Genomic DNA, 72,089 nt, shown 5'->3' with positions numbered 1-72,089 from the left:
ACAACATATGACTACATGCCACGCTCATGATGCGCTCGCGGCCGTTTCGCTAGCGTCGAATATATCAAATTTGGTATTACAGTACGTGAATGGATAAAGAAGGTATGTGACTGGTGCGAACTTGATAATCATGAGACGCGTGTCATGTAACAACTAGACTACTTGCCTTGCTCATGTCGCGCTGGCGGCCGTTTCGCTAGCTTCAGTTATACCAAATCTGGTATTACGGCACGTGAATGAATGACGAAGGTGTGATACTGTTGCAAACATGATAGACATGAGATGCGTGTCATGTAAGAACATGGCTACATTCTACACTCATGATGTGCTCGCGGCCATTAGGCTAGCTTCACCTGTACCAATTGTGGTATTACGCGGCGCGAACGGACGACGTTGGTAAATGACACATCCAAACATGATAATCATGTAATGCGTGTCATGTAAGAACATGACTACATGCCACACTGATGATGCGCTCGCGGCTGTTTCGCTAGCTTCGTGTATGTCAAATTTGGTATGATGTGACCCAATTGATGACGAAGGTATGTGACTGGTGCGAACATGATAGTCATGAGATGCGTGTCATGTGAGAACATGACTGCATGCTACAGTCGAGGCGCCAATACATTTTGAAGTGACGCAATGCAGGTGCTCGCCAGTTTTCATTTTGTCGCGTCAAGCCGGCGTTGGTGCACGCCATGCACTGGTCCTGCCATATTCTCGCAGGCGCGCGCCGCGTTGTGTTTCTTTGACACATGCGCATTTCAGTGCATCCGGCGTCCCTCGGTAACAAAAAGAGGGAGACGCAGTGTTGTCTGGCTGACGCATTGGCGCGAAATGCAGCGTGTTGCATTTCGCGCCAGTTGCCGTCGGGCCGCGCCGATGTACGCTGGTCAAGCCTGGCGTCAGACTATAGAGTGCTCGTGTTTTGCTAAGGTAGCGCTGCTGTTCCCAACGTGCGCGCGCTTCAACGATACATTGGAGTATATTGAGCCCTTCATGACGTGCTCGCAGTCGTTTTTATAGCTCCACACATATCAAATTGAGTGTTATGTGTTGTCAATGAATAACGAAATACACGACTGGTGCAAACATGATATTCCTTAGACGCGTGTCATGTAAGAACAGCTCAAATAAGTTAGATTTCGTTCGTCGGTTTAAATTGCTAGCAGACACTTGCTCTGTAATCTATGAAAGATTAGATTTCGTTGGTCGGTTTAAATTGCTAGCGGAAACTTGCTCTGTTGTCTAAAAAATGGTCAGTTCAGTTTTAAATTACTGCTGCAAACTGTTGGCAGTGGCTACTGCATCTTTTCATTGCCTCCAGTCTACTGCTGTAGACTATAGTGGCAGTGGCAGGATGGCTTGCGACATCGCCCAACTTCACATATCTGCCAGTGCTGCCCCAAAAGATATTCTTGAAGGAATGAAGCCACCTTTTGCCTCCTGCAATTTCAGATAATTTTGGAGGCATTTCAAGAACCAACTTGTCAGAGGGGGCACGCTAGTCAGTGCAAAGTTGTTCTCGCTGTCGCACTTACAGGTGCGATGCCCGCTGCTGCTTCTCAACATTCTCCTGTGGTTTGTGGGCATATCCCTCATCTGGGCTGCATTGAGGATGTTCATGGATTCGTGGGACAGGGAAGAGGAGCACGTACTGGAACGCCTAGATATCTCGGGAATGCTGCTAACACATATGGAGGTGCTGCTCTTCCTATTCGGGCTTGCGCTGTTCACCATCAGCTCGTGCGGCTGCGTCGGGGCACTGCGGGAGAACACCTTCCTGCTCAGAGTGTACTCCTTTGCACTTACCATCCTTATTGTGGTCAACTTTGTCCTCGGCGTTCTGGTTTACTTCGTGCCGGGTAAGAAAGACGACCTTTAGAACTCACTATAAATAAGCACCAAGACTCTGACGCTCAAAATGGAGCATAATGACGTAGCGTTCTAGAACGAAAAAAAAACGTCAGGAACATTTCGCAATCATAATATATATATATATATATATATATATATATATATATATATATACAGTCCAGTAGATCCACCGTGAGCGGTCACAACGTGGTTTACTTCGACGTTTTGGCCTAGAGTCTGGCCTTCATCAGGATTAAAGGTACATTAGAAGTGTGGCAGCTTGGGCTAGTTGGTATGGCATGAGGATAGTTATTGCGCGAGAACAAAACGACGACACAGAGACAAGAAGGACACGAAAGACACGAGCGCAAACTTCCAACTGAGTTTATTGCGCAGAGCACGAAAATATATAGAGGAGACAGTGACCATGGCACAAGAGCAGAACATGAGTAAGAAAACCAAAAACAAACAACACAAATACAAAGGCACTGAAAAACAGCAAAGAAAAATCTAGAAGAAACCGAACCAGAAAGGTAAAGCTACCTGCCCGCACCGAATCCTTCGAGGAACCTGCGTTCCTTCTCGGACTAAGCCACTGAGGGCTTGCTAATCCAAGGCACCTGTTCGCGTTACCTGCCCGCACCGAATCCTTCGAGGAACCTGCGCTCCTTCTCGGACAAGGCCACGGAGGGCTTGCTAACATAAGGCACCTGTTCGCGTGCCATTTGCGCAGCCTCGACAATGACCCGGGTGCCCACATCTCTGTGTTTTAAACGTAAACATTTTGACAGCAATCTGTTTGGCTGGGTAGAAAAGTTTAGAAAATTGAAATTGCTCCAGCCACAGTTCAAAAAGATCCCGACGTTTCGGGACCGACTCGGTCCCTTCCTCAGGGGGTGACTGTATTGGTCATGGAAGTGTCGTCGCGTCGTGTTCTCTCACCACGGCTCCGGCTTTCCCTTTCCACCACGTTTCGGAGACCGTGAACATACACCGAAGGCATTGTTCCCAGCGAGCGGTTCACGTTGGCAGGCGTATGCTGAATGTGCCAAGACTCGAGCAAGAGCCTCTTTCCCAAATTCCGTTCTGTTTCAATAACAGAAGCGCCGTCTAAGTCAATTTTATGGTCGTGCTTCTCGCAGTGCTCCGCCAGAGCGCTGCCTTGCAATTCCATCTTCCTGACGTCGTTCTTGTGTTGGCGCATTCTTTCCGGGAAACACTTGCTCTCGCCTATGTAGCAGGCTGGACACCCAGAACACGACACTTTGTAGACAACGCCCGGGTGTAGCTCCCTCGGAGGTCGGTCTTTCGGCTGCGGTAGCAAGCGAGTGAGCGTCGAAACAGGTTTATGGATTACCGTGACCCCGGCTTTTCCTAGGACCCTCGAGAGCTGTTCACTTATGCCCGGCACATATGGAATGGCGACGCGGTTGTTTGGCGACTTCGTTTCTCTCGTGTGCGGTGGTGGGGCCAGGGCGGAAAGGAGGTCGGGCGGTGTGTCGCTTGCAGGTGTCTTTCCGCGGTGCGATGGTTGTCGTCTCGACAAACGGCGTGACGCCCGGCGGATGAACGCTTCTGTGTAGCCATTCCTTCGTAGCTCGGCGACAATCCTCTTTTCTTCTTTCTTCCTCTCACCTTCCGACGTGCAGATTACTCGTGCACGTGAGAGGAGTGCCGAAACCACTGAAGCTTTGTGGGCAGTTGGATGACAGGACGAAAAATGCAAATACCTGCCGGTGTGAGTTGGCTTTCTATACACCGAAAAGGTCATGCGCTCGCCCTGTCGTCTGACTAAAACATCGAGAAACGGAAGCGCCCCGTCTCGCTCTCGTTCCACCACGTTCACGGTCTCCGAAACGTGGTGGAAAGGGAAAGCCGGAGCCGTGGTGAGAGAACACGACGCGACGACACTTCCATGACCAATACAGTCACCCCCTGAGGAAGGGACCGAGTCGGTCCCAAAACGTTGGGCTCTTTTTGAACTGTGGCTGGAGCAATTTCAATTTTCTAAATCTCTGTGTTTGTACAACGTCGCTGTTTCCTCGAAGAGGGGAACACACTTGCACTCAGTGCAGTGCTGGGCAAGAAAACCATCTTTCCCGTTTTTAACATTGTTCGCGTGCTCTCTCAGTCGATCATTCAGGCACCTTCCGGTCGTTCTGACATAACAAGCACCACAAGAAAGGGGGGTCCTATAGATGACTTCCCGGGAGCAGGCCGCATACCTGTTTCGATGTTGAACTCTACAATCTGTTGATGATCGTTAAAGGTACAGTTTGTTTGGGCTCAGCTTTATACAATCTCAAATCAGAGGGCAACGAAAAAGAAAAAAACAGAAAAAAAGAAAAGAAAAAGAAAAAAGAAAAAGAAGAAAAAAGAGAAGAGAAAAATAATATACGGAGGACTCCCCTAGGGCGCCCCCTTTCCACTCTTCCTTTCACTTTCTCCCTCCATTCTTCTCTCCACTACCCCCTTCATCTCTCTCCCCCTTCTCCCCTTCACCTTTCTGATGTCAGCGGTCTGCGTATGCTTCCTTTCACTAACGCATTCCTCCCGACCAGACGGCGCCTCCTGGCACTGGCGGTTCAGTGTGGGGCAAAAAAGAGCTTTTTTAGGAAGTTCTAAGCCTTTAACTACTCGGAGTCCCATAAACGTTTCGTCGTAGAAAGAGGGGTGCCACGTATTGTGGCAGAGGCTGGTAAGCGGGCATTTTAGGAAGTTCTAAGCCTTAAACTACTCGGTGCTCTGTCAACATTTCGTCGTAAAAAGAGGGGTGCCCCGTATTGCGGCAGAGGCTGGTAAGCGGGCACAATGCGAATTCCTTTTCCGCTTCTGGATTACGCGTGTAGTGAGGCCTCCCGGCTGTCCACAGGGTTGCTGTTGGGCATGTCATGCATGGCACAATTGATTGGGTAGTAAAATAAAACATAAAACAGACTACAGCTGCACTTAAGAACAGTAGTTACACTTGGAATCGTTTTGGGTTGTCCAGTGCCCTTCGCAGCTGCAGTGCCGTGAACTCAGTTAGATACTATTTTCATTATTGCCGTTATTGTTTTCTAATGCTTTAATTATATATATATATATATATATATATATATATATATATATATATATTGTCACAGGTCATGGGTATTAGCCATAACTGTAGCGTGAACTCGCTTGAAAATAGAGAAAAAAGAGTACTTTTGCTTCCTGGTCTGTGCGCGAGCAAGACGTCGATTCGTCGCTGTCTGTTATTTCGTGCGTGGCTCTGGTGGAGGTGCGGGGTAAATGCGCCTCGGCTGCAGATCTTCAGCCGACACACCGAGCTACTTGGAGACAGCTACAGCTCCCACGGCAAGAAGCAGTCGCCGCCTGCGAGGACTATCTCCCGAATATGGTCCTCTCTCTCAGGACGAGACGGCAACTTCGACTACCAGCTAGACGAGTCAAACCAATGACCCCTATTGTTTTTTTCCGCATGTTTTTCATGCGCCGCAAACATCATGCTCATTTCATGGGAACATTTATGATGATGTTGATGACTTGCTTGACCACTTTGATCGAGTTGCTAACATCAACGAATGGGATGATGCTCGCAAGCCTCGGAGAGTTTACTGGTATGAGAATCTGGTTTACTGTTTTACGTCGTATGAGAATCACGTGGGTTCCTTTGCGACGTGGCAAGAGTTCAGCCGACAAGTTCGTGATGCGTACCGCAGCACTGAAAGGAAAGAAAGAGCGGAGCAGGCCATCTCGTCTCGAAACCAACGACCCAACGAGAGAGTTTCGATGTTTGTCGAGGACACGCTTCGACTCTTCAAGCGTCCCGACCCTGCAATGTCCGAGGAAAAGAAGGTGCGGCATTTATAGCGTGGGGTAAAAGAGCAGCTCATTGCCGGACTCATGCGGAATCCACTGACGACTGTGGCTGAGTTATTGAATGAGGCAACCACAACGGAGTGTACTCTCCAGCATCGGTTGTCACAGTATGAACGCCACGACATGACCCCTGCTGCATGCTCTATCGGGGCTGACAGCGAAATGCATGCCCTCACAGAGTTCATAAGAAGCGCCGTGCGGGACGAGCTGCGCCAACTCCAAGCAGCGGGACCCCAACAACCCGTAAGTGCCCTCGCACACTTAAACCGAAACGAGATCCGACAGGTGGTCACCCCACTCGCACCAACAAGGCCTGAGGCCCCTGTGCTGATTTATGCGGCGGTTCTGCGATCTCCTGCACCACATGCTCCTGATCCCACCATGCGGACAATGAATCAGGCTAGCCATTGATTCCAGGGCACTCCGCCACCCACCTCAAAGTGTCCGAGTACACCAACTTATCATCCGTCTGGATCACGACAGAACGCCACAAAGGCCAGCGTGTGGCGTACGTCAGATAGCCGTCCACTCTTCTACCACTGTGGCAAAGCGGGTCACGTCTGCCGCCATTGCCAGTACCGCCAACTTGGTCTCCGTGGCTTTCACCCTGATGGTTGGTGCCCGCGTTACGGCGAGCGTCTCCGCGACATTGAAACGTACCTTACGGGCCAGCAAGCTCCTCGTCTTGGTCAACGCCCCCAATACAATCACCATCACCTCACCACTCCACGTCACCTAGCGTTCCCTCGTCATCTTATGTTCCTTTCAGAAGCTGGTCACTGAGTCCCGACAGGGGAAACTGGAAACCGCGGCTCCTGGGGGCGAAGCCGCTTCTCAACGAACTGTCAAAGAGCCTTCCTCGACGCAAAGACCCTAAGAAGACCGTTATGACTTTCCAGTCATTTCCGAAAGTCATAAGACTGTTACCGCTGACATCACTGTACACGTCTATAATCACGTCGTCAGTGTCCTCGTCGACACCGGCGCCGATTATTCGGTTATGAGCAGCGCCCTGACATCCCAAGTGAGGAAGGTAACTACCCCTTGGCAAGGACCCCCGTTGCACATGGCTGGGGGCCACCTCGTCACGCCGACTGGAATGTGCACAGCCCGTGTTCGAGTCCGTGCTTCGACGTTAACAGGGTCTTTCCTCGTATTACCTGTATGCTCCCGTCCACTCATTCGGGGACTGGACTTTCTTCGTGAACACGGCGCAATTATTGACCTACAAGACTGGAAGGTGTCGCTCGAGTACCCGTTTCATCCTGAACCTAAAAACACCCACTTATGGAAGGCTGCCCTACGTGTATCCTCTGAATCTGTTACTATACCTCCCTGCAGCAGCCTCTTCATCAACGTTGACTGTAACCAAGACGTCCCCGATGCTGTTTTTGCAAAGAATATCTATCTCTACTTTTTGCACAACAAATCTGCGTTGCCCGAGGTATTGTTCAGCCAAGGAGGAAGCAGGTTGCCTATTAGTTACGAATTTCTGCGAGGAGTATCGCCATCTTAACAAACACACTGTGATCGCATACCTTGAGAATATTGCCGACGTCCCTGGTCCCTCAATATTATCTGCTCTTTTGTCGTGTGATGATTCCGCCATGACATTCGCAAGCACTTTCGACGTAAACCAGGGTCTACCATCTGCACAACGGGAAAGTCTTTTGAAGCTACTCGACTCATTTCGGGACTGCTTCGCTACGACTTCGAAAGTGAACCAAACACCGCTTGCCAAGCATCGTATCATCACCGAGCCTACCAAGAGACCCATTCGACAGCACGCCTACAGAGTCTCGCGAAAAGAACAAGACGTTATACGCCAACAAGTTCAGCAGATGCTCAAGGACGATATCATCCAGCCATCGACCAGTCTCTGGGCGTCCCCTGTTGTGTTAGTAAACAAAAAAAACTTGGTACCCAGCGATTTTGCGTCGACTACCGAAAGAGATGACGAAGAAAGACGTGTATCCTTTACCACGAATGGATAACTCACTGGACCGCATTTGCAACGCTCCTTACTTTTCTTCCATGGATCTACGCAGCGGCTAGGGGCAAATTTCTGTTGATGAGCGCGACCGCGAAAAGACCGCCTTCATTACTCCTGACGGAATCTACGAGTTCAAGGTCCTTCCCTTTAGCTTATGCTCGGCGCCAGCTACTTTTCAAAGAATGATGGACACGGTTCTTTCTGGGCTAAAATGGCAATCGCGTCTTGTGTAACTTGACGATGTCGTCGTCTTCTCGGACAAGTATAGCAGCACGTCCAGCGCTTACAGGCAGTTCTTCAGGCAATTCCAACAGCTGGCGACTCTCTCAAACCTGAGAAATGCCACTTTGCTTTCGAGGAACTGAAGTTTCTTGGTCACGTTGTCAGCCACGCCGGAATACACCCAGACCCTGAGAAAACAAAAGCTGTGTCCGCATTTCCTGTACCAACGAACAAGCGCGATCTCCGCCACTTTCTGGGACTGTGCGCATATTACATATGCTTCGTCAAAGACTTATCTAAAATTGCTGAACCGCTAAATGAACCTACAAAAGACGGCGCACCATTTGTCTGGGGTCATGATCAGCATCACGCCTTTGACACGCTATGAAACCATCTTCAAGCCCCACCTGTAATCGGTCACTTTGATGATAACGCTACACACGGATCCCAGCAACGTCGGACTTGGAGCTGTAGTGGTTCAATGGCAAAATGGCGTAGAGCGCGTGATTGCCTATGCAAGTAGAACACTATCATCCGCAGAAAAAAACTACTCTGCAACAGAAAAAGAATGCTTTGTCGTTGTTTGGGCTATAACAAAGTTTCGCCCTTATTTGTACAGTTGACCATTCAGGGTAGTTAGCGAACACCATTCTTTATGCTAGCTCGCCAACCTCAAAGCTCCTTCTGGTCGTCTAGCATGGTGGAGCTTTCGAGAATTTGACGTTACAGTCATTCAAAAGTCGTCCGGACGAAAACACACCGATGCTGACTGTCTTTCACGTGCGCCAATTGGAAGTATGAATGCGGACATTGAAGAGGACGATACATTCCTTTCCTCAGTATCAACAGCAACGCGACGACATGGAGCTAAGCCCGCTGATTGAATACTTCGAAGGCCGAAAAGGCTGCCTTCCTCGAAACTTTACACGTTCGCTGGCCTCGTTCTGCATCAGGGATGGAGTCCTCTATAAAGAAAATTTCGATCATACCCAGGCTACTTACCTACTGGTTTGCGCCGACTTCGCTTTAGGACGACATTTTACATGCTTGTCACGACGAACCATCATCCGGACACCTTGGCTACACGCGCACATTGGAAAGAATTCGCCGCTCATACGACTGGCCACGCCTCGCGAAAACAGTCAAGCAGTACGTCCGCACATGCCGCGACTGCCAGCGCCGTAAGACTCCACCTGTCACCAGCAGGACTACTACAGCCTATCGCCACGCCGAAAACACCATTCCATCAAATTGGCATTGACTTGCTCGATTGTTTCCCACGTATTCGTCTGGAAACAGGTGGATTGCGGTCGCCACCGATTACGTAACACGTTACTGCAAAACAAAGGCCCTGTCCAGAGCTACCATAGCAGAAATTGCCCAGTTCTTCGTCCCCAGCATCGTACTTTGTCATGGAGCGCCAGCTGTGATAATTACTGATCGCGGTACAGCTTTCACCACAGAGATGCTTAATAATTGCTGAGACTAATTAATACAGAACATCGGAAAACCACGGGTGATCATCCCCAAACAAACGTACTCACTGAACAGTTGAACAAGACCATTGCAGTTATGCTGTCAATGCATATGGCCATTGATCACAAGAACTGAGATGATATACTCCCTTACGTAACTTTCGCTTACAATACAGCAGTAGAAGAGAGTACAGGTTTCACCCCATTTCGCTTAGTTCATGGTTGAGAGGCCACTACAATGCTCAAAGCAATGCTCCTTCCCAACAACCTGGGCATGTTCAACGCGGACGCTGCCTTTCTCGCTCAACGCGCCGAGGAGGCCCGTCAACTGGCCCTACGCCGTATTCAGGCTCGCCAAACTGCCGACGCACGCCGCTACAACCTTACACACCGAGAGGTTACCTTCCCACTAGGCGATGAAGTTTGGGTGTAGACCCCTGTTTGACAGCGTGGTCACTCTGAAAAGTTGCTGCGGCGCTACGTCGAACCGTACAAAGTTCTACGCCGACTCGGTGACGTTACTTACGAAGTTATCCCTGAGGGAACCTCAAGACGTTCCCGTCGGTTTCCACAAAGTAATGGGGTGCATGTGTAGAGGCTCAAGCCATATTTCTCGCGTCAGCAATCGAACGTGGACTGACTTACCTTGCAATGACTTTTTTTGTCACTTTTTTTCTTGTTGATTGTCTTTTGTCCTAATTCCTTTCTTTATTGAAAACTCCTATGTCACCAGCCCAATTTTTGGCCTTACGACGCAGATGTTAGATTCCATGGTAGCTCCTTTTCTTTCTCATTTTTTTTCAATGCTCATCACCAGCATCGAGATGATGCTTTTCGAGGAGAGGGAGTAATGTCACAGGCAAGGTAATGGGTATGAGCCATAACTGTAGCGTGAAATCGCTTGGAAGTAGAGAAAGAAGAGGACTTTTGCTTCCTGGTCTGGGGGCGAGCAAGACGTCGATTCGTCGTGGTCTGTTATTTCGTTCGTGGTATTAAATATATATATATATATATATATATATATATATATATATATATATATATATATATATATATATATATATATATATATATATATATATATATATATTAATAACTTGCCGTGAACAGGAATCGAACCTTTTCACCCACATTTCTTTCTTTTTATTTACAATATGTTGGTTCTAATTACTTCTCCTCTACATTCCTTGGCATTATTGTCTGTTAAATCTCATTTTAATATATATATATATATATATATATATATATATATATATAGTACGACGGTATCGCTACCATATACATTTATGTGGTAAGACACCACAGTACGAAACGTCTGTGAAATGGGCTATTCAGTCGTACGAACCTCAAATTTCCCGCTGAAGCGTCATTGGAGCAAATGCTAAAGCGTTTGAGTTCAACAAAATTAGTACTAACCGAATTCATGTTCCAGTAACATATTTTGTGGCGCAATCTACTGCCTCACACTTCACACTAAGAAGAAATGGCCTGAAAGAATGGGCAACAATGCCGATCACCTTTAGGCCTTTATAGCATTATGCCACCTGTCACTCTCGCGTTGCGAGATGTGCCATTCTATTTAAAGGAAGGACCTTAACGAGCATGGTAGCTGAAGGGAAAGAGGAGGATGATTGAGCAATATTTTTTTCAAAAGCTCCAGGACTTTTAGTGTATGAAGCACTGATGTTCTTATAAAAGTTGAATCTTGCGCTACCCAAGATAACTTTGTGCCGGCGATGAATTTTGAGAGCTGGGACACAGTGAGTCGATTAGGACATTTACAACCTAACCGTAAGCGCATAAGTGCAGGAAAAGTTACTACATTTTTTTAAAACCTGTGCAGGCATTCACAGTCGAGTAAGAAGCATTGTCAATAAAAAAGTACACATTTCTACAAGTGATCGCTTCTTTAGCTCCTGGCAGCATGTTTATAATACGTATGCAGGAATGATGTATATATACAGTAGCAAAACATAATTACATGCCTTGTCTAAAAAGGTGGCACGGGTAGTGGTGCGGGAAGTTGGCCCTCACTATGCTGTGTTTCTGCGCTACGCTACCGAAACGATTACGCTGGTCTTGTGAATTTCTATGATACTTCTTAGACTGCTCTGTACCTCATTTTAACGGAGCTCGAATATCTATCCTAATTGTATATTGCATATTGATTGAAGGGGTCGTGCTTTTTTATTTTAACACTTCACGATTGAACCTATGTTTTCCATCCTGGAATGTTTGGGACAACTCTGGGTTTTTTCTAGCATTTTCAAAAATGCATAAAGATGAATAGAAAGAGAATAAAAAACAGGGCGACAGGTCATTTTTTCAGGGTGTCATTGTTCGCGATATTTTAACATGATGTACGCAAGCCGACCAAAGCAGATAATGGACTTTAGAACAAATTTATTGCTAATGTGCGTGATACGTCCGATTTCGTAGGAAGCATGAAGAGTGTGATAAAGACCACCATGTCTGAGAATCTCGTGGTCCACTACCGTGATTCTCAGGACATTCACGACCTCGTAGACGCAATACAGCGTTACCTCAAGTGCTGTGGCATGACGTCACGAAACTTTCTAGACTGGAACGACAACATGTAAGAGAGCTTACAACCTCATTCGCAGTTTTTACTTTGGAAAACAAGTGTTCATGCAGAGAGCTGGCAATGCCTCAAATCATGGAGGCATTGAAAAACAATGTTACTTGCGGAAAGTTGTCGGTAGAGGTACTGCAATGTACGGTAGTAATGAAGCTCTTTGCGAAAGCTGGTGGTTCATTGCATCGACTTAGAACAAAAAAGGAGCAAATTGTCACCTTCGCGAATACTGAGGCAGCTATACGCGATTTTAAGTTTTTTAGAATATTATTGGTAAGATATGCAATAATCCTTGAAGAAATATTCTGAAAAAGAAATTGCATATTGGCCACGCCACCTTCAGTGGTTAGCGACTGTTTTATTATTTTCTTGCATATATCAAGGCATTAGTTAAAGGCACACTTAAGAGTGAGGCTATTTTTTGTGTACTAGTGAAGTACAGTTTCACAATCCCAAAAACGCCAATTTCGCCGCGACTCAGCGCTTGCTAAGCGAGAAAACGCGCGAAACAAAAATGCGTATGGAGACGCCACTTGAGATTCCTGCACAAACACTATGACGTGATGGGATTTGAAGGCGTGTACTGGGTCCTAGGTAGCTCCTAATCAATACATCTTCTGTACATTTTCACCTGTGGGTATTTATTAAACGAACTTCCAGGAAATTTTATTGAGACAACGTCTCCAAATTTTCAATAGTGCATGGTGAAATGTTTTACGCCACACGCGTAAGCATCGGTGCGAGAGAGAGAGAGAAAACATTTATTGAAAGAAGCTTGTGAGTGAAGGTGGGGGTGTCCCTTATTCCAGGAACCCGCTGGCTCTGACAGTTCGCCGAGCTCGAGCGACGAGTTGACGCTGGTCGACCAGGTCCGGTTGGGAGATCACAGTCTCCCACGCTTCATTGAGGAGGTCTTTGTCCGCATCTGGTGCAGCTGCTCGTAGTCTTGGGGCGCTTACTTTGCATGCACTGCAGTAGAAGGTGCGCCAGAGTGTCTGCCATATTGCAGTGAGGGCAGATGTAGCTGTGCAACGTTAGCCTCATATGATGCATTAGTACGCCGTTGGTGAACGTGTTGCTTTGAATACGCCTATAGTCAGTCCCTTCGTCTCTTGTGAGTTTTGGATGTGGCGGAGGGTATAACCTGCGTTCCAGCCGATAATGTTGCAGTAATGCATGGTACGTTAGTGGTATGGCTTCTCTTGCCTCTGATTCTGTTGTTGATTGGGAGGTGCCTCGGATCTCGTATGGGAATGCCCGGTTGACGCATTCACGCGAGGCGGTGTGTGCCGCTTCATTTCTCTCGAGACCTTCATGACCCGGAAATAAAACGATGCATGTTTAGGGAGAAGGATTGTCCATGCGCTTTAGTAGCCTAAGCGCCACTGTGGAGACTCGGCCTTTCAGGTAGTTTCGTGCCGCTGTTTTTGAGTCGGTAAAGACCACGATGGGATCCTCACTCGTCTGAGTGGCGAGTGCTATAGCAGCCTGGTCAGCTGTTTCTGCACGTTTGGCGATGATAGTCACCGATGCCAGTACCGCGCCCTTGTATTCTGTGACGGTAATCGTGAAGACATTACGTCCCGGATATCTGGCTGCGTCCACGTATCGCGCCTGCGGGTACTTGCCGTGCTTTTTCCGGATCATGTTGACCCTGGCGAGCCGCGTTTCTCGTTGATGTTCAGGATGCATGTTTCGAGGGATTTGCTGAACTTCAAGGCTTTCTCGCAGCTGTGACGGTATTTTGCCTTTGCGTTCTTCGTTGGGTTCTAGGGTGGTCTGGTTTCCTGTGCGTCGAAGGACTGCTTGCCCTGTGAGTGACAGCTTGAGTCTTTCGACCTGGTTGATGAGGTGTGCTTCGGTGAGTTCTTCTCACGTATTATGAACTCTCATGCGAAGCAGTCGGCCAGTGGAGGCGGCTGGCGGCAGTCCTAGGGCAAGCTTTGTAGCCTTTCGTATCAGCAGATTATGTTTTGGTTTCTCCGCTGTCTTCAGGTTGAGGTAGGGAGTTCTGTACGTTATGCGGCTGTAAAGGAGAGCTTGTACCATTTTTAGGGTGTCGTGCTCTTTGAAGCCTTTGCGGTGGTTAGCCACCCTTCGGATTAGGTGGGTGAGCTGTGTCACAGTGTTCTTCAGCCGGGGTAGGGCAGCGGAGCCCGACACATCTTTATGTAGTGCCATCATCACCATCATCATTTCTCTATCACCGCGCCGCGCCTCTCGCGCAGCTGATGCTAGCTCGAGCTGCGCGAGGAATAGAACGAGCTAGGCACTTGGTGTGCCGGACGTGAAAAGCCACGTGGCTCTGCTTCAGGCGTGGAATAAAGTGGCGAGAGAACGACACGACCACGTTGGCCGCCGTCCCGTCTTCCTCTCTCGCTACATTGGTGACCACGGACACACGAACAAGCGACCGGCGATGCACTACTGCCTCCGAGCTACGCGGCCATGCTCCAGTCAGCACAAGCCTGGCAGCCTTAATTCGACTTGCCACTGCCCCAGTTCCTGACCTCTCGCCTAGAGTCGTGGTGCGAGGTGTTTGCGGCGGCCTTGTTTCACAACGGCATCTGGATCCAAGAGCTCATGTTCGAGATATTGGAATACCCTCTTCCACATGACCTCAAACACCACCTCACATACTTCTCCTGGAGCCCTCGCCCGTACGATCACTTGCGAGATGCCGTGCTCAAGTTTTACGACCTTAAACATGCTCCTTCTCCCAAAAATGACACAACTGCACCTGGCTCATCACCTTCCAGGACGCCTCTCGCCCCACAGCCAGTCCAGACCATTTTCCTGCCGGCAACTGGCCACATAGATTCGACATCGGCCGCTGTCCCATGCACCGTCGCATTCGCTGCAGAGACTTGGTCGGCTGAATTGTTTGTCCCGGGCGATTCGACGACCTCAGCTGGGCCAACTGACCTTCCTGCAGACTCCCCGCCTGTCCCGGCCCCTGTGGAGGCCCGCGACACCACTCACACTATGGACCCAGAGACCGCTGGGACACTGCACGCCATCCGTTTCCCCTGCACACCGGTGCCTGCTGCTCAAAACCTCGTGGACTGCCAGCACCTACTAACATCATCCTCGATGTATCCCACTGAAGTTCAAGCCCCTGAGCATGCACGGCTGAACGTGCATGCTGCTGTGACGATGTCAGGAAATCCCGAGGGCCGCACGCCTGGCGCACCACAGGTGGAGCACGCCGTGAATGCCCCAACAGATGCGCAGTTAATCCATCCGCCTACCACTACGTACGCGTGTTTGAGCATTTCAACGCCGTCGACGACCCATGACAACTGTGACGCCACATACCCGCCGCTCGATCTCGCATTACCAAACGTCGGTTATAGCTTGAACAACGCGACGACTCATCGGCGTACGCCTATGTGTTACACGTCGTCGAAGGTAAGAAAAAGCAATCTATCAGTGCCCTCTGAGCCGGCTCGTTATCACTGTAAACCATGTCGCACTTCATCGGTCCAAAGCGCACTGTTTCCAACTTATCTGCACCTACTCGGCCGACCAGGCGGCTGCCGCAGCCGGTAATGTGCCACCGGAAGCGACGGTACCAGCATGGTAAACACACTACCAGGGTTGACCGCACTCCCTGTTGACGTTCCCACCAGCTCCAACAAGAAAGTAACACTACACCCTCTGGACTGGCCGTGCTACGCTCATGCTACAGTCCATCTTTTAAGCATCAGTGTCCGAGTGCGCGCGACAATCGACCGCACCGAAACGGCCCATGTGTGTTCTCGGTCCTTGACCATTTTTCACGTTGTCGTTGGTACTCGCTATCAACAAAAGTGTCCCTTCATCCTCACCCTCGCCCGCTCCTTCCAACTGCGTGCCTGCGTAGCCACCCTCGTCCGCTGCGCCATTCCCAGTGTCGCCCGCCAGAGGCCCACTGGTTGCCGATTGTCCCTTCCAGTTGACGACCTGGACTGCTCACGGACCCCGTTTCGTTTTGCAAACCTAACTCGCTTGTATATACGCTCTCATTATTTTCATTCCGGCTTCATTTCTGCGGGGCGAGTAATCTGTAGCGTCATCATCATCGCTATTCATCATCATCGTCATTTTTCTAGCCACCGCGCTGCGCCTCTCGTGCAGCTGAGGCGACAGCTCGAGGCGCGCGCTGTGGAATCGAGCTCACGTGCCTGGCGGTTCGGACGTGGCAGCCGCCGCCGCTCCGCTTCGGCAATCGCTCTGGATAATAAAGTGGCGAGAGAACGACACGACCACGTTGGCTGCCGTCCCGTCTTCCTCTCTCGCTACATTTATGTATATGTAGTCCAAGGAATTGAAGCGTGTCAACTTGTTTTATTTGGACTCCCTCTAGAAAGACTTGTGGGTCAGGAGTGTCCTAGCTTGGTGGTCTACCCCGGGTGCGTGCCGCAAGTACTAACAGTTCCGATTTTTCCGGAGCACAATGGAGGCCCCAGGTCTTCAGATATTTTTTAGTGATGTTAACCGCCTCTTTAAGTCGGTCCTCCTGTTCATCCGTGCTTGATCCTCTTGTTCACATAGTGATATCATCGGCGTATAACGCGTGATGCATCCCAGGGACAGCGTCCAAGAGACGTGGGAGCTTAAGGAGGGCCAAGTTGAAAAGCACTGGTGATATCACTGAGCCCTGCGGCGTGCCTTTCTTAGGGTGTTGAAAAAGCTTGCTCCTGATATTGGCAATCTCTACAGTGGCAGTGCGGTTGGTGAGGAAAGCCAGCATATAGACGTATGTCTTGTCACCGCAGCCGACATCTTCCAGGCTACGCAGAATGGCTTCGTGCTCACATTGTGAAATGTGCCCTTTACGTGCAAAGCTAGAACAGATGACTTACTGTGCTTGCTCAAGCGGAGAAGAATATCTTCCTTCATCTGCAAGAGGACGTCTTGTGTGCTGAGCGTTTGGCAGAAGCCGAACATGATGTTCGGGTAGTGACCATTGTCTTCTAGAAGGGTGGCGAGCCGCTCGTTTACCATGTGCTCAAAGAGTTTCCCAGCGCAAGATGCAAGAGAAATGGGACGAAGATTCGCAATCGAGATTGGCTTGTTTGGCTTGGGTACCATGGTCACCTCTGAGTGCTTCCAGGCTTGTGGTAGCTCGCCCTTCCTCCAACAGTCGTTATAGTGCCGAAGAAGCGCCGTCAACGCCCGGGGCGGTAGCTGTCGTAGGTGCTTATTGGTCGTTCCGTTTTTTCCTGGGCTCGTGTTGCGCGTAAGCTTAGCGAGGGCTGCGTGTAGCTCTGCCAGCGTGATAGTCTGGTCTAGTGCTTCGTTCAGTGCTCCTCGGTACTCCCTGGGTGTCGAATTGTTGATGAAGGTAGCATGCTGGTTAACCGAGCCACGGAGTTTTTCTTGAAGTTCTTGAAGAAACTGGTGCTCTGTGCCCTCATAGTTGTGCCTGAGCCGCTGAATTGTATTTATTTGATTCGTTTTGGTGTGGGCTTCATCGACCAGTGCTCGAAGAATGCGCCAAGTCTTCTTTGTGCTCCAAGTCCTTTGAAGTTTGTCACAGAAGGACCGTCAGTTCTGGCTCGCAAGGTTTTCGGCGTACTCCTGTGCCTGTCTAGTGAGTACGTCGATGCGGCGCTTCAGCTTATGGTTGAGCTTTTGCCGTTGCATTGTTTTATAAACAATCTTAGAGCTTCCCATTGGTGAAGGAGATGATTATCGACTGCCGGATTGTCCTCGTTCAAGTGTATCGTTTTGGTATGTCCGTCAGGAACACTTACAATACTGTTTAACCATGCTTCAATGTCTTCGATAGTCGAGTCATCATCAAGGACATTCCTGTAGGCGGTCCAGTCCATGAGCCGAGCTTTTCCTGTCTTGAGCGAGTGGTGAGCCTGTTCGACGTCTATTTGAATTATGTGATGGTCACTCCCTAGAGTGTCTGGTAGCCTTCTCTACGTTGCGTTGTGCTCGTCTCTAGTGAACGTGAGATCAGGATTAGTATCCCTCGACACGCTGTTGCCCACTCGGGTTGGATGGAGCAAGTCATTCCACAGCGTCAGACCGTGTTGCTGTAGAGCGTCGTGAACACGCGCCCCCATTTTGGTGGTGCTGTGATAGCGCCAGGTCGTGTGTGGAGCATTGAAGTCCCCAAATATGACGAGTCCATTGCCGTTAACCATTTGACGGAGCTCGTGGACGAAGTGGTCGTATTGGTGTAACTGCTCCCGCGGAGGGCAGTAAAGGTTGGCCAGGTTTAAGCTTTGTTGGGTCTTCCGAGTGAGGATTATCTCCACGATGGTGTGTTCGATGCTAATGCCTTCAATTTCATGAGCCTGTGCGGTTAGAGTCTTCTTGACTGGAATTGCGGTGCGGGGTGAGCATGTTAGAGTGCTGTAGCCAAGGAGCTTGATTTTTTCTGTGTGGGTTTCCTGCAACGCGATCATATCTGGATTATTTGTTTTAACATATTCTTGCATGTTTGCAGAACGAGGTCTGCAGGATCTGCATTTCCAGTGCCAAATTCGATGAGCGGGGAGTGGCTAAGACTCCCTATGTGTGGGAGCTGTCATTTTGGCAGTTCCTACCTTTTCCATAATTTTAGTAACCATTTTCTCTATGGTTATGTCTACGGATGTGAAGAGTTTCGCAGTGATGACTTTTTCGAAAGCTTCAAGGCGTCGTTCGACGATGTCGAGCATCTTCGCTTCATGTGCTTGCAGCCTTTCTTCTACCCGCTTTATTATTCTTGCTTCCGTCTGTTTTATTATGCTGTTGTCAAGTTCTAGTGTGCTACACTCGGCTGGTGGGCGTTGTTGTACCCTTCATTGTAGATCTTGGACTTTATTTTCTAGAGCCCGGATGGTCGCTGTCTGAGCAGGCGAGATGTTCGAGGCACTTGTAGTATTTAGAGAACTGGGCCCGTCACTACCTGTCACCGCGGCGGTGTAACTGATTCCCCTAACGGAGCGAGACCGTAATGGCGTGCGGGATCCAGAGCGACCTTTTTTCTTAGAGCGAGAGTGACTCCGGTCAAATGTTTGGGGAAAAGAGGGGGCCGGTGAAATTTCTGGTGTCATAACTGACCCGGGCAAATCATTGGTGCAAGACTTGCAGCGATTCTCACGGGCTCGGGCATTATCAAGCTGCTGGCGTCTTACTTGATGAGGAGGGGGGTTGCTGCAGAGTTTCTTCTTGCATTCTTCTCAAACAGTCTCATGATCTTCTCCGCAGATCTTGCACATCGGTTGGCAGTCATGTGGTTCTGTGTCCTTGTCGTGGCCGCATTTGTAGCAGAAGTTCGCTTTCGGCTGAGGGCAGATGTCTTTTCGGTGACCTATGGCGCCACAGGTTCGGCAATATTGGATGGACTTCCGGTATGGCTTGTATCGCTAGTCTCCATTGAGGTACGTTACGTAAAAAGGAACGTGCCGCCCGTCGAAAGTGATAACTGCAGCTGTGGAAGATCCCAGCATGCGCGCGCCAAGGACGTGGTATCTTGGGTCTACGCGAAGTCCTGCAACAATCTCTGCGGGGCTTGTTCCTGGTTCGAGGCCGTAGATCACTCCGCGGCACACATCATCAGGGTGTCAAATGTGCCGATTTACCTGATATATTACTCCACCAAGCTGTATAGCATTTATACTTTGCAGTTTGGAAGCTCGTTCAGTACTTGCTGTGCTTGCGATGATCACATTTTCTACTTTCTGCACCTGCACTCGCACATGGTCATAGACGTCCTGCTGGCAAAGCCACTGGATCTTCTCATGGCATGTGTAACCTTGATGAGTGTTCGCTTTGAAAGATCTAGTCCTGGTTACGGGCGGATACAATTTTGAAGTCATCGGTAGGGAATGGCCGCATCCTAGTGCTGCGTTGATGTTGCGGTTGAGATTCGGCGTCTGGCTTCACAGGTTGCGTAGCTAGTTCTTCGGCTGACTTGTCTTCTTTGGCTGACCTGCCTTTAAGGCCAGCTTGAAGCCACTCAATGTGGGTTCTGCCTGTCTTTTTGCCACTATTTTCATCAAACGTCCATTGTGATGCCGTTCTTGAGTTACCCTCCGTGTTGTGCACTTGCATCATACTCGGGCTCTCTTGACGTGGGTTATCGTCTGCGTTTCCATGAGAGCGTTAGCTCTTTACCTTAGACGCTGCATCTCTGTGTTGCGCGAGCAGCGTGCTCGTGCACCTACAAGCCGCTGGCGTCCCGCTCGTTTCGCAGGCCCGTCCTCGTGCCACAGCGGCATTCGCGTGCAGCGCGGCCTCTGAATTCCTTGGCGATGTTTCGTCCCAGCGAACAGGCACAATATGTTTAGAGTTCAATATCTAGTAAAAAAAGTACACTCACTGCAATGAGTCTGGTGTCAAACGATGCCCTGCAACGTGAGAAATTCCAGGTCACCAAACGCGAGCATTTTCTAGGCAAGGTTGCAAAGAAAATAGCAATAAGAGCAGAAGCCCATGTGAGGTGCTAATACACACCTCACCCCCCTGGCGGCAACCGCATCGGTGGGAAAATGAAAACAAAACTTTAACCTCAATCTTGTTCGCTAATAATGAGCTTATGATAGTGAAACAAATGCCACCAGAGTTTTCAGAGTGCAGTTTGTCAATCTAGAGCAAACCATTGTTTCACAACAGTGTTCCTTTAATGTCACGGAACGTCAGAATGCATTGACCCGCACTTTCTTGTGCGTATGTGGTGAACACAGCACTGTTCTTTTAGCTGTTAAAGATGCGAAAAAGCAAAGCTAACAGCCCAGTACGGCTTATCAAAACCCACCCATAGGATGGTCTATAGTATCAATGATTATACAGGTCAGCACAATTCGTGGATATTCGATGCTTGAAAAAAAACTTAGCCTATCACAAGTATCCAATTCTTTAACTCGTCTTATTTTCATCTAACTTGTCTTTGCAGTTACTTCCACTGTGACGCGTCGAACCCAAGCCATGAACGGTGCTCGGTGCCGCCGTCGTGTTGCCGCCTTGAGTCGACCTTCACTGGCATCTTCTGCGGGCGCAGCGTACTGAACTTGTCCGATCACGAGGATTGGTTCCGCGTACACACTAGAAGCTGCCCTGACGCGACAAACCGCTACTTGAAGAAGCACGTCCTGATCATCGGGGGTGTCTGCCTCGTCGCTGTCATTGTTCTGGCCTTCATAGACATGGTCACGAATGCCGTAATTGACGAGATCGACACCATTCGCAAGATATATGACCATGTCAATGGTTCAGAGGCCGGAGTGTCATCCGCATTCACAACCTAAGGTGCAATATTCGTTAGAGCGTGCCCCGTTTTTTTCTATTTACATTAACACATTCAATCTTTCCTGGTAATCAATCTTGTTCACTTTCATAATTTTTTTTAAAATATCTTTAGCACCTCAGGCCACAATAGCGAATAATCGCAACCTAAAAGTTGATCGAAGGATTTAAAAATTGAGGGGCTTGGTTTTCTTTGTTATACAATATAATAATTATACTTGACCGACAATGATGCAAGGAAAGTTTATGAAAAAAGAAAAGTAGAAAAAAGTTACTTGCTGTTAGCGGTAATCCATTTGTCCTCTTTAGGCAGGCATCCTTTTCAGGCAGACAAATTCCGAGTCAGGGCGGCTAGTAGCCCTGACTCGGAGTTTAGATGATTTTTCGGCCTGTTGGCGTCACGCACCACGCGAATATATTACGAGCTGGCAGCTGAATAATAATCACTCGCATACAGCCTAAATACATCAAGTGTTTCAGAACCAAAGCTTCACTATGAATAAAAAAAAGAAATCGGAAATTTAAGGCTCATTCATCATTACCTATTCCACTCTGGCAATATGGATGAGGAATAAAGTGGTACAGTACATGACGTAGAGGTGACGCCGTCTTTGCATGAAAACGTTGAAATCCACATATATAGAAGGATTTCGATTCACAGAGAAGCATAGAGGCCTGCGTAAGTGACAGTGTTCTCTTCCCGGCTCCTCTACACTGGTGTAGGGAAACGGGAAAGCAAGCACACGATGGATAACGATGATGATTCATGGTGGTGAGTATATATTGTTGTGACAAGTTGACAAAGTGCTATAATCTACATGGAATTGAATCATATGTAAGAAGGTTATAGGTGCTCTTGCGACCACAGTCTCACTTTTGACCTCAAGCCAAGCGCCGAACACAACTTGATCAGGTTGCAGCGCATTACGATATCGACAAGTAAAAGAAATAAAATTTTGTCGTTCGCGAGTTCATGCAGGATAGGTAAAAAACAGTGTTCATGTGTTTCTGGCACCTGATGGTGATTATAAGTGGCGCCACTTTCACTGCAGCTGACAATATGGGCGTAACAGGCGCAATGAATTTGAGAAAGAAACATAAAAATGCAGAAAATACAATTGCATTTTCTGCAATTATTGTAAAAATTTCAAATAAAAATCAAGCAATTTTTTCCCTCCGGCGACCACAGTCTTCTACTAAATGACGTCAAATTTGCTGTGCGTGCTTGGCGTTTCGTTTACGGTCTTCAATAGCCATTTCAATTTCATGCGCCTCATTGCTGAATTCCCCCTCGCTCAGCATTTTACTTGATCATTGGGGAGTTATGAAGCAGGATCCTTCTAACTTTTGAAAAGTACCAGTGCTGAGTAGTGTGGTTTTCTTTATATGCAAGGTACATCAATGAGTGCCAGCGCACAACTTTCTCTTTAGACTTTTAAACAAAATTATCTGACACAGTCCCCCTCTTTTTTTTTAAGTTGGTAAGGGCCGTTCATTATGGTAATATTTCCCCTCGAGCGGGTAATTTTTTTCTCTGTTGTCAATGCCCTATTTATTTACAGATGTAATAAAGGGTGTAATAGTACTACACAAGGTGGTGCCAATATTGGTGCGGCTTGATATTGTAACCCTTTAAAACATGTTAGAACAGTCTTTCTATATTTTAACCTTTCTTTATTATACAATATCAGCCACACTAATCATGCAGTAAAAAAAGAAGACGACGATCGGTTTCTTTTCTTTTTTGATTATACCCGTGACACACGGGCAAAAGTAAACTACTTTGAAGTAAACCCCTTTTGTCGCCTAAGGGGACCATTTGCAGAAAGGAGTGGCACTGATGACACACGGCACCGGACTACTGCTTTAGGCGGTGCCTCAGAAGAACGCTGCAGAAAAAATGGCGCTGTTTGCGGAAGCAGCAAGATTGGAAATATTAAAAAGAATCCGCACGTGTACATCACATTCAGCGACGCCGCAGCATAAAACTGTTTTTTTTATTGTCTGGTGGCCTATAATGCGCATACCTGTCATTTTCTTTCGCTTTTTTGCGTTTTTAGCAGCAACTTAAGTTCGTCTGGCAACTATGAACAGTCGGTGTTTTTCTGTGTTTATTTTTTGTCGTGCTTTTTACATGGCTGCGTCCAGCTGGGTCAGTGGCGGCGTGCCGTGTTTAATCGTGGTTCTGCGATGTCTCAGCGCAGAGACAGAGATAAAGCAACAGTTGAGGTGGGCCTGACTCTTGTCGCCCTCGGCTCCATCGAAGATGAGCCAAACGCTGCGAAGGCAAGAGTGATGAGCCTCAAACAAAGACTCGTCATGAACAGCTTCATTTTGACTGCTTACGCACTGTCCCCCCGAGCCGTCAACCGCGAAATGTGGGCCTATGTGCGCGACGAACGCTGGTTCGAAGACACATTGCCGTTATTAGGCGACGGCCACTTTAAGCAGTGTTTTCGAGTGAGCCCAGCAACCTTCCGTTTCATTGCGGACAGCCTACGCCCTTCGCTAGAGAGGGTCACAAGATACTACGTCGCCGACACAGTAACTGCCGCTGCCAACCCTAACATGATCACGCTAGTGACGTAATGCAGGCTTTTGAGAGTATGGACAGACTATAGGCGTTCACTTTTCAACAAATTGCACTGCTACTGAAAATGAAAACATTTTCTCAGCGCAAAAATATACTGACAGAGCACCGCAGTGTTGCGACACGTTTTCTTCTATTGATAAATTATGCACACTGTATGCGAGAGTACTCCCTTCCTGCCAGAGAAGTAGATGCGGGATCTGCTTTTGCGAAAAGGATCTTTGCAGAAAAGGAGTTACTCCTTTGTCGTGTTTCACTGCGCCCGAACGCCTTTCCGAAAGATGTGTTCTTGTCTAAAGGACTTAAGGGTGCCCGTGTGTCAGGGGCATTAGATCGTCAAACAAGTGAGGTGGTTTAGAGATAATTGTATCAAGTAAATTATGCGATAGGGCCAAAATTTCCTTCAGAATGTTAGGCTGGGGGCGTGAATTTGTAGCAATATATTTCTGTCTCTCCTGATACCACGCGTTTTTCATTTGTTAATTGTCATTTTCTTTCGGGTGTTTAAAGCACTAGTCACGTTGGCAGGGTTTTGGCAGCCTGTTGAAGGAAAAACTGTATTCACAGGAGACTTTAATTCACTGCATGTCTTGGGAGCTAAGGACGAATCCTTGTGGTATGCGGCTGTGAGAAAAGACCACTGACCACAGCATCTTGTTTCCGAATAAATGCCACGTAACATTTGTCCGAAGTCAGACTTGCTCAGTATTGTAAAAACCCTTTTCCTTCAATGCAATCAATATTTTGTCATCGGCTGTTGTTTACTGAACAACTAACAGCGATCACCTTCCTATTGTTTCTTATATTACTTGTTGAATCATAACTTTCGATTGGCCAATACGCACGCATGAAAACCATGGAAAATTTCAAGCCTGTCTGCATTCTGCCATTTCTAAATTTCAAAATGCGAGTGCTAATGAGATTGCATGTACGTATAGCTATATACTAGAGAGATCTAGAAAAATTCTGAATTCACTATTCGATTGAGTAAATGAACTTCATATTGTTGGTGGAAGGGTGAATGTACGCGGGAATATAGAAGCCTCAATTTCGTAAAAAACTTCTTAATAATCAGTACTCAACAAACTGGAAATACTATCAATTTCTTTCTCTCGTATTGAAGCGTACAATTAGGTGCGCGAAAAAAAAATATGGCAGTTCGCATTACAATTATTCTTCCAAATTAAAAAACATGAGCGTGATTTGTTCCCATAGCTCGTGAGAAGGAAAGTAGTGCCAATGCCTTTAACCTTACAATCATGTGTCTTTATGCCGGAAGAAATTAACTACTCTCTAGAAGACAAAGTGCTAAGCTTAGAGCATTGCTTTACTGCTAAATATTCGGGTATTTGCTTTGCCCTAGTAAATTCACTTTGATTTAAAAGAAATTGTTAGCTGAAGTAAGTCACAACGTACTATGCTGAATAAGGACATCTGCAGGACCAGATAAAAAAAAGAGATTTTTGTTTACGGTCTTACTTCAGGAATTGCTTATTCTTCTGCTGAAACTTGTGAATTATTTGTTAGGGAACGCATGAATCCCGCTAGAAGGGAAACTTGCTAAAATTATTATGTTGCTCTAAAATCAAAATGGAGCATACATGTTGGATGACAAAACACCAATCACATTGACAATAAACTTTAGTGGAATTGGTTTATAGGACAATCAAAACACAAATAATGAACTTATTGACGAGAGATTAGTTTAAAGCCTCTGTCCGATTGGGTTAAGGACTGGTTGTTTATTTTTGAATATCCATTTTCACTTGAAAAGTCGTATGCAACTTGGTCGGCAACATAACAAATCTGCAGCTTCAATTACTTTGCACTTCGCTAAAGAATATCGAACCGTAGAGCACTGTATGTTTTTAAATCGATTAGAATAGCTTGACTTTCGTCGTACTTATTAACGTAGGCTCGCACTTTTCTTGCAGACAGAAAATTTTATTGTTTTAAAGACGGGTATAGATTATCTACTCACTCACAATTGAGAGGTGTACCGCAAGGCTCAGTGGTTTTTCCAGTGCTATTTAATGCACTAATCAGCACCATAACACGTCACCAGAGCATAACAAATTATGTTTATGCAGACGATGCCACGTTTTTTTTTTGCAATCGCACATAACATTAGGACTTCATCTAAACGGCTACAGATGTACCTTAACACTCTGGATAGCTGGCTCGATGGTAAGTGATTTTTGCTTAATTCGGGTAAATGCGCGCTTCTTAATCTCCCACTGCAGTGCCTCGAGCACTTCTCACTGTCTTATTATCATCAGGATATGAGGCAGGTAGGATCTATTAAGCAAATAGAAGTAATTCATCATACATTGCTTAACTGGTGACCTCAAATTGAATATGTCGCCGGAAAAGGTGCGTGGGCCTGTGGCGTATTACGTAGGCTAAGCAACTACCTCATAAGTATTAGAAGAGAGCCGCTGTTAAGGATATATCCCATATACATTCGTCCTATTTTGGAAGCTGGCTGTACACCTTTCTCTAAGGTTTCAGCTTGAAAATTCAGACCTCTTCTTTGTTTTCGGAAAGAGAATCTTTGCGCTTATGTCCTAGCCTGCATAAAACCGTTCCTAACATTATGTGCTATACCTATAATTGAGAGTTCCTGCTATTTCCAGCAGAATCTGCCTTTGACTGTACAAACACTCTTGACAATTTGTGATTCACTATTACGACAATCAGAAACAGCCTTTTTTTCAACCCGGTATGAAATTTCAAAGCTTCAAGACCACGATTTCACAGCTAACAAGTCATAAACGCACTTATATGCGATAGCATACCGACTCGTCATAAGTCATAACTTGTGAAAATTCAATTTGATGCTATTTTTTCAAATAAAGCCCAATTACTTCCCCGTAATATCTTAGATGCTTTATTACAAGATGACTTGTGCCGTATTACAATTGTTATTGTTCTTTCAGACGCATCACAATCAGATGAAAACTGCTGTGTTGGTATACTTAGCCCGAATTCAGATTGTTCTTATACTTTCCAACTATCTGATCTATACCCGTTTTTGTGGCTGACAGTTGTGGTCGCTTTGCATCAGTTGCATATGGCAATTACACCAGCTGTCATAATAACATATTCTTTATCTGTCAGTGCGGCACTTTCTGTTGATTCTGAATCTCAACTAACAAAGGCGTTCCATGCACCAGTACCTGCCGACCCGCAGGTCACGGGATCGAATCGCGAAGGCTGTGTCTACATTTTCGATGTAGGAGAAATTGCTGTAGACCCATGTGCTCAGATTTGGGTGCACGTTAAAGAACCCCAAGTACCCGAAACTTTCGGAGCCCTCCACTACGGCGTCTCTCATCATCAAAGGGTGGTTTTGGGACGTTAAACCTCACATATCAATGAATCAATCAACCAACATTTATTATATCTCTCGCAGTATGCCTTTTGCCATACTTGTAAACTAGAAGTACATGTTATGAGGCTGCGCTGCCGATTCTAAATTTCTAAAAACACAGGTCTGGTTAGGCACCTTCGCAACTGTGCGCGTTCTGTGGTAAACTGAAAACCATTAATCATTTTATATACCTGCGCTTGGTTTAATACAGGCGAAAAAGTGATTTAGAAATACTTTTACATAGTATTAGAATGAATTTATTTCCGTCTGTAATTTGGTCATTGGGAGCCTTTATATCTGTGTTCTTAATTGAGAAGGTATGTGTGGCTGTCAAGGACTTTAATAACGAAACTCATCAGTTGACTAGTTTATCAGTATTATTATGCTGACCTAATTAAGAAATTTATACATATAAATTAAGGGTAATACTCTAACTTCAATAAATTTTCGTTTCTTTGTTTTTTTTTATTTAAATGTATGCATTACGTCAAGCACCATAGTTTTCAAAGCAATCTGTATTCTTTCTATTGTATGACTTTATTAGTCTGAAGCTTCCTACTATTTTGTAAAACCACTCAATTCTTGTCCCATCCCCGACGATAGGTGTACGCCACAGGCCATAGATGAAAAGAAGATGCTGTTTTAAGAAGCTTGCTTTGAGTATTCGGCGCCTCTACTCTGGGCTACAGTCACAGGGTTGTTCACTACGGAAGAGAGGAATTTACCAGTCAGACTAAAAGAATATAGAGCTAAATTCTTCAGTCTTTTAAATTTTAAATATTATTATTTAGTAAGTATTTGCCGTGAAACTTATCCCTAGCATATAAGAGTAGTATTTCGAAGAAAAGAAACCTAACACTCGTCTAATTGTTGTTTATTGAAATAGCTGATTCTCTTGCGAAGGCTTCGCTTTTGACACCCATCATTCCTATTTTCCCTCCTACAGTACACATTACGGTGGCGCAATTTCGCACACTTGAATTCAGGCAAAATTTATCAGACCCTGCACTGAGGGCTTCTCCGGAGTACAACCACTTGTTATTTCTCTGGCGCAGTGAACTGCCTAATTCAAGGATGATGGAAGTTGTCATCACAAAATTTCGTTGCCGAGTTACCTTCTTAAATTTTACTTGCATAGATCGGGTTTATTGAATTCCCCTATGTGCATTTACTTTAATCAATAGGAAACGATCAGTCAATTTTTATTACATTGTCGCCATTTCGATTTATTCAGGTGAAGCATACTAGCACCACCTCTTCAAAAACTGGGCTTGCAATTATCACAACCTTATTTTCTTTCATTTCAAGCCTCTACACTGGGTTTCTGCGACAGGGATGTTTTATTCGCCATTCAGGAATACATTACTGCGACTAAACAATTTTTCTGCTAAGCTATAGTCTCTCTATTTTTCCTTCATTGATTTTTCTGCAAATTCGCACTTGGCACTTCAAATCATAATTAAATAACAAAAGTTTTAGGAATGAAGCAATGCTGAAAGTATCAGGCAAATTCCCCTTATAATCGGCCAATCCCCTTTTTCGGGTGCGAGCCATTTGCAGAGGAAAACAACAACAACAACAACAATTCCCTGCATTGGGTAAGAGCCATGAGATGAATAGAAGAAGAAGAAGAAGAACATATACGAACGTCAAAAAGACCAGCTCAAGACTGGCTCGGTCTTGAAGGTGAAGGAACGTTGGCTTCGAAGAAGATAGTTGGTCGGTCGGAACGCTCGAACACGCAAGTAGCTGGTCGTGCTTGCTCTTGGGTTTTGGCCTAAGTTTGTGTAGTGGCTGTGGTTTCTTTGTCTTTATTAGGTGTTCCTATAGTGCTTTTACAGCTACGTAAGCGCTTTTAGCGCCAAAAAGTTCACTTAGATGCAGTTTTCTTCACCTGGACCAGGGGCTTGCCTCTGGTCTGCTTCACTTCCGCCACAGGAAATACCAGTGGATCAGTTTCTACGCAACGGCATTCCCGCAGTTCCTGTGGCCCTCGTCCCTAGCAATGACGGCTTCATTAGGATGAAGAATCCGAAAGTGATTCAGGCGGAGCTTAGAGCTGCGACGTCTCACTTCCACAGCATCACAGAGGTCCGCCAGTTCGGCAGAGGTGGTATTCTATGCTTTTCATCTGATCAGCTCTGTGTCCAAGACCTATTGAAGTGCTCGAGTTTCGCGACCAATCCGGTAAGCGCCTTTATTCCCCCGCATCTGGCATGTGTGAAAGGTATTGTTCGCGGTGTCGATGTTAACTTGACTCCGTCTGAGGTATTAGAGATGTTTGCCGTGACTGGTGCTATTTCCGTTTATAGGTGTGCACGACTAGTAGAGAAGCAGAAGACGCCGACTGAGTCGGTAATTGTAACCTTTGCTGGAGCGAATCTCCCAAGCGAAATCAAGGCATGGCCACTAATATACAGAGTGGAACCGCTATCACCGCGACCACTCCAGTGTACGAAGTGCTGGCGATACGGTCACACTATTAAAGGATGCAGGTCAGAACTCAGATGCCGAGTGTGTGGTGACAACCACGAAACAAATTACTGCAAAGCTAAAGAAGAGAAATGTTGTCTCTGCAACGAACAACACTGTGCAGATAATCCTGATTGTTCAGCAAAGGCTCGAGAAATGCAAATTCTTGAAATTATAGGGCGTAGGCGCTGTTCTCGACGAGAAGCCTTAGCGGAAATACAGACTAGAACTCAGGGGTATGCCAGTGTTGCAGCACGACATCTCTCGGAAATAAATGGGTCGATTTCCCTGAATATAGCGGAGGCCATAGAAAAGGCTCTAGAAAAAGCCATGGAACGACTGACTTCTAACCTTTGCGATTCTCTATCTCAAATTTTGGCTAACCAGATGACTCGCATATTTGGTACAACGGGAGAGCCAGGCCTAGTATCCCAACATCTTGAGAGTTCACGACCAATAGCTGACGGTGAATCTGAAACTGCGCCATCGTATTATCCGCCAGCAGGAGCCTCTGCAATAGGCGTCCACAGCCAAGATGAGGAATCTGAAACCGCACCCTCGTATTTTCCGTCTACAGCACCCTCTGCAGTAGATATACAGAGTGTAAGTGAGGACAAAGCTACATATACAATAGATTCCGATGACATGGATTTGGACCCTAGGTCCCTGAAGAGATCTAGATCCCCTGTGTCAAAGAAAACTAACTCACCGAAACAAACTAAGAACAAAAAGTATCTGAAAGAAAAGGAGAGCCTTTCGAAGAGGGATTTCTTGAAGGAAGGCATTCTAGAGAAAGCTATAGCGGAAGCAGCTCTTTCGAAACCATAGGGTCGCTTAAGATTCTCCATTGGAATTGCCGATCAATCCATTCTGCATCTACGGATTTGGTATACTTGACTTCTAAATTCGCTCCTGATATTATAGCATTACAAGAGACATGGCTATCTGTACATAATTTGTTTCATTTAAATAACTTCCAATCCTTTCGATTAGACCGTCCATCGAGAGGTGGGGGTCTAGCTTTCTTTATTAATAATAGAATTAGTATGAAAGTCAAATGCTCATACAAACATATTTCGCCAGAATGCGAAATTTTGGCAGTAGACATTACACTGCCCAACTGCACTCCTTTCACTTTAGTTAATATGTATTTTCCGGATGGAGTTCAAGACACACGAAGTTTGGATCTAGCTACAAAATCATGGTGCAAAGACAAAGTTTTAGTTGGAGACTTTAATTCTCACCACACGAGTTGGGGTTTTAGAACTGATCTTAGTGGGAAACGCTTGTGGGAGTGGACAATGGCTAATGACCTGACGTGCCTCAACGTGAGAACCCCCACATTTATTCGTACTCACTACAGGTCGGCCTTAGATTTAAGTTTTGTCAGTTCAGCCATTACTACTTCTTCTTGGAAAGCGCTGGACTGTGGCACCAACAGTGACCACTTACCGATAAGTTTTGAAATTTCTTGTCCGATAATTCCATCTTGTTCAAATGTAAGAGTATTTGTAAATTACACTAAATTTAGGAATGACCTGAAGTCAGCACTGGCTACTCACTCGGAAGAGAGCGATGATAAAAAAGCACAGAAAATAAACGCAGTCATGAAAAGATCCTACAAAAGAGCCGAATTTACTGTTGAATCCACAAAAAGAGTATATAGCCGTTGGTGGAATGATGAATGTACAAGAGAGCACCGACGACGTAAGGCAGCTTGGAAGCAGCTCTTACATAATCAATCCCCACAAAACTGGGCCGATTATAAATTCATTGCTGCGGGCTTTAAAAGAACGGTAGCTCAAGCTAAACAAGATTATGACAAAAGACATTATGAATACCTGTCGAAGCCTAAACATATGAAAGCACTGTTCCGATATATGAGAGCTCGGAAAATCTTGCCATCACCAGTTAATGTAGCTTGTGATAATCTGTCGGCACAAGAAATGACCACTACCTTAGAGGCAATAGGTAAAGGTCTGGAAAGCAGATTCACTTCAGTAGTGCCAAACAACTGGCACAAGTCTACGACAAGGTCTGACTTTGAAGAAGTGACACAGACTGAAGTATCCAACGTGATTAAACATTTACCCTGTGCATCTCCTGGCCCAGATGGGATCACAGTAGCCATGATTAAAATTCTGTTCAATTTATCGCCTCGAGACGTCGCCAATGTTATTAACTACTCCTTAAAAAACTCATGGGTGCCGCAGGATTGGAGAATAGCAAAGGTGATTCCTATACTAAAAAATCCGGGTGGAGGATTAACAGTCGATAATATCAGACCAATCTCTCTAACATCTAACATGGTCAAACTAGTAGAGAGGGTCCTTCATAGCCGAGTAAGTATCTGGATGACAGACAATTTAGTAATAAAACCGAACCAAATCGGCTTTCGTAGTGATTTCTCAATTTGGTGTGCCCATGCTGATTTAGAGAGCCGAATACAGCTCGCGCGTAAAAGAAGGCAATACGCTGCTTTAGTAACGCTTGACATAGCCAAGGCGTATGACAGTGTGGAGCACTTCATATTGTTAAATACGCTAGAGAGATTGAACTTCCCACAATATTTTATTGAGTGGGTGGCAGAATTCTTAAAATCAAGAGAATTCTACTGCGTCAAGGATGGATGTTCATCATCTAGATTTAAACAAACGCGCGGAGTTCCCCAAGGAGCAGTCTTATCTCCAATATTATTTAATGCTTTAATGAGCACAATTCCAACAGATCAAGAAGTTACTGTCTACATTTATGCTGATGACATCGCACTCTTTGCTGCTGACTGTAATATTTACTCACTACAACTTAAATTACAAAGATATATTAACATGTTAGAAATTTGGTTGCAGTCGATTTCGTTATCGTTAAATGTCAACAAAAGCGCGCTCATGGCATTTCCGCTTGCAGAACCAATTTCAATTTCAATTCTATATAAACAGGAACCCATCCAGCAAGTAGACTCTATAAAATATTTGGGAATCATTTATAATGACAAACTTAACTGGAGTCCACACATAGAGTATATAACTACCAAAGCACAGCGGGCTTCAGGCTTACTACACAAGCTAAGTAACCGGAAATATGGATTACGGAGGCACACCTTGATAACGTTGTACAAGATGTACATGCGCCCCATCATGGAATTTGGCTGCATATTATTCTCGGGTGGCCCTGCTTATAAAACGAAACCTCTAGTCGTCTTGGAGCGAGAAGCACTGCGAATGTGTCTGGGACTCCCTAGATTTGTGGCTATCAACGTACTGTACCAGGAAGCGCGCCTGCCTACACTACTTTGTAGATTTCGAATTTTGACCGTACAAGCATTTTTAAAATTTTATAGCTTACCGGCAAGAAGATCTCAATATGCTTTTATCGCAAACCCAGACGCCTTCTTTCTTGCTCATTGGCCACGGTTTCACACACCTCAGATAATGTTTGTACAAAAAAATCTACAAAGTATAAATGTGAACATTAGAAATGTAATTGAGACTAATGACTCGAATTGTCAAGTTATTATTGAGTATGATGATATATTCCCCCAAAACGCCAAATTACAATCCCTCACATTTTTAAATAACATATTATTAGATTACTTGGAGCATGCAAAAACTAAAAATATAATAGCCACAGATGCTTCCGTAAATAATCAAAAGGCAGGTGTAGGCATTGCGTCTGATTTGCTTGACTGGTCCTTTTCAGTGAGACTGCCTGATTTTACTCCAGTTTTTGAAGCGGAGCTCTTGGCGATTATTTTAGCTCTTCGAAAACTTCCATCAAATCAAAACAACGCAGTAATAATGACGGAGTCTCTTTCAGTTTGTGCAGCTCTGACGGCTTCAGAGAACTCTCGAATCCTAAGCACATTCAAAACATTAGTACCCCCGCAGTTGAGACTCCTGAGATTACTATGGGTTCCGGGACACTGTGGATTAAGATTAAATGAATTGGCCGATTCCTTAGCACGAGCCGCACTTGATGGGCCAGTTTTGTCCATACTGCCAGATGTTGAATATATCACGGCAATAAGATATCGAAAATCAGCAATCTCCACTGATACGATAGAAAAAGTAATTACACGGACAGACTATAACCACCTCATGTTTCCATGGCAACACCACTGGAGTCAGTCCAGAAAGCTCGAAGTCTTAATTACTAAATTTCGATGTCGTGTCCCCCCTCTAAACCTGTATCTACACAGAGCTGGTCAGACAACATCACCCCTCTGCGCATTCTGCGGAGAAATGGAATCACTAGATCATTATTTTTTGTATTGTCGCCGCTACGAGATACTTAGAAAAAGGTTACTAGTTATGCAATTTCGGAAAATAGGCCTTAGATTAACGGTGGAAACGGCGCTAAGCTTTGGCGCCTCAGCTTTGGGACATTGCCACAGGGATGTTTTCAATGCCGTTTGCAATTATATTCAGGCAACCAAGCGTATACCATTGTGATCTTCAATCAAAAAAAAAATTATTTATTACTCCCCAGGGCAGAGTGAAGTGAACGCAGCTGAGTGCTAATCATAACACCTCAAATCTCAAAATTGCTCAAATTGATTCTTTTTTTTTCGTTTGCTCTTTTTATGTTGTTTTTATTTTTACATTAATCTCATTATAATACCAATTCATTAAACATTGTTAAAATGATTACAGAAAAACTGCACTACACTTTCTTGGCCAATCCCCCTGAGTGGGTATGAGCCAGCCTCCCAGGGAAACAAAACAAAACAAAACAAAACGAACGTGTATACTGTGAACCACAAAGCAGAGTCCTTGCTAACCTCATCAGCTGCATGTCCCGGCCATATAAAGATGAAGGTGGTGCAAGTTCACGTTCAAGCGGACTTGCGGCTCCGGTCAGCAGCCCGCCGGCTGAGACAACCATCCTTCTTGACGTCAATCCAGTGGTGAGCTTACCACAGTATCGATAGTGCGTTTTTCATTTGATAGGTTAACGTGCAGGTCAATATTGTAATTCTTAACGTTCCAGGATCACCATCATAAGTTTCCTGCTTGTTTAAATAAATGAAAAGTCTGCTTCAAAGAATCAGTCAAAGTAATAGAGCTTTTTGGATATCTTTTCATCAGGTATATCAGCAATATTTTTATTTATCCTATAACTTGCACTTGACCCAGCGTACCTTCTTATAATTTACATATCACAAAAGTTCCAAGCCCATCACTATTTTGCTCTGCGCAAAAAGAAGCATGACATTATGTGTCTCAAGAGCACCGGTTAGGATGCAATATCTAATGAACCTATAGTCGCAATTCAGGTCAGTATTTTCTAGGCTATAAGCTCAGAGAGAGTGAACAGATTAACAATTACGGAACATATCCAAGGCGAGAAACTGTTTAGAAAAAGTACATAACGATTTAGAGTACTAGGTACTGTACCATACATAGGAGAACTAAAAGCCATCCTTTGGGTCTCACACTTGGTGAGGCCGTAACGGTGAAAAATTCAGGGATTACTGAATTCCCTTATCACCCCACCACTGTGTGTATAGAAAAAAAATGGCAGCATATCCACGGAGTGAATGATGGAGAGTGGGGCGAAGCATGCGTCCGTCCATTCGTTCTTGCTTTCGTCCGTCCATGCGTCCGTCTGTGTCACCGTCTATGCCTCCATCCGCCCGTCCGGGCATGCGTCTGTTCGTGTGTCCGTCCCTGCGTTCGTCCATGCATCCGCCCCTGCGTCCATTCATGCGTCCATCCATACATCTGTCTTTGTGTCCGTTCGTCCTTCTTTCCAACACTCCAAGTACCACCATATCGCATCTTTTCATCATATGTTTCCCATATGGAAGCACCGCCATCCAGCGGACTTTCCAAGGACTAATCGAGAGGTGGCACATGCATACTTTCTTACGGCTTGCGCTTCGGGTCTACTTCTTACTTTTAACCACCTCGAGTTCATGGTATATACTAGTTCACTGTGTTCAGGGCACTGTGGCCCAACTCTCGCTAAACCTTTCTAAAACCAAGGAGGTTACGAACAGCGAGTATAACGCAGCAACCTCTTACTGTCAGATAGTGCTCAATGTACATGCCAATAGCTGCTAATGGGAAATGAGAGACAGGAGAATTCGACTTTCACTTTCCTACGGCTTGCGCTTCGTATCTACTTCCCACCTTTAACCACCTCGAGTTCAAGGTATATACTAGCTCATTGTATACATGACACTGCGGCTAAACGCTCGCTAAACCTTTCTAAACCTAAGAAGGTTACACCCAGCGAGTATAACGTAGCAACCGTTTCTTGTCGGATATATTGCTTAATGTACATGCCAATGGCTGCTAATGTGCATCGCAGCGTGCGCGTTAACTAAAGCCGAATGCTCCTGTCTCTCATTCCCCATTAGCAGCCATTACATTGAGCACTATTTTTTATTGTTCAACAACGCACAGAAAAAATCATTCACCGGCACCACCTTGGAGGTCAAATTGTTATACCTGTTACGCACTACAACGGCTACGAGGGACGAACAACTGTCGCTTCAAAGAGCTTCGCCCCTAAAAAGAAAAAAAAAACTACTGCTCGCACTGCACCCCGTAGACTAGATCACGTGTTAAGAATTTAGGCAAAGGTGTCTAATGCGCGCGGGTGCCGCTTACGGCCGCTGGCGTTCCAAGATGCTAAGCAAGTGCTGAACAAACGGCAGTGAAAGGTGAGAACTAGACACGAAGACCAGGCGTAAGACAGTGCGCGGGTGCCGCTCCTCTATTCCGGCCGTGCCACCTCTCGTTAAGTCCTTGAAAGGTCCTTTGGATGACAGTACTTCAATATGATCAATACATGACCAAAAAGGTACAAAATGGTGACACTGAAAGACAAACAGATGCACGGGCGGACGGAAGGATAGACGGACAGATGGGCGAATGCATGAATGGACTCACGAATGAACGCGCGTATGGACGCATGAATGGACGCACAGATGGAAGCATGAATACACGCAAAAATTGACGGACGCATAGACGTACGCACTGAAGGAAGGATGCACGGACGGACAGATTCATGAACAGACGAACGGACGCGTGGACTGACGCATGAACACATGCACGAACGGTCGCAAGGACGGTCGCACCGACGGACACACGGGTGGAAGGAAGCAAGCATGAATGGACGAAAGGTCGCATGGATGAACTGACGGACTGACGGATGCTTCATCACCCCACTTATTATTTTGCACTCCATGGATATGCTGTGTTTTTTTCCAACAACTCTTAACCACTAGTATACCCCATATTCCTTATATTTGAAGAAATAAATGTATTGTATCGTATTGTATTGTTTCGTACTGCATCAACCGGGAGTAGTTTGAAAAGAAAATGTCGCTTCAAATTCCTCAATTTATGAGTTCCTAAGATCAGCTTTTATAGTGGCTGCCTATAGAACGCTGACCTGAGCGACTGATTGAAATCCGGTTCTTGTCTTTGAAGGTGCGATGCCCGCTGCTGCTTCTCAATCTTCTCCTGTGGTTCGTGGGGGCGTTCTTCATGTTGGCCGGGGCGCTTTTTCTGGTGGAATCGTGGGAGTTTGAGAAGGACGAGCGCATCTTGGAAAACCTGGACTTCCCCGGCACGCTACTGTCGCACCTGGAGGTGCTGCTCTTTTCATTCGGGCTCGCCCTGTTCATGGTCAGCTCATGTGGATGCGTTGGGGCACTACGCGAGAACACCTTCCTGCTCAATATGTACTCCCACGCACTCACCCTCCTGATTCTCATCAACTTCGTGCTGGGTGTTCTGGTATTTTTTGTTCCTGGTAAGAAAATGTAGCTGTCTGAGTCATATCGGTGAAACAGTGACAACAGAAAAATCGGGGAATCATTTCGCGTTTTGTTCCCGACAAATATATCTTGCAATTGAGAACTTTTTACATAGTTACCCCTTTTGGCTTTTTTGCATGAAATATATAGGCCAAATCTCATCTATTCAAACAACGGAAATGCAGTTACCACTCAATAATATACTTCAATGCATCGATAACGCGTGAAGGACATCATAATATAGAATGATTTTTTTTAATTCCAACTAATACCATCCACGTGTTAGCAATATTAAAAAATAAGCTACATGCAAATGCACTTTGCTAAAAAACATAAGCCGGATCGTCCCTGCGCAGGGGAAAAAAACTGGTACAAGGTGTAACACATGAACTACGAAATCGGTGTGTCCAGCTTTAAGCACTAATCTGGCTTGTAAACTTCCGTCGCAAATGATTATGTGTCAACGATCGCATGTTCCTGAGTTAATACTTGAAGACATTTGTCCACCGCTACGATGACCACTCCGAATATTCCTATCAATATTAGGTAACAATTTTTTATAATTACCATTTTATTATGTTACACATTCCATCCAAAAAGCGACCTGTGACAAAAGGGGCTGCTGCAGTGATTCGATGATCAAGAAATTTTGGCCATCTGGCGTTTTTTAATGTGCGCGGACGTCGCAGAGTGCACAGACCCCTAGCATTTCGCCTGCATGGATTTGATTGATTTGATTGATTGATATGTAGGGTTTAACGTCCCAAAACCACCATATGATTATGAGAGACGCCGCGCCTGCATGGAAATGTGAACGCTGCGGTCGGAATCGACTAATGTGGCCTCCAGGTCAGCAGCGGAGCATCCTAACCGCTACGCCAATGCGTTGGACTCACTCATTTATTGTAAATGATACGTCTGGAACGAAGAAAGACCAAGTCATTGTATTCAAGTTTCTCTTTAACTTTATAACAAAGCTATATTTATACATCCTGCCAGTATGCTAAGCATTTACTGGTTTCAAGTGCGTAGCATTTCTTAGCGAATTTCGGCGACTTTGAGCGTATCTATCTATCTATCTATCTATCTATCTATCTATCTATCTATCTATCTATCTATCTATCTATCTAACCATCTATCTATCTATCTATCTATCTAGCCACCTACGACGTTTAGCTCTCCTGGCCGTTTTGATAATGGTCTCGATACCAAATTTGGTATGGCATAACATGACTGTATGAAAAACACATTTGACTAGCTATACCATGAAAATCTAGACGTATTTTTTATGAATGTCAAGATCAAGATTTACCTTTCATAGTCCTGAAGCTCTTGAGGTGGTTTCGTTCACATGGCATGTGGCAAAACTGGCATGGAATGGGATGATTGCGTGGCGAACACAAGCAGCAGACCTAAACAAGAAAATCATGATATGCGTGTCATGTATCAACATGACTACATGCCACGCTCATGATGCGTTCGCGGCCGTTTCGTTAGCGTCACATATACCAAGTTTTGCATTACGGGACGTTAATGGATGACGAAGGTATTATACTGGTGCAAACATGATAAACATGAAAAGCGTGTCATGTAACAACATGACTTCGTGCCACGCTCATGATGCGCTGGTGGCCTTTCTGCTAGCTCCACTTATACAAAATTTGGCTTTACAGGACGTGAATGAATGGTGAAGGTATTATACCGGCGCAAACATGATAAACGTGAAATACCTGTAATAACAACATGACTACGTGCTACGCTCATAATGCACTCGCGGCCCTTTCGCTAGCTTCACACTTACCAAACACCGCATTACGCGACGCAAGCGGATGACATAAGTAAATGACACATCCAAACATGATAATCAGGAGATGCCTGTCATGTGAATACATGACTACATGCCAAAGTCAAGGCGCCAGTACATTTCGAGGTGAAGCGGTGCGCGTTGTGGTCGGCGTTCATTTCATCGCGCCACGCCGGTGTTGCCACGCCAGGCGCCGGTGTTGCCATATATTCATAGGCGCGCGCCGCCCTGCGTTGCTTTGACGCATGCACGTTTCAGCGCGTCCGGCGTCGCTCTGTCACAAAAAAAGGAGACGCAGTGTTGTCTGGGTAACGCATCTGCGCGAAATGCAGCGTGTCACATTTCTCGCTGGTTGCCGTCAAGCCGCAACGATGCACGCTAGTCACGCCGGTCGCGCCTAGCGTCACACTAAAGAGTGCTCGTGTTTTGCTAACGTAGCGTCACTGTGCCCAGCGTGCGCGTGCTTCAACGCTACAATGGAGTATAATGGACCCTTCATAATGTGCTCGCGGATGTTTTACTAGCTCCACATATACCAAATTTGGTGTTACGAGTCGTCAATGGATGGCAAAATATATGACTGGTGCAAACATGATAATCCTGACACACGTGTCATCTAAGAACATTGCAACATACCACGCTCATAGAATTCTCAAGGCTGTTTCGCTAGCTCCACACATAATAATTTTGGTATCACGTGACTTAAATGTATGACGAAGATAAACGACACATCCAAACATTATAATCAAAACACGGAAGTCATGTACGACATCATTCACCTCCACCTCGTAACTTTGTGCTGATATTAAAATGACATATCAAAATTTCTCATTCGTGCTTGGAATATTATGGATTTCAACTGTACGTGGGGTCTGCCAATTTTTTGACATAAAAATATTCTAAAGAGCACCCTAACCACTCAAATGCCAACATTTATTTGTGGTGTTCCAGCTGCGTACGAATCTTCGCCGCGCACGTACCCGACAGAATTTTTCTAAACGGTGTCGTATCAGCGACGTTACATGCGTATAATATTCAAAAAAGGGACCTTGCTTGTTTTGCTATTTTCTATTGCTATGCTCTTTTCATAGGCTTGTCTCTTCCTGGCCAAGTAGTTATCCTCCCCAGGCGAGGAGGAAGAGTTGCGAGCTCACGTACCTTGAAACATATAAAATAAATTCTATTTTAGGGACGAAGCTTCTTTGGGTGTGGGTTAGTATCGCTTCCGTCGTAGTAGCCACCCCTGCTCCTCCCTATAGCGAAGCAGAGTGGTGGGTGCGTTGAAAAAGCTGGCCTCTCGTCGGTGTTACCCGCGTGCCATGTGCATTCTCGAACGCGATGCGATGCATGGACGCATGCGCGCATGGATAGGCACAAGGATGGATGAAAGCACGCGCGGAAACAGACAGACAGACAGACAGACAGACCAGTGAACAGACAGACATTCATCTATTCGTCCATGTGTCCGTTCGTGTGTGCGCCCGTTCATTCGTGCATCGCTACTTTCATGCGTCCGTCCGTCCGTCTGTCCATGTGGCCGTTCATGCGTCTGTCTGTTCATGAGTGCATCCATTCGTCCGTTTGTGTGTCTACCCGTCAGTCCGTGCGTGCCTCCTTCCATCCGTGTGTTCGTCCACTCATTCGTGAGTCCCACTCATCATCAGTCACCTTGTGGATATGCTGTGTTTTTTTTTCATTTTTGGGAGTGGCATCACCAGATGGAAACGTTGACCGCAAGCCGAACTTAATGAGTTTCTGAAACATTCCGAGAGGAAAACCTATTCATATATATATATATATATATATATATATATATATATATATAATTTTGAGTGCACGCACCTGCGGCTCGTACAGCTTCCGCGGCTGTAATAGTTAATCACGACGATATTTAGAACTCGAAGCGTGCACATATGTCAAATGTGAAAATTATCGTAGCAGACTTCTCTGTCAGAGTAATAAACAATTAGTGCAAGAACGTATCTTGGGTCCATTGAATCTTAGGGCCAGCCCATATCTTAGGGCCAGACGGTTGCAATTTATATTGCATCATATGTTTCTTTATTGGTGTACATGCTGTATCACATGTTTTGTTTTCTTAATTATGGCTGCCTCGTTATCCATTACACACTCAGTGTTCCTGCAGCTTGTGTTTCTGCAGCTTTTACACGAAACATTTTTTGATGGGCTGAGCACTCAAATGCTAACTTAGTTAGAGTCATAACGTCATGATTGCTTCCTCACAAATTTTCCAATTGTCATGCCAGACTACATGTAGATCTTCACTTGCTTTTATTCTACCAATTTTTTCAGGCAGCATCACGGTCGTGACAAGGACCACACTATCCGAAAGACTGGTCGTTCAGTATCGCGATGCGCCAGACATTGAGAACTTGGTCGACGCAGTACAGCGCTACCTGAAGTGCTGCGGAATGACACACCGAAACTTTCGCGACTGGGAAAATAACATGTAAGTATCACATTTTCCAAACCCTAATTGATTGCCGTACCTGCTGTTTCCAAACCGTAAAAAGTGCAAAGCTTATAACACAACGATGTTCTTGTTGCTTTATATTAGCGATAAGGGGTCGTGCACTCCACGAAAATCTCTGAGAAAGGCTGGAAAATGCCAGTACACGAAGAACATAAAGTGGTGGTTATTGTTCCTAAAAACGAAATACGGTGTGTTGGGTGCACCTTTTTTATTATTGCTGGTGGACAATAGTGCGAACGCATTTGGTAAAACCTCTTTCTTATCGCAACCCCATGCAACCGAGCTGTTTCTCATTTTACGGGGAACGTGTTAGAGCCAGGAACCTGTATAAGCTCCGAAACTTTACACAGATGAAAATGCGATGGGTAGAGTGACAGCGGGGCTGGTCTATGGGGAGAAGATGTACTAGTTATATATTTCTGTAAAACCTCACGAATAGCAAGACCAGACATTATTTCCGACGATGTCGTAATTTTTCACACAGCTCCTAAATGGTAGCTCCTAAATCTACGAAAGAAAATTTAGTGTTCTTTCACCCGCATGAACGCGGAAAATGTAGACGGGGAAACAAACTACATCAACTTCGGTTCGTTTGGCGGAGCAACACTGCGCAGCAGCAAAAATATTGCCGCCATAACTGATCCCAACTTCGACAGCACTATGTATTTACGTGCCCGGGGCTCAAAATTTCTAGACTATTAGAACTTAAGTAAGTAGGACCATCTTTTGGCCGCAAGAAGGCTATCCTGCTATAAATAAATAAAAAAATAAGCAAGAGAAAATTATATCTAAAAACATAAGTAAATGAAACGGTTCCGGTTATAAACAGAAGAAACTAATTAGAAATTAGAAAGTATAGCAATAAAAAGTTTAAGGCTTTCCAGGACAATTTTTCTTCACTTTTTATAAACACATGGGCTTCATCGTAGATTATTACACACTCTGCGCAGCCACGCAGTTAAAGGGATTACACTGTTATTTTACCATGATAGTCCACAGGATCTCTGCACCATATGATAATGTGTATTTTTAGGAAATAGCAGCTTTCGTCCAATATGATTATTTTTGTCAACATTCTGTTCAGTTATGGCAAGGCATTGCTGTTGCCGATGACGCTTCATTCGCATTTCCTCATATTATGGTCATGAGTAGGCATGGAGCCTGTAAAAATTCTGCAGCTGTATAGCAAAATCATAGTAGTTGTAAAACTACCCATAGGCTCTGTGTATCGAAATCTGAGCACGCCATTGGCTGAGATTGCTGTACTGTACACATTGTCGTATCACTTGTTGCTCAGCAAGCCAACTATTAAGCGCTATATTTTGTGTTTTACGTTGCGGCTACGAGATGACGCGAGAGTCTGCTAGTTTACGTAGAATTGGCCGATTGCGTGTGCAGCTTTTGGAACGCAGTTTCGCAACTGGTGTGATTGAGGAACTCTGGATGAATAGTACAATGTCTAATTTTGCACACAGATGGAGCCACTTGCCAGTTTCATGGACGCAACATTTGCGAAGGCGCAAAATTTCGTACTGTGCTCTCTCATGACTGGCTGGGGGCACACGTACCTTCCATAGCACGGTGAACAGCTATTGAAACGGGATGTAACCGCCACCTCCCCAACACACGTGCTCATCATTTCCCCCTTCATACACACGTACCTTTGCGGTAGCTCTGTCGTTGATTTTTTTTGTCGCCTGTGGAGCTGACGGGGAGAAGTGACATCATTCGAAGGCAGGGTGCTATTCGAAGCCCACCTCTGGAGGGCAAAGCAGCTACGACAACGAGAACGCATGGGAGGGGGTGTGTGTTCCCATTGTATACAGGCACCTTGTTATCCAGTATGTGATTCTGATGATTTTCACATAGTTTTCTTCGTAAAAATGAACAGTGAACAGTGCTGTATTTATTTTGCATAAATTGGTTCCAAATCTGCGTGTTACACCGCAAATGTAGTCGAAAGACGATAGTCTTTCGTCTGGAGAAAGTGAACAACACGTTTATTCGATGTTCTGCGCAAAACAAAAATGGTGGAGGGTGTTCTGGAGGCGCTGCGTTAGAGTGCCTCGAGCGTGTAGCGGAGGCGAACCAGTGCATCGAGGCACGTTAAGGTCCCAAGATGAAACACGTTTCCAAGGTAGTGACACCTTTCCCTTTCCTCTTCGCCTATGTTCCTGAAGCGCCCCCTAGAAGGTTTGAAACTTTCATCCAAAAGCGAATGTTTGGGTTTCGTTGCTACGGTGAATAGATGTAAATAAAACAAAATGGAACGAAATAAGACGTAGAATAAACAGTTGCCTTTATGAACATAAACGGCACAACACAAGAGCAAGCGGGATGTGCGTTACTCAACCGGCAACGTTGTGCAGTTCTACACTTTACACCACTAGCCATGGCGTCTCGCGTAGTACATTTTAGTTCCACGGCCGCGGTATTCTGTCCAATTCTAACTAGTCCACTTCTCCGATTGTGTTTTGTTCGTGCTGTGACACAGTGAACGTGCTTCTTGCTGGATCCTGTAAGTGGCCACAAGGCGTGACGTTGTGACGATCGATTACAACCGGCTTGTGCACACGCAAGAAAAAAAACTATGACCAGACTGGTACGAACACTCGTCCAGCAGCACTGCGATGACGTTTTTTTTTAAATGTGCCCATTTGGACAATCGTGATGCCAAGTGATTTTGATGCGGTGCTGGGAACTTCCTGAAAAGTGAGAGTTCTACTGGTGAGGTGTCTCGAAGCAGCGCGTTTCGGCTCAAGTTGGAACTGGTCAAGAGTGAAATGTTTCTAAAGGTGCGTTGATTACAACCTACAGCTGCGCTGTATACGTGCATACCCACATGTATTTGTAACAACTGGCATGCACTAGACACGTATTAGACGCGCGCCTGGCGTTTCAATAAAAACCGACAAGTGAACTCGCTTCGCAGATCCGCGTCGACATACGTTGACGGAGTTGCACGAAAGCGTTCGCGTGAAAGGTTTCATAGTTGCACTTCATGGTGCGCTTCATCTCGGAAAGTTGAAGAGAGCGAAACCATTTTCTGTTGTTTACGGCAACGCAGCATTGCTGAAAAACGTAGATGTTGCATTGAACGAGCATGGCGAAACAATCTTGGTCGACTTAGCGCACACCGAAACGCTCCTCCTCTTCAGCTTATGTTCTGGCTACGATTTTGTCTTTGGTCACGGCGAGAATCCAGCTGGAGCCATATGCGCATGCGTACTCGTTTTGAACCTTTTGCATAATAATAAATAACACCACCAGCCATTTGCAAGATCACGTGCAAGTAATGCACCAATTACAGACGCGGATGGCAGAGAAAAAGAGGAGTAATCGAGAGAGTGAGGAGGACGGCTCGAGAACAATGAGTGACGCTACTTTTTTTCATCTAGAGACCTTAAGGCACGTTAGACACGAGCGCCATCTGGCACAAGCGTCATCTTCGAAAACGAAGGCATGCAGCCCGCGGAGAAAGGTGCGCGCCAGCCTCGGAGGTGATAAGGTGTTGAACGCAAAGCGACGGGCAGGTGCCACCAGCGTGACGTCCTAGCAAAGCGTTGGAAACACCTTTTTGAGCATCGTGTGGCACAGATAGTGCAGCGTGATAAACGCTAACTTCCTTAGTGTTTCTTGTGTGTGCCTCTTGTAGTATAAAGGCAGACATACAAAACTTCGATGTGTTGTTATGGCGCCTCAGATGGGTACAATAGTTGCTATTTAATTGACGATCGCACAGCTATGAACGATAAACATTGAGCAATATTGGTGGGCGCTGCGAACGAGGTTGGCCGTTTGGTGCCGTTTGAGGTATCGTTAGGGCAGACAAACAGACAATTGTACAGACAGAAAGACTGAAATTTTTCTGTCGAAGGTCTTCAAGAAAGACTATCGTCTTCAAAAAAGCAAGATGCACCGTTTGTATTTATTGTTATTTATGCTGTCTGGCCCCTAAACCACCCACAGGATAGAATTTATTCATGACGCTGCAGTTGTACACGACTCTAAAGCGAACGATTTCATCGACTCATCTATCCAGTTGTACGAATTATTTTGCTCAGCGTTCGAAGTGAAAATGCCACGAGCACGTGCATCTACTATCAGAAACTGACGCTAGCATGATCATTAGTGGTGATTTAGATGCCCATCATTTAGTTTGTGTGTTTTTGTTGTCTATAAAGACAAACTTATTGTAGGGTTATAGGTACAGAGCTTAGCTGCAAAAATTGTTTGACGTGGTTGTGTTGCACTCAGTATACTAGTTCGTCAAACACCTTGTTTTAGCAGCTACTTCCACTGTAACCTGTCCAACCCGAGTCACGAGCGCTGCTCGGTGCCGGCATCGTGCTGTCGTGCGGACTCCAGTTACACGGGTATCTTCTGTGGACGTGATGTGCTCAACCTGTCCGACCACGAGGCTTGGTTCCGCGTGCACACGGGAAGCTGCCCGGACGCAGCTAATCGCTTTCTGAAGGAGCACGTCATGATCATTGGCGGCGTCTGCCTCATCGCCGTCATCGTGTTGGCCTTCATCGATATGGTCACGAACGCCGTGATCGATGAGTTCGACATCATGCGCAAGTTATACGACCACGTGAAATCTGCTTACAGTGGGACGCCGTATAGCCAACAGTCTGAATTGCAAAATCGGGAATTTGTTTAAGATCTAATTTTCTTCCCGGAGCCTTCTAATACACTAACGTGGCGTTCTTCTGTGACCTCAAGGTTTAATTTGCTTATATATTTTTTATGTGATCACACTCGAACTTATATAAAGAAGGCAACCATATACTGTATAATGGCGCAAAGAACATATATACATCGTGATGTGTGCAGTATTTTTGTGTGTATGCTGTGTCTTTAAAAAAAATCGGCAGATACCACGTACCTCTCTAAATGGTGTTATGCGAAGTAAGCCGGCGTAAGGTGAATATGTTTTATTTTTTGATGACCGAGATTTTATCAAGTGGCGGTAAATATATGTACAAATACACGCACACACATACGTTAAACAGCTGCAGAAGTTTCATATTAGCAGTTGAGTGCAGTTGTGTAACGATGCCGACAGTAACATGGATATTAGCAATAACAAAAGATGGTAAGCTGATATGAAGCGCTGGTGTTTGTGCTGGTGCGCGCGAGGATGATAGCTCTCAATACTGCTACACAAATCAAGTTCAGCGGATGGCTCCTAACTACAATTTACGTTAACGTGACATGACGGCTGTATTATAGGAGTACATATGTATAAAAGTGAATAGCCAGTACTGCACCCACAATTGACGGTACACGAACCTTAGGGCCTATTTGAAAAGCATACTCGAGACCTGATGTGGCTCTGTGCAGGATACTTCGCTGCCACGCAGAATTCTAGAGTCCGATTGCAGCTGGGACACTGACATTTACTGTTCAAATTGATTCGGTGAACGCTGTCTATGGCAGGTTTTCTTAAAGCTCGAGCGTTAAAGTTACCCGTGTGTGTTCTTAGAGTTCCTGAATAGATATAAAACGTCTATCATCATTCGCGCATACCCGCATTTCAGTGCACATACCCGCCCCCCCCGATATGTGCGACTGTTTTTTTGGAAAGTGACGACGTACGTGACGAGATTGTGACGAGATTCTGTGTTGCGTGTGAAGCGCTAGCCCGTAGCAGCCTTCGTTCTCATGTGCTTGACCTTCGACGACCACAGTCTGTGCTAGACGTTGTAGTTGCACTGTGCGTGCTGCTTGTAGTAAAATGCAAGTGCTTGTACAATAAGATGCCTCTTTCCTAAATTGACCTTTGGTTATTTTGTTCTTGGACACCGCAATTCGAGAATATTCTGGGTCTGCACTGATATTTTGTAGGAAAAAGCGCACAAGAAACGAAGATAAAGTTGACGTGAAGGCAAATAGCACTGTTTATATTTTTCATTTTTTTGTCATCTTTTTTCGTATGTTCCAGAAATGAATACGCACCAACTTACTATTTAACACAGTTAGGTGAGTGGCAGCAGTGTTGCCGTGGCACATTGGGCCCCTTAACACGCCCACATCGCAAACTACTTATTTACCATGGCATCCCGAAATCACACGCGACCACACAAGTTCATGCCCCACATCAAGTGAGGCAGGTGCCCTCCCCGAGCCCCTGTCCCCCCCTTAAAAAAATATTCTGCCAACGCCCCCGGTAAGCGGTGCCATCGTTTCGGTAGGCTGGACAAGTGACAATTTGTAAGCCTATAAAAATCAATGAAATAATGTACAGTTAAAAATGAGTGCGTGTGATATTACCGATACCATTTTGCTGTTGAAGCGAAGACAGCTTCTCTGCTATTTCGGCCACTACACGCACAAAATAATGTTCATCAGCAAGGTCCCTGGAAACGTGAACACGTATGGCGCAAGATAAGTTTAGTGATAAGCAACTTTCAGCGGCACGACCACTGCGAAATGGGATTAAAGCTTTTGTGTGGTGCCTGATTGCTGTCGATCTATCAAGCATCACTCAAGAATATCGCAAGGGTGAAAATCGCCGCATAGCGTATAGAGAGAGAGGGGGAAAAATGACCCCACCTCTCCGAAGGGAATCTTCTATATGGCCTATACGGCCTTTTCTATACGACGCTTTGACACTTTGCTGCTCATTCTCACTCAATATGCCGGTGAAATCATCACGCGAGCCGAACACGCACGTCAGTTCACCTGCGACTGTCTAAAGGCCTCACAGGAGCACTAAAGGCAGCTCTACGATTCTCATCGTCAAAACGTGCACTTTTCGCCGTGTTCCCTTGTCCTTCTGTGGTCACCCACTCGGCGCGTTGGTCTATCTCAAAAACTGCTCGGTAAACTGGACCATACCGCGTCATTTGCCACGTGACTGACATTACATAAGACATCGTTCCAGCTGATCGAACGTTGTTATCGTCCGCATGCATGTAGACCAAGCACTGAAACGGAGCTTATACCGCGGGGGGGGGGGGGGGGGGGTTGATACAGAACAGCTGTCGCAGCTTTGGTGCATGAAAGTGAAGGACAACGACGGTTGCTGGTTGTTGTTGGGCTGGTGGCATCTCGTACACCCACCCATAACGGCGAATAATTAAATGACCTACCGGTAACATTATTATACAAATACTCTAAACTTCATGTGGCTTTGAAGAAAACCGCATACTTTGTACGCTCTAAAAATATGGCTTTTATTTCTTCCACTGCCCCGCCGCGGTGGTCTAGTGGCTAAGGTACTCGGCTGCTGACCCGCAGGGTGCGGGTTCGAATCCCGGCTGCGGCGGCTGCATTTCCAATGGAGGCGGAAATGTTGTAGGCCCGTGTGCTCAGATTTCGGTGCACGTTAAAGAACGCCAGGTGGTCTAAATTTCCGGAGCCCTCCACTACGGCGTCTCTCATAATCATATAGTGGTTTTGGGACGTTAAACCCCACATATCAATAAATCAATTTATTTCTTCCACTGTCCTCTCAGAGCGTTGTTGGTAAAGTGAAGTACTCTATGAAGTAGTTCCCTTGATAAGTTCCTTCTAAGGTTCGTTTCTAAGCGTCCGTCCCATTCATCATGTTGCCAGTCGCAGAAGAGCAACTTTGTTGACGTCTTAACACTTCACCTGTAGGCGGGCTTACCACGAGCATTGACATCGTTCATAGCATCATCCATTCATACCAAACAAAGCTGTGCAACCTCTAGAACGCTCTTCTTCCGCCAGAATATGTCTACACGTTACCCACTTTCGTTGGTCCCACGAATAATCGCGGCGGGCTGAAGGGAACACACGACGCGTGTTGTGTTTTCTTCTGGTCAGGCAGTAGGGTTTGATAACTGTAATATGCCACAACAGGGCGACCTTATGCCAAGTTCGGCTTCCGATCAGTCACGCTCTTCTGGCTGCCGAATCGCTTTTTCTGGTAGCACACTCACTGTTAGTATGCGCCTTAGAGTCCTGCGAATGTCCGCTGGATGCCGATCGGTGATTTGCGGACGATTAGTGGACGATTGAGACATCCGGAAGCGGTTGTCCAGTGAACGTCCATCGGTGTTTAAATGCCCATTATGTAACTACCACAGCTGCCACACGCATCTGTGACCACAGAGGTTTTATTATTTCTTAATGATTGACGTTGGTCTGCGAGAGGTAGAAGAATGACTAAGCGTCATTGTGAGTGCATCCACGTCAAGAAATAATCTAACTGCCTAACAATAATGGACATTGCGCAAGCTCTTTTATATTATGGTATATTAAACTACTTCTGAAAAGACACGTTTTACTTTTGTGTTTTCTCTATTCCTTTAAAGGAGGGATAAATCATGTTTTTTTTTTTTCTCATGTTGGTACCATATACCACCTAACCCCTTCGCTGTGCCACTGATGAATAGCGGATGCATATTGTCTCACTGACGAAGTACGGCGTCCATGGTCAGTCAAGTTTCCCAGCACGGTTATATCGATGAACGCGTCTTTCAAAGTAAACCTGAAAGTTCACTGTGTCAATGAAGAACGTACAATTTCATCATCATAAGCGTGAGCACTGTTCTCTTTTAAAAACGGGATGAGGGGGGGGGGCGAAAGCAAAGTGCAACTACCCCTTAATGCTGATTTATTAGGCCAACTTTGCGCCCCCTGCCGTCTCAAGTGACTTGGCAGACGTCCGTCTTTGTCCTGCTTCCCCCCCCCCTACGCAGACACCTATGCGTATGTTCGTAAACTACATCGACTGCATGGCGCCATTGTAAAGCGCTTGCTTCATATGCCACCCACGACAATCGAAAAGTGTGCTGGAATGCAGCAGGTTCGATGTGGTGCATCAGCCGGAGAGCCAAGCAAAGTTTGAATGTCGACGCATTCGAAAGTTTCCTACGCTTTCGCTCGTAGTATACTTACTTATTATAAAAAATAATTTGTTTTCTTCCGAAGGTGAAAAGCGCCGCACCAGCTGTTTCGCCGAGAGCAGTCAATCGAGCTTATGGCCTGCCGCTACAGGAACTGCCTCAAGATCGAAGATAAATTTTCAAAAGTATTGTTTCAGCCGCAGCAAGTTAAAATGAACCCCTCTTCTCAGCTCCCATTACAATGTCTTTCACAAATGCCAAATCAGGAGCTTACGTGACAATCGTAAATTTTTAAGGGTGAAGCTGCTTAGGCCATGGATAGTTGCCTCGTCCGTATGTAATATGCAGCCACCTCTAGATTATGCCTTCCTAAATAGTCGGCGTTGCGTGTATATGTCCCCTGGAATATAACTAGATTTCATTATAGTTTTCACAGCATATCCACAGAGTGAATGATGATGAGTGGGGCGAAGCGTCCGTTTCAATCCGTCTTTCCGACCGTCCATTCGCCCGTCCGTCCGTGTTTTCTGTACACCCGCCCATGCGTACGGCTATCCGTCTGTCAGTGCATGATTACTTGCATACGTCAGTCCATGTGCCCGTGCTTATGGCCGTCCGTCCATTGGTTCGTTCTTGCTTCAGTCCGTCCGTGCATCAATTTATTCATGCGTCCATCCATCCGTCCATGCGTCCGTTCATTCGGATGCACGGACAAACGAATGGAAGCACGAGTGGACGAACAGATGAATGGATGCTTCGCCCCACTCATCATTATTCTCTCTGTGGATATGCTGTGATTTTTTATTCACTAATCGCGCCTCTCTCAAGAGAGCCAAGCATCCTAAGCTGGCTGTGTTAGAGTTTCTGAACGCCTAGAACATACAATTTACTTAATTTGCCCGCTGCGTTGTCAAAAAACATAGTTTTGAAAGAATTTCTAACCAGGAGTATATGGCCGTCATGATTATTACAAGAATAAATGTATAGCCTCCGTGAAATGAGTGCCATGCTGGGCGGCACACCACACCGTACCGCTCGCAACACAGGAGTAGTGCCTGTAAATGTTTGTCAGACTCAGTATGTGCCCATAGATCTGTTACGTCCATTTTCTAAAGGCAATGGCATTGTTCTGCGATGATTCGTAGTTGTCGAAGGTTATATCTGGTGAAGCCAGCTAATCCAATAGAAGGCAGTACAACCCGTTGCAATCTCTAAGGCCGTTGCTAGCTTCCCTGTGTCACGCAGCTGTATTTTGTTGCTTGCGCTTCGAAACGTGGTCAGTCTAACGAAAACATGCATTAGTTAGCACCCGTCAACAAAACAAGAAAATGCCACCCGCACCTTCCCACGAGGGTAACTGGAGTAAATGCGTCGCGGAGTGGTGGGGGTATTACATGAATGTTGCGTAATTGGTATGGTTTCGGAATGCCTTATTGTAATACGTCGTTATTATCCTTGTTTATTGAATGAATAAAAAGCGTTGCCTTCAACGTTAAGCTGAATCTAAGTTGATTGATTTGTGGGGTTTAACGTCCCAAAACCACCATATGATTATGAGAGACGCCGTAGTGGAGGGCTCCGGAAATTTCGACCACCTGGAGTTCATTAACGTGCACCCAAATCTGAGCACACGGGCCTACAACATTTCTGCCTCCATCGGAAATGCAGCCGCCACAACCGGGATTCCAACCCGCGACCTGCGAGTCAGCAGCCGAGTACCTCAGCCACTAGACCACCGCGGCGGGGCAGCTTAATCTAAGTAATGACGCCCTTGACTGAAGTTCGAGCGCACGATCCATTGGTCAGTGCACAGTTGTGCACCATGAGCAGTCTTTTTTTTAACTAGCATACGCTGCTTGCATTGACCTTGCGAGGAGAGAGAGTGAGAGGGGAGTGGCAGCTTTGCGGGTGTCGTGCTGGGCCGGCTCGAGACTAGAGCATGCGCAGTTTGGGTGTAGATGGCGCCCTGGCGTCGCCACCGACGCCGAAGCGTAGCATCATGCGATTAAGAAATACTCCGCATTGCAAACACTTTGAACCAAGCTTAACCCATCGAAAGCAAAGAGTAGTAACGTCGGATGGCTGAATATATCGACTCTCGGCAACTGTTTATTCAAACTTTGATGTGTGCTGCGCGTGTGACACCACCGAACGTCGGCGCTGCGTTGAAGTTCGTGCCGTGTTCGTGTTCTGTTGAACGCTTGACTACGTCCAGAAACCTTCATTTGACTGTACTTGGCTCTGAATGCGCGCTCGTTATACAACAATAGGTTAAGTCGACTACATGTCACTATTTGTCGTTCGCGTAGCACAGTGTGTGATTCTTTTGGTCTTAGCGAGCTCGGCAAACCATAATATTTTCCACCTACCTATGTGATAGTAATGACAGGAAAAATGACGTGAGGGCATCTGACGAATTAGTGAGGGACCAAGATATGCTGTTATCAATTAGTGTGTTTGCGACGCTGTCGTGGCGTAGTGGTTGTGTCTAAGCCGGACGACAACAGGCTTCGACACAACCTGGTGGCATCACCGAGCTGTTTTTTTTAGGAGTGGCGGGGTATGGCGGGAATCTCTAAGTTCTATATCGTTGTCCGCAATCAGCGTGGTTAAACGGTCTATACAATTTAGGTTAATTTAGGTGGGCTTGATTGTGCCATGATCCATTCGACAGGCTTAGTGGAATCGTTGTACGGAAATCAACGACCAACCTTAACTCTCGACTACAATTTTACGGCATCAACTTGCCACAGTGTTGTAGTGGTTACAGCGCTCGACTGCTGCTCCGCAGATCAAGGGATTTAATCCCGGACGTGCCGGGCCCATTTAGATTAAGGCAAAATCCTAGAGGCTTGTGCACTCCCATTCAGCTACACATCGGTGTTTGGGCGCAGGCGGTCCATACTTACGGAATCCTCTATACGGCGTCCCTCATAATATTGGTAAAAGAAAGAGACCGACTCGGAGGGCTAGTCTTAGATGTATTTTGTGCCGGTTAAGGGAGCTGCGCCAGCCACAGAGATTAGCGCGCGACAGTCTATATGCTTTGTCTTCTTTATCTTCATGCACTGGCACGTAGCATGACCCCCGGTGGCGAAGGCACCGTCCCGGTGCTTCAAAGGTCAATATCTGACGCATTCTTGTAGGGATTGATCCACGTGACATGTGCAATATCACTGGAGCACAAAGCAGATGATGGATAGATGGGGTCGATCTCGTAGGTGACAGGTGTTACTTGACGCAATATACGGTAGGTTCCCATGTAATGAGACAAAAGTTTTTCCGATAGGGCCTGCTGACAATGAGGAGACCGGAGTAAAACGAGAGTACCGGAAGCGAAATGTGCGTCTCTATGTTCCGCATCGTACAGATGGCATTGGTTGGTTTGCGACGTCATCAGCCGAGTGCGAATGAGCTGACGGGCATGATCGGCTAGCGCAATCGCGTCACGGGCATACTCGCTGGTGGACGAGGTGTGAGATGAGGTTACTAAGTCTAGTGGCAAAGTCGGCTCTCTTCCGTATACAGAGTACAACGGCGAAAAGCCCGCTCTGTCGTGACGGGATTAATTATATGCAAAAGTTGCGTAGCGTAAGGCAAGGTCCCAGTCTCGGCTGACGGGCGACACGCACATTGCGAACATATTTGTTAGAGTATGGTAATCGTTCCGTGAGGCCGTTTCTTTCGGGGTGGTAGGCGGTTGTCAGTGCGTGTTGCGTGGAACAAGAACGCAGAATGTCGGCGATGACTTGGGATAGATATGTGCGGCCACGGTCTGTGAGGACTTGTCTCGGAGCACCGGGAATCAATATAATGTCCCGTAACAAGAAGTTAGCGACGTCGGTTGCACAGCTGGTCGGTAGAGCACGCGTAATAGCGTAGCGTGTAGCGTAGTCTGTAATCACGGCTATCTATTTGTTTCCCTCTGAAGAATGGAGGAAGTGTCAAAGCATTGAAGAGGAAACTTGGGATAGGCAAAAGTCGGATGTATGCACTAAGGGACAAAGAAGGCAAAATAACTACCAATATGGATAGTATAGTTAAAATAGCGGAGGAGTTTTACAGAGATCTGTACAGTAGCCGAGACAACCACGACCTTAATACTATAAGAACTAGCAGTGACCCAGATTACACCCCACCAGTAATGATAGAAGAAGTCAGAAAAGCTTTGGAGAGCATGCAAAGGGGCAAAGCTGCTGGTGAGGATCAGGTAACATCAGATCTGCTGAAAGATGGAGGACAGATTGTGTTAGAAAAACTAGCCACCCTGTTTACGAGGTGTCTCCTGACGGGAAGAGTACCAGAGTCTTGGAAGAACGCTAACATTATCTTAATACATAAGAAAGGAGATGACAAGGACTTGACGAATTACAGGCCGATCAGCTTGCTCTCTGTAGTATACAAGCTATTTACAAAGGTAATTGCTAACAGAGTAAAGAAAACATTAGAATTCAATCAACCAAAGGAACAAGCAGGATTTCGAACAGGCTACTCAACAATTGACCACATTCATACTATAAATCAGGTAATAGAGAAACGCTCAGAGTATAACCAACCACTATACATAGCCTTCATAGATTACGAGAAGGCATTTGATTCAGTAGAAATATCATCCGTCATGCAAACACTGCGGAATCAGGGCGTAGATGAAGTATATATAAACATTCTGGAAGAAATCTACAGGAATCAACTGCTACCATAATGCTTCATAAAGAAAGCAACAGAATACCAATCAAGAAGGGTGCAAGGCAGGGGGACACAATTTCCCCAATGCTATTTACCGCGTGCTTACAGGAGGTTTTCAGAAGCCTAGAATGGGAACAGTTAGGGATAAGAGTCAATGGAGAATACCTTAGTAACCTGCGCTTCGCCGATGACATTGCATTGCTGAGTAACTCGGGGGACGAATTGCAACTCATGATTACGGAGTTAGACAAGGAGAGCAGAAAGGTGGGTCTTAAAATTAATCTGCAGAAAACGAAAGTAATGTACAACAACCTCGGCAAGGAGCAGCGCTTCGAGATAGGTAATAGTGCACTTGAAGTTGTAAAAGACTATGTCTACTTAGGGCAGGTAATAACCGCAGAGCCGAACCACGAGATTGAAGTAACTAGAAGAATAAGAATGGGGTGGAGCACATTCGGCAAGCACTCTCAAATTATGACAGGTAGATTGCCACTATTCCTCAAGAGGAAGGTATATAACAGCTGTATCTTGCCGGTACTTAGCTACGGAGCAGAAACCTGGAGACTTACAAAGAGGGTTCAGCTTAAGTTGAGGACGACGCAGCGAGCAATGGAAAGAAAAATGGTAGGTGTAACCTTAAGAGACAAGAAGAGAGCAGAGTGGATTAGGGAACAAACGGGGGTTAAGGATATCGTAGCTGAAATCAAGAAGAAGAAATGGACATGGGCAGGGCATGTCGCGCGTAGACAGGATAACCGCTGATCATTAAGGGTAACTGACTGGATTCCCAGAGAAGGGAAGCTGGTTAGGGGGAGAGAGAAGGTTAGGTGGGCAGATGAGATTAAGAAATTTGCGGGTATAAATTGGCAGCAGCAAGCACAGGACCGGGTTAACTGGCGGAACAAGGGAGAGGCCTTTGTCCTGCAGTGGACGTAGTCAGGCTGATGATGATGATGATGATGATTTGTTTCCCTATTTGTTTCCCAAAGGACCGCAGGTCTAACCCAACACGACAAAATGGTTCCGCGGGTAAGTCGATTGGTTGAAGACGGCCAGCGGGTAGCAGCGACGGTGTTTCATGACGTTAGCATAGGTCACACGTGGCGACGTATCGGCGTACTGAGCGAGCAGGGCCTGGCCAGAAGAAATGGTGCCGGATGCGCTCGTACGTGCGGGATACTCCAAGGTGTCCAGCCGGGGGAGCGTCGTGAAGTTCGATGAGAATACAGCGGCGCAAATGCTTAGGCACAACCATCACAAGGGCAGACCCGTCTGGTCGGAAAGTGCGGCGGTAAAGCACACCCTTTTAAATGACAAAATAGCGGACGGAAGCAACATTTGGGGAGAATTTCGTACGGCTGATGATGTCAAGCAGTACTGGATCGCGTTTCTGTCCTTGCCTGATGTTAAGGAAGCCGGACACTGACAAGATAGAGTTCTCCGTGGGCTCGTCAGTGTCCTCAGGATCGTCGGCAGGGTACCGGGAGAGGCAATCGGCATCATGGTGTACGCGGCCAAATTTGTAGACCGCCGAATAGGAAAACTCTTGCAGGTGCGAATCTCAGCGAACAAGGCGGCCTGATGGATCTTTCAGAGAGTTGAGCCAGCAGAGTGCGTGGTGGTTGGTAACTACTAAAAATAGGCGTCCGTATAGATAAGGTCGGCATTTCGCCACAGCCCATACAAGGGCCAAGCACTCACGCTCTGTCATTGAATAGTTATGTTCATGGGCGGATAGGAGGCAGCTGGCATTTGCTGTAACGCAATTATGGCCATGATGTTTTTGAGCCAGCACTGCACCAATGCGATGTCCACCTGCATCTGTACGAATTTCCGTAGGGGCAACAGGGTTGATGTGTGCCAGAATTGGAGGAATAGTGAGAAGAGCGATGAGAGTCGAGAATGCAGTAGCCTCTTTGGAGCTCCATCAAAACGGGACATTATTCTTGAAGAGCTGCGTAAGCGACCTCACTATGTGTGCAAAATGTTTCACGAAGCGTCGGAAGTAGGAAGATAGTCCGATAAAACTGCGTACATTCTTCACAGGTCGTGGTACAGGAAAGGTTTTGCCGGCGCTGATTTTTGCCGGGTCTGGTTGTACACCCTTGGCGTCTACTAAATGGCCAAGTACTGCGATTTTATGGCATCCAAAGTGATATTTGGACGAGTTGAGCTGCAGGCTAGCGTGACAGAAGATGCCTAAGATGGCTGAGAGGCGCTCTATATGAGTTTCAAATGTTGCTGAAACGACGATGGCGTCGTACGAGTAGCACAAACAGGTGGACCATTTGAATCCTTTGAGCAGGGAGTCGATCATTCGATCGAAGGTGGCTGGAGCGTTACAAAGGCCAAAGGGCATGGCCTTGAACTGATATAGGCCTTCGGAGGTGATGAATGCCATCTTTTCGCAGTTCATTTTATCTACCTCTATCTGCCAGGAGCCGGAACGAAGGTCTATGGAGGAAAAATAGTGGTACCCATAAGGCAATCAAGTGCATCATCTATTCGTGGCAGAGGGTACACGTCTATTTTGGTAATATTGTTTAGGTGTCAATAATCAACGCAGAGATGCCATGCACCGTTTTTCTTGCGGACTAGCACTACAGCAGAAGGCCAAAGACTGCAGGATGGCTCAATGATGTCCTTGGCGAGCATATTGTCGACCTCACTTTGGATAATTTGACGCTCGGCTGCCGATACCCGATATGGACGCCTATGAATAGGCTGCTCATTACCAGTGTTTATGCGGTGGTTCATACCAGTAGCTTTCCCCAACGGACGGCCGTTGAGGTCAAAAACGTCGATGTAGGGCAGGACAGCCCGGTGGAGCTTGTCAGTATGCTGCGGCGTTAAGTTGGAAGCAGTCATCGACGTAATAGCGCTGTCGGAGCAAGTGTCAGATTGATGTTGAGTGTGGGGGACAGAAGGAGCAGCCATCGTGAAAACATCTACCACATTGTCTTCTAAGGTGCAGAGCAACGCCAAAGAGATCCATTGTGGCAGCACTTGAGGTGTCAAGCTAAAGTTCACAACAGGGAGCCAAGTAGAATTTCCTGCGATGCACAGAATGGTGTGCGGTAATGTAATGCCGTGGTTTATGGGGACATCGGTGATAAGAGTCAGAACATAGTCACTGTCGGGAACTGGTGGTATTGAGACGAGCTCTACGTAGGTCAGTGTCTGTGGAGGGAGGTGAGCATATCACCTTTACACATAACACCTTTACACATTCGTACTTGAAATGTGGCGCAACATTAAAGATGAGGTCAGAAAAAAGTCATCGTTATGGCAGGAAGACAATCAGTTGAGGCAGTTGATTTGCGTTCGTTGTCAAAAATTTTGGTAAGTGCACCAGTGTGTGGGACGGAAGTTTCCGGAAACTAAGGCTATTATTATGGTTTCACCAATGTAAAGCTAGGACGAAGTGCGCATAAACTACTTACCGTCAATTTTTATCCTATACTTGATAGCTATATCGTACTTATCAACGTTAAAATGGTCCATATAGGATCAAATGATACCAGAACTTGCGCAGCGAATAAGTTTCGCCGCGGGGACTGGAAGGTAAGATTTTTCTGCTGTAAATAATACAGGCCATTCTTTGTTGTTCCTCTGTAGAGACAAAAACTTCATACTTCATGAGGTGAAATTACAAAGTCATGCTTCTCACAACAGAGAAAATGCAGCTCGTAGTTATGCAGACCTAGTGCGCCAGGGGAGAAGCGATGCAACACCACGTTACTAAACGTATTCTTGGCCTCGTTGGCACTTGCATTGTGACATGCCTTTGCCGCAAATATCACAAACACAGAGTTAAGGAACACACAATTCGTGCTTGTCGTTGTGTGTTCTTTCTCTCTGTGTTTGTGATATTTGCGGACAAAGTATGTCATTAACCACGTTACTATTTGAAACATGGCTATCATCAAGATAGCAAGCACGAAATCTTAGGGGCTAAGCTCCTCTAGCCGGCGCTAGAGAACAGTGGTTCACCAATTGCTTTCCGATAGTTTTGATCGTCATACACAAGAACGACTCACAACCACCTCTCGTGTTAGGAGCCGTAGACACTCCCCTTCTCGTCTAGCAATTCTACACTTTCTTCGTTGAGGCAGGCAACAACACAGTTCCAAAATAATACAACAAGGCTGTGGCACCAACCTTTTTCGGAGAGGTGGTCATGAGCCATTTTAACAACCACTTTCGAACTCAAGCGATAAGATCTATACGCGCAACCGCGAAGACCAAGGATCACTGTACGTTTCTTACACATTGAAGCAACATTGAAGTGCAATACCTGCAATACATTTCACATTCAGAACTCCAGCCGCTATCAACAGCGTGGTCATACGCGTGGTGCTGCAGAGGACATAAGACGGCGGCGTGCCCAACTAATCCGGCAGCCCCCTGGAAAAGCACGTGACGGCCGCCACACATCAAGCTGTGTAGCTCGCATTGCGAGGACCTCTCTTTCGCTTTCCTTTTTCTATGCGGCGCGGCGCAAACTTACACTCCCCGGCTCCACACACTCCACTGCACACTCGGCGTACTTGTTAGCTATTCATCACCCCAGAGTCGAATGAGCGCCACGGGTTTGCAAGGCAGCAGCAATGCCTGCTCGCCGCCAAGGCGCTGCGGAGAGATCCCGGAAGACCGAAGCGAAGAGGACTCATCCGCAAGTGAACCTGGCTCTGAGAGCCAGTGAAGCAAAGGCGCCACGTAAGCGCCGGCATGCGAACGCGAGCTGAGAGTTCGCGAGGCAGATGGCAGAGGAAAGCGGCGACAAGTGAACATGGAAGCGGGACAGGCGCAGGATGCCGCAGCTAAGCACCTGAAGAGATCGTTACCAGTCTGGAGGAGCCGACGCATGCTTCGGGTGCGACTTCCTAGACCACTCACTGTGCCACATTTGAAAGGTATGCTACCGCTTGTAGTTCTTTAATAACCACACCACCATCTCCTTTTATGAACCCGTCTTCTGTATATAAATGCATTGATGTTTAAAATAAAGATTGTATACATACCGTCACCCTTCTACAACTTGTCACGTCTTTATGTGATGTGGGGGGCGAATGTTTCACGATTTTAGCGATAAGCGTTAGAGCTTCACCCCACTCATCACCATTCACTTCGTGGAGATGACATGAATTTTTTTGCGCATATATTTCATGAAAAATAAAAGATGAATATGTTTCTGACGACACCGATGTTTTCGGTATACGCCGGTGAATGTGGCACATCCAAAAAGATAACTATGTTTTTCGCCACCACCATTCTGTGTAGAAAGCAGGCTATAATCTCGCCGGAATGGTGCGTCGACAAAGGAAGCCGGAAAATGGAGCACGCCTTCGAGTGCCTAACGAAACCTTTGCACAGAGCAAGAATTCTCTCTGTCCCACGTGAGAGGCCACACGTCACCACGATTTTTTCGGTGACTCCACTCGGCGCGCCAGCCCGCATATGTCACGCTCCCTGTCATTGCATCACCTTTTCGTGTTTTGCGCTTTTCACGTTGTTGTCGACTTTCAACTTTCAAACAACGATCGAATGAAAAAATCCCGGTATATGTTGCCTCCACGCTGCAAGGCAAAAAAAAACATTATTCGTTATTTTTACTTCTGTACACTTTCCCTGCGTACCACCGTCTTTTACGTGGCCCGAGTGAGCACGTACATCTTTCTTTATGATTTTCAAAATCCGTTAGTGCGTTCAGCGCGGTGTAATTCTCAGAACCTTCTAACTTTCTCTGAAACTGGGCTATTCACTTATTGAAATAACAGAGCATTGTTCAGTACAGTGCAACTGCATCATTATTTTTCAGTTGTTCATGCAGACATTGTTCGTCTTTTAAATGAGCTGAATACATAAAACATACAACTTTTTTAATAAAAACTGCTAATATTGCCGCCAAAAAATATTTCACGCTTCAGCGAAATGTAAATGGCTATTAAAAACTGCGCACGTTTGAGCACAGATTTCAGCACGCAGTTCGTTTAAGCAATATAGCTTTAAAGAGTATTGCAACCTATTCTAATCGCTGCAAAGGGTACAACCACGGAAAGCTATTTTGTTCATTTACCGCTTTCGAGTGCAGGCTATGCAGCATATACACACTCACTACGTGTTTGTTCGTGATTGTGTGTGTGCATGTGTGTGTGTGCGTGCATGTGTGTGTGTGTGTGTGTGTTCGTGTGCATGCGTGTGTGCATGCGTGTGTGTGGTTTTGTGCGTGTGTGTGTGCATGTGTGTGTGCGTGTGTGTGCGTGTTTTTGTGAGTGTATATGTGTGCATGTGTGTGTGCTTGTGTGCGTGTGTGTGCGTGTTTGTGTGCGTGTGTGCGTGTGTGTGCGTGTTTTTGTGAGTGTATATGTGTGCATGTGTGTGTGTGTTTGTGTGCGTGTGTGTGCGTGTTTGTGTGCGTGCGTGCGTAGGTGTGTGTGTGCGTCTGTGTGGAGTGTGTGTACGAACGTGTGTGTGTACGTGTGTGTGTGTGTGTGTGTGTGTACGAGCGTGTGTGTGTGGCCGTGTGTGGGAGTGTGTGTGGGGGAGTGTGTTTTTGAGCGTGCGTGTGTGTGCTTGCATGCGTGTGTGTGTGTGTGCGCGCGTATATGTGTCGGTGCATGTGTGTGTGAGAGCGTGCATGTGTGTGTGCGTGCGTGTGTGTACGTGTGTGTGTATGTGTGTGCTTGTGTGTGTGCTTGTGTGTGTGCTTGTGTGTGTGTGCGTGTGTGTGTAGGTGTGTGTGTGTGGGCGGGTTGCGTGTGTGTGCGCGTGTGTGTGTGTGCGTGTGCGTGCGTGCGCGTGTGTGTGTGCGTGTGTGTGTGTGTTTGGGTGCGTGTGCGTGTGTGTGTGTGTGTGTGCGGTTATGTGTTTGGGTGGGTGCGTGTGCGTGTGTGTGCGTCTGTGTGTGCGTGTGTGTGTGTGCGCGCGTGTGTGTGTGGGTGCGTGTGTGTGTGTGTCCGTGTGTGTGTGCGCGCGTGTATGTGGGTGCATGTGTGTGGGTGCGTGTGTGTGCGTGCGTGCATGTGTGTGCGTGCGTGTGTGCGTTTGTTTGTGTTCGTGTGTTGTGTGTGGGTGCGTGTGTGGGTGTGTGTGTGTGTAAGCGTGTGTTTGTGTGTGTGTGTGTGTGTGTGTGCGTGTGTGTGTGTGTGTCCTTGTGTGTGGGCGTGTGCGCGTTTACTCTAGCTGCAAAAATGTCTCCATGCTGAGATGGTATAAGGCACGCATATAATTTGAGACCAGTTAGGCAACTGCCAAAGGCCAAATTTTGCGCAGAGAAACAAAACGAAGAACGACGAAAACGGGGTACACAGCACGTGAGCTAACATTCCACAAAATTGTTTATTTCGCCAAAAGCACAAATATATGCTCACAGGCTGCCTGTACAAAACAGGACAGCGGTAGTGCCGTAGATACACAAAATCTCTCATAACATAAAACGAGTCATGTCACGTGCTAATGTGTCGGTATTCTTTCCACCCTATTAAAGCCAATTTAAGTTTGGAGACTCAGCAGTCAAGCCCTTCAGAAGAGGTCTGCTTGCAAGGTAAGGCATGGAACTTAGTTCCTGGACTTTAGAGAGATGTATCAGATTCCAATTTCTAAAGAAAAACAATACGTCGCACAGATGGTGCGCTGTTCACAGGTAGTGAGCGCTCTGCAACATTGCAGACAAGGGTAACGATTGGTGGCTCGTGGTGCTCTGCAGACTTTGTTGGTGCGGCCGGTTTTTTCGAGATTTGACCAGCCATAAAAAAGCGCCAAGCCTTGATTCATTTGTGAGGTTTAACGTACCAAAACCACCATATGATTATGAAAGACGCCGCAGTGTAGGGCTCGGGAAATTTGGTCACCTGGGCTTCTTTAACGTGCACCGGAATTTGAGCACACGGGCCTACAACATTTCCACCTCCATAGGAAATGCAGCTGCTTCAGCCGAGATTCAATCTCGCGATCTACGGGTACGCAGCCGAGTTTCTTAGCCACTAGAGCCCCACGGCGGGGCAAAAACGACAGTCCTGCACGGAAGGCACAGCACACTCGCAGCGAAAGCTAAAAGAGAGGCTTTTCGGTGCCTTTTCAAAACACTCATTAGGTAACTCCTGCGAGCACACTTGTTTTGTACCCACTCGGGCATTATTAACAAACTTCTGGGCAGTTGGCTGGTATTCGCTTCGCTATTTTTTGTCATTCTTCTGAGAGGTGGGGTATACGCTAAACATATCAAACAAATTCCGTGCCAATTGTTCATGCAGAGGCTGATGACGATGATGAATCAGTGGTTATCTGCCACAGTTATTAGGGGAACGAGAACAACCTTTTGTAAAAGGTTTGAGCATGGGACGGTCAACTCGTTACGCCGTTCGCGTTGTGCGACGACTAGTTGTTCTCTCGCTGTTATAAAACGCTTTTTAAGCCGTACTACCGCGATTGCTTCCCCACATCAAGTCTGCCTAAGGCAAGTTTGCCAACAAGTCACAAACACCAGCGAAGCTCAGTAAATAAAAAAATAAAGAAAAAACCAGCGTAGCTCAGTGGAAGAATACTGGGCTGGCACCTTGAGGACCTCGGTTTGAGCCCCACAGTGTCCTTGGTGCTAGTTTTTTTTTGGTACGGACACCAGTGGTGGTGGTGGCAACGGCGGCGGCTGACAACTGCGCATGACCCAAGTTGTGCTCTCATAACAGCTTTCGTTGTAAAGCTAACCAGACTAATACTAGAAGCAGCAAACTATCTAAGTTTGGTAGTGATTAGGCAAGCCCGCAATCATTGTTCCTGTTGGATGAATAATTATATTTTGTGCGCGTGAACCTGTTGTCTGCCTCGCTGTAACCGTGAGATGCACTGCTCTGGTGCTAATCCAAAGGTCGCAGGACTGACATAGGGTTTTTCTTGATTGGAGAACAGAGAACAAGCAAGCAGTACTGTCCTGGCCAATCTTTGCACTTCGTTGGACTAGTAATCTTCGTTGTGCACCGTAAACGTAAAGGCCAATGAATACATGACAAAACACTTGTCTTCAGCAAAACTGTTCTCGAAAAACATCAATCACGATCTGTCATTTACACATGTGCACTTGACATCTTCTACGAGAAAAATTCTGACGTCATAGTTTGTGAACACTCAAACAAAGCATCACAACGCGGAAAACCGTGAGCGTGCCATAAATTTTTTACTCTACAAGGCAGCTAATTAGGTTTCAGTTAAATTGAAGCAACTCCAAGACTTTTCTGCTGCACATTTTCTGGCTCGATACCACACCCCTATACCCAGTGCTTTACTTACGGCGCTTTGCAATGTTTCAAGATGCTATAGAAAAGTTGAATAGATCTTGTATATTTTTTTAGTGTTTCTTTTTTTCGCGATCCAAGTATCCTCTATAGAATGTCACTTTCAGTCCTCCTCAATGACGCAAAAGGTGGCAAACAGATATTGCATTTCGCTGTTCTCGTTTCTCTTGAATGCTATGTTTTCTAAACACTGTTACGAAACGTTCACTAAGGCCATACGGTGGGTACACCGTCACCTTGAAATGGATTTATTTCTAAGTGCAAGTTGCAGCCGTAGACCACCTGAATTATTGCTAAAGTTCAGCAAGCTCCTTATTTTCGCGGGTGTCTCAGACTCTTAGTATTCCAGGTTCTGCGCGCCTTCGCCTTGGTTCAGCCTCCCCAAGTCTTGATTTTCCAGCTCAGCAACGCCATCAAACGAACAGGCGAAGAAAATCTGCTTTGTTCGGCTTACCAGCCAGCCTGTATTTTTAGTCCATGATGGAGTACCGCAGCAGTAGTTGTAGACATCGCGAAAACGCGGAAGCGTTTCATCGACCGTGTAAGACCCAGAATCGTGTCTGCGTAACAACACTGGTTCAGAACAAGATATCACCCGAACAATGCACTGCAGCACATTTTTCACACTCCGGAATAACCTTTCTATTCTGTAAGCTCTTCATGCACTTTTGGTATACTTGTTGACACCTACACAACTGTATACGCGTTTTGTAGGTGTCATGATTAAAACGCAATTTTTTGCAGGAACGCATATTGATTGAAATTAGAGTGGATCATGTCGACATGTGCACATTAAAATATTGCCATAGAACTTTAGTAGCAATACTATTTGAGCTATTTGATGCATAATTATAATAGAAACTACTTATGATTTTATGGCTGAAACGATAGGTGTACACGGAAACGCACGTAACATCGTTTTGCGCTTGTCTTTGTTGTTGCACGCCAAAAGCCTCGAAACAGTGAACCATTGTTCGAATTAAGAAAGCATATGCTTCCAAACTTAAACCAGTAGGATATCACGCACGCGCATACTTTTTTTTGCGCGTACGCCGTAGCATACCAGGCTATGAATTTGGCAGTACTTACTGACGTATCTATTAAGTTGCACAGTGAGCAGGTGTGATTTTTCTGTCGATATTTACTATGATTATGATGTATGCTTCTTGAGGACGAACTACTGCTACACGTGCAATCTAGTTTGCCTTGGGCCTTTATCATGATCGCTCTTTTCATCAAAGCCCCTTTGTTTTCAAGTTGAAGTATATGTGGCATTGTTCAAGGGTAATTGATTTTGAAATGGGGATAATTTTCATTCTATATAACACACGGCACACAGAGACCGTAACAACGCTACTGGAAAACAATTTTCAAAGAAACAAGCTCCCTCGGCGTGATATGAGTTGTTTCCGTACAAACACTTGCACACTTTCACATCCTCTAATGTATGCTGTAAAGAACGCATCCCCTAATGTGTCAGGTTGCATGCGCCAGTTCCGTAAGCATCTTTAATCTGTAGTGGAAACACATCAGCATGATGTACCTTTAATGAAACTTCATGCAATTTCTAAACTGTTTCTATTTAGTACTGCTGCTGATCTTCGGGCACGTTTTCATATTACGGAAATAAGACTCTCGACGTGCAGCTCCTCCCATTTTCGTGGCTTGGACGTTGTTGGTGAATATTGATTACCCGGCATTTCCAAAGGAAGTGAACTTCGTGTTCGCATAAAAGCTGCATATGGTCAATACTTACTCGTATATACTTACGTTGAGCTAAGTCTCAGACCAAGCAACAATTCGAATAATATTAAGAGAAGACGGTAAGCACTTTAAACAGATATTTTTACGTATGCGATGCTGCTGAGAAGTGTTTTTTTTCTTTTATTTGTTTTTCTGCAGCAGTTGTAAGCTTAGTACGGGCTGGATAAAAATGATTGTTTAAATGCATGCCACGCACCAACCACTTTTTTCTTGATAGAAGTAAGGCAAAACTTAGGTATCGTCCACTTGCTCTCTTTTCCTTGAATATAGGCTTATGAGTCTTGACAAATGTTGCATGACGTTTGCGCGCCATCGATATGCTGCTGACAGCTGCCCATTTATCCTAATTTGTGAGGTTACTCAGCATATAAAGCAAGGCGCTCTCCACTGGCTCTACAGCAGCCATTCCTTGAATAACAACATGAACCGACTCGGTCGACGTGTAGTATCAGATTGTTCGCGCATTGCGCCACAGATCTGAATTTCGTGCTTGTAGGATATTGTCTGCAGATAACACTAGCGATGCGAGGCATATGCAAGAACACTACTAGCTAAACAGATAGCAATGGCATGTTTTCTATAACAAACTTAACCACAGAAAACCACTGCAAAGAGCACAGAGTATTTTTTCTAGCTCAAATGCCCCACCGACCCAACTTCATCCTGTCAACTCAGTTGCTCTAACCTGTGAAAGCAGTGAGTTCGTCATGGCGGTGGCGCTCCGCTCTCAGATAAGTACAGCAGTGCCACGGCCAATTTCGCTTCGTGCAGCACAAGAGGTTTCAGCGAGGATGAACTCACTGAAGTGAAAAAAACATTTTTGATTGAGGGGCAACTTGAAGCTGTGTATTTGGTAAACAAGGCATCATTTCTTAGTCCTGACTGGATCTTCGTATCGAAGGTGAATATATATATACATATATATATATATATATATATATATATATATATATATTGGACACTATACTTCCATTTGACATGGCTCACAAAGCAAGTAACCATCAAAAGACTTAACGGCACGAGCGCTCGTGTGACGTTTCCTGTACCACACTCACGGAAAAACTTTACTTCTGTGTGGTCGCAGATCACTGGCCTTCAGTATGAGTTAAATAATGAAAGAGATTGAATATTTTATTTGCGAGCATCATGTACGCAACAAAACAGAGTGTTGGGTTGTCGGCATTTTTGCTGTTTAAAAATGAAATCTAACCAACCAACCTAAATGTCCCTTTTCTTAGTACTTCATGTTTAGAATGAAATAGCCTATCTCACTCAATATTTAACTCGTATTGAAGGCCAGCGATCTGCCACACACAGAAACACAGTTTTTTCGTGCGTGTGACAGGTATGGCGTACTGAAACACGCAACACTTAACTACACCCCAGCACAGTTAAAGCTGACAAATTCTGATACAGGCGCCCTTTTCTACCATTCCCTTTGCACTAAATACAACAATACACCGATAAAGGTGCCCTGCCGCGGTGGTCTAGTGGCTAAGGTACTCGGCTGCTGACCCGCAGGTCGCGGGTTCGAATCCCGGCTGCGGCGGCTACATTTCCGATGGAGGCGGGAATGTTGTAGGCCCGTGTGCTCAGGTTTGGGTGCACGTTAAAGAACCCCTGGTGGTCGAAATTTTCGGAGCCCTCCTTTATGGCGTCTCTCAAATCATATGGTGGTTTTGGGACGTTAAACCCCACATATCAATCAAATCAATCTGATAAAGAGGCCGACATGGCCATATATGACTTCTCTTTTATCTCTTTATTTAGCCGTGTAACTACTCTGGCGGCAGAGAATAATAAAAATAAGTGACAGGAACTCCTTACTTTCACTAATCCTGCTTTACAACCTGCGTGTGAAGTTGTTCGTAGTCAGAAACGTAGGACAGATAATAAATCAAGTGAATTCTTTGGTTCTGACAACTTTGTTTAGCACATATTCATTTTTATTTAGTATAAAATTTAAGAAAACAAATCATTCCGCATCGCTCCTCTTTCCTGTAATTCCAAGCAAGAGAGGCCTACTCAGAGAACCGGCGGCACGTTCGTTCACTTGGCGCGCTAAATTGAAAGGCGCCTGCTAGCACGCCTAAATAGGACACAGCGCTTGTCCTTTGTAAGGCGCCTAGTGGGATTTCGCAGTCTCCAGACTTCGTACTACGTCTGAGAAATTTGTACCACGATTAACGTGCGCTGCTTTATGTACCCTCAGAGGCGTCTGGTCTATCAGCGGGCGCTAATGACTTGGTCGACGAGCCTGGGAAATACGTTTTTGGCTTGTGGTAACGTTTTGCAACATTATATATCTCAATAAAACAAAATTGGAGCATAGAAAAATGCCTCCTAATTCTTTGTCTTTTTTTTGAAGCCCGCCGCTCGCTTCTCGAAGGCCAAAAACGCATTTTGAAAGAACTATGCGCTGCGGCGAAAACCACATATGACTTGAGCAACTTTAAAGACTGCGTGATACTAACATTCTGCGTGTCAAAAACGTAGTAAGAAAAAAACATACTTCGAGCCATGAAATGAAATCCCGGTTAAGGCAAGAAGGGTTTGCTGGACGCGGGCACCATCCACATCGTCGTTTGCTTCAACGATTATGATTGTGCCTAAATAAGATGAATGACTTCGCTTATGCGCGGATTGCAAACTCATCAACCGGCAGACCGACCACTTCCCGTTTCAGATGCGAAAAATAGACGAGATTACCGATGAAACTGGCGGATGCGAATAGTCCTCTAGAATAGATTTGTTTAAAGGATACCGGCAAGTACGCTTGATGGAATACACGAAAAACTTCACGGTGTTTGTTACACCATTTGACGTGTTCGAACACAACCGACTTCTGTTCGGGTGGAAGAACTGCAGTGCATTGTTTTGGGAAATGACGAACAGTGTACTCGGAGACTATAATCGAAAGTTTTGTAATGTGTTCGTTCACAGTACCCTAGTGTATTCAAGGACAGGAGACGACCCTATATCTCACTTTTCAGCAGTCTTGCAAGCACTCAGTGATGCAAGACCAAAATCAATGTGAAGAAAAGTGATTTCTTTAGTCACACGGTGGTATTTCCTAGCTGGCGCCAAACAGAGAGTAAATGACAAAACGAAGAGTACCAAAGAATAAAGCGTGCAGCGAATCAGATCTGTTGCGGAGCCCCAGGACGTTCCTTCACTTCTTGTGGTTAATGGACTCGCAGGGCACTTCCGAGCATTTGTAAAAGACTAGGCCAGGAAGACCGATTGCCTCGTAATCTTGGCATCAAAAGGTGTTCCGTCCTTGCGGACGTATTAATTTGAAATTACCTTTGTAGAGCTAATTACCACCATTTCGCGTGACCCTGTATTGACGTTTTCAGATTTTACCTTAGCATTCAAACTCTAAATTGATGCTTGATTTGTGGGGTTTAACGTCCCAAAACCACTATATAATTATGAGAGACGCCATAGTGGAGGGCTCAAGAAATTTTGACCAACTGGGGTTCTTTAACGTGCACCCAAATCTGAGTACACGGGCCTACAACACTTCTGCCTCCATCGGAAATGCAGCCGCCACAGCCGGGATTTGATCCCGCGACCTGCGGGTCAGCAGCCGAGTACCTTAGCCACTAGACCACCGTGGCGGGGCTAAATTGATGCTTCCCACCAAGAAAGTGGGGATGTTTTTCACCACAGAATTGACAAGGAGGATGTGGCTCGACAACTACAAGTGATCAGATATTTTTATTATAGGTTTACCAAAGCTCAAATTATTTATTACATCACAGCAAAAGAAGCAATAGCAGTTGTTTAGGCCTTGATTTTTTTGGAGCACACGTAAAAAAGAAATGTTTTATTTAATCTGTTCACCGACAGCCCGGCCTTCCCCTATCGTAAGCTTCTCGCGCAGCCAAAGGGGAGAATTAAGCGCTAAATAGCGAAATTCAACAGTACACGTTTGATGTAGCTCATCATGTGGGACAAAGTCACCAAGATGCAGATGCAGTGTCCAGATTACACATTCCCCAAGACACTGCAGTGGAGCACGTAAACTTGGCAAGGTTGTGGAAAGGAACTAGAAAATTGATGTTTAGTAACGGAAAAGTACATGTAGCTGAGACCAAAGTTGGAACCATTCTGAAGCTCTACTCTAATAGTCCAAAATCTGGAGTGCACGATGAATTTCGAAGAATGTACAGGAAGCTTACTGCTAGGTTCATGTGGACGAACATAAAGGCGGGTATTACAGTAAAACATGCCACGAATGCCAAGTCTTCACAGCAGAGTTTTTGCCATGACGAAATAAAAAATAATGCCGAAGTACTCTGAGGTACCTTTTGAGGTATGGCCAAATGAAAAAGGTAACGGCATGCAGAAAACGCAAGCATTTTCGGTTGTCGTCAATGAGTGCACGCGCCATGTTGCTGCTAAGGCAGACAGAGAAGATGCGAATGCAGTAATTTCATTCTTCGAACGAGAAATATTTAAAGACATTAGACGGAAGCCGAAAGTTAGAAACAACAAAAAGAGAAGTCCCCCTATCGAAACGTCATCCAGCTAGTCTGGGGCAGTTCCACTGTTAACCCTGATTATCTCAAAGACGTTTAAGCGATTCTTGCCGTGAACAGACCAGCTTTCCAAAGTTCTAAGTTTCGACAATGGGCAGAAAAGAAGGAGGCATAAAATTTTGCTTTGCAGCCCAAAGTCACCCTGAAGCCAAATTTAGGACTTTCGGAAAATTAAGTTGGCTGCCCGCTGATATAGAGCAGGGTTCAGTTGACAAAATTATCCTCAAGAAACAACGTATGGTGGCAGAGCGGAACCAACAATATAGCCATACAATGAATAGAAATTTTGAAGAGCGTCTTCGATCAGAAATCCCCGATGCGCAGCCTAGAAGCATGGTGCTCGTGCGAAAAGGACTCGAATCTAAGTCTGATGTTACTGGTCCCTACTTCCGCATGACGACCACTAAGCGACAAGGTGTACTGAACGCAGTATATTACCATGGTCTTCTGGGCAAGGCCGAAAAGGCATCTCTATCAAACATATTGTTACGAGACTACACCACAATAAAGAATCAAGACAGACAGCGAGCAAGACGACGCGACTCTGGGATGTTGGGCAAGCTGGCATTTCGGCTCCCGCTTGGCGTCGTGCAAATATATTTCAACTATAACCTCGTTTCTCTGCGTGCCCTCCCGTAACATTTTGGCGGAGGTGCTGGGTAGCAGAGCACGACGGAGCTTCGCGGCGGACGCCAAGCGGCCGCTTCCAACCTGTCTACCGACAGGGATGATGCACCAACAGCCATGCCCAACGCATCAACGACGCCCACCTCACCTGTGGTCATTGTGACCACTCCACCCCGCTATTCTGGGAAATTTTTGGACACTGACAACAAATATGTCGATGAGTGGATTCAACTCTACGAGCTCGTGAGGGAAAATTATTGTTCGAACCGAACCATGATGCTGCAAACCTCCTCTTTTACTTGAGAGGTACGGCCAAGGCGTGGTTCAACAACAACGTGGAAGAGCTCACCAGCTGAGACATTTGTAAGACGAAGTTGCGCGAGTTGTTCGGCCAATATGCCGGGTGCAAGCAGGCCGCCAAGAAAGAACTTTGTACCCATGTCGAGACATCCACGGAGTTTTACCTGGCCTATATTCAAGATGTCTGGACCCTCTGCCGTAAGGTTAATGCCATATGACTGAAGCCGACAAGGTAGCGCACGCAATCAAGGGCATCGCTGATGATGCGTTTAGCCTCCTTGCGTTTCAAGGCTGTTCAACAGTCCAAG

General features: G+C 45.9%; 1 protein-coding gene across 1 annotated transcript; it reads left to right on the top strand.

The window, feature by feature from the left end:
• Positions 1–34,465: 34,465 nt before the first annotated feature.
• LOC142784787 (tetraspanin-33-like) lies at positions 34,466–46,408 on the top strand. The gene is made up of 4 exons (XM_075883286.1): positions 34,466–34,579; positions 37,116–37,440; positions 41,562–41,718; positions 46,030–46,408. Exons 1-4 carry the CDS (start codon positions 34,466–34,468, stop codon positions 46,406–46,408), a joined length of 975 nt encoding a protein of 324 aa, XP_075739401.1.
• Positions 46,409–72,089: the final 25,681 nt, after the last annotated feature.

The sequence above is a fragment of the Rhipicephalus microplus genome, unplaced genomic scaffold (genome assembly GCF_043290135.1).
Source record: "Rhipicephalus microplus isolate Deutch F79 unplaced genomic scaffold, USDA_Rmic scaffold_15, whole genome shotgun sequence".
Taxonomy (NCBI): domain Eukaryota; kingdom Metazoa; phylum Arthropoda; class Arachnida; order Ixodida; family Ixodidae; genus Rhipicephalus; species Rhipicephalus microplus.
This window is presented reverse-complemented; position numbering and strand designations above follow the sequence as displayed.

Excerpts from the sequence above, each read along its gene's own strand:
- LOC142784787 (XM_075883286.1), top strand. The coding sequence starts at position 34,466 with ATGTCCCGGCCATATAAAGATGAAGGTGGTGCAAGTTCACGTTCAAGC. Across the intron at positions 34,580-37,115 it reads TTCTTGACGTCAATCCAGTG|GTGCGATGCCCGCTGCTGCT; the intron begins GTGAGCTTACCA and ends TTGTCTTTGAAG. Across the intron at positions 37,441-41,561 it reads TCTGGTATTTTTTGTTCCTG|GCAGCATCACGGTCGTGACA; the intron begins GTAAGAAAATGT and ends CAATTTTTTCAG.